A 71,946-nucleotide genomic window follows, 5' to 3' on the forward strand; every position below is an offset into this window, starting at 1 on the left:
GTCCCAGCTGGAGTACAGTGGCATGATCGTAGCTCACTGTGACCTCGAACTTCTAGGCTCAAGTGATCCTCCCATCTGAGCCTCCCAAGTACCTGGGACTACTGGCACACATCACCATGCCTGGCTAATTTTTAAGTTTTTTTAGAGATAGTGTCTTGCTATGTTGCTCAGGTTGGTCTTCAACTCCTCGCCTCAAGTGATCCTCCCGCCTTGGTCTCAAAAAGTACTGGGATTATAGGTGTGAGCCACTGTGTCCGGCCTAAACTATTATTTTAAATGATTCTGTGGATTTTGATTTTTTTCAGGGTGTATCAGTTAGCTTTTACTGCATAATAAGCCATCCCAAAACTTAGTAGTTGAAAAAATTAAACTTAGTTCATGATTCTATAGGTTGGCAGTTTAGGCTGGGATTCTTGGGGTGGTTCTGGTTTGGGTTGGGCTTAGCCAATCTTGGCTGTGTTCAGTACTGTGTCTGTGTTCAACTAGTGGGTTAGTTGGGACTAGCTGGTTTATGATGGCCTCAGGTGGGATGCCTGAGACAACTGAGGCCTCTCTTTGCATGCTGTCTCCTCTTCCAGCAATCTGAATCCCGGGGTAGATTTTTCACTTGATAGTCTTAGAGTTCTTAGAGAAAGAGCAGAATTATATAAAGCTACTTGATGTCTAGGCTTGGAACTTGTTGATTGTCACTTTTGCTGCATTCTGTTGGCCAAAGGAAGTCATAAGGCCGGCCTAGATTCAAAGGGTGGAGAGTCCTACCTTTTGATGGTAGGATTGCAAGGGTATGGTTGCAAGGAGGGGAAGAATTTGTGGCCATTTTTTTCAATCAACTACTCAGACTAACTTTTATCACTAGGGAGAGTTGATGATTGAGGTTGTTGCCTTACTGTGAATGATACATGAGGAATCTTTTGAATTCAAAGACTATATTCATAGAGAACCATGCGCTTTCTCAAGTATTATCAAATTTAATCTTCACAGCAATTCTTAATTCCCCTTTCTGTTTTACATATGAAGAAACTGGGGTACAGAGGAATTAAGTGAGATTAAGTGACTTGCCCGGGGTCATTGGGTGGTAAATCTGGTATTTGGACTTACATTCGTCTGACTGTAAGTCTAGAGCAACTGCCATTGTATCATTCTTTTCTATTTTTTTTTAATTTCAGCATATTATGGCAGTACAAATGTTTAGGTTACAAATATTGCCTTTGCTCTGCCAGAGTCAGAGCTTCAAATGTGTCCATCCCCTAGATGGTGCGCACCACACCCATTAGGTGTGTCTATACCCATCCCTTCCTCCCCCCTCCCATCTGCCCAACACCCAATGAATGTTACTACCAAATGTGCACATAAGTGTTGATCAGTTAATACCAATTTGATGGTGAGTACATGTGGTGCTTGTTTTTCCATTTTTGTGATACTTCACTTAGTAGAATGGGCTCCAGTTCTATCCAAGATAATACAAGAGGTGCTATATCACCATTGTTTTTTGTGGCTGAGTGGTACTCCATGGTATACATAATACCACATTTTATTAATCCACTCATGTATTGATGGGCACTTGGGTTGTTTCCACCTCTTTGCAATTGTGAATTGTGTTGCTATAAACATTTGAGTGCAGATGTCTTATTGATAGAATGTCTTTTTTTCCTTTGGGTAGATGCCCAGTAATGGGATTGCTGGATCAAATGGTAGTTCTACTTGTATGTCTTTGAGGTATCTCCACATTACATGAGATAAGGCAGAGAAACTGGTGGTACTGCTGCATTCACTGCCATAGCCAACCCCTTTCCAGGTCATCCTCATCCTCGGACACAGGTGTCTTGCTCTGCTCAAGGGGCTTATTTCCTCATTCCCAGTGGGGTGGCTGCTCTTAGGGTGGGCCTGGAGAGTCACTATAGTCTCCAAGATGGCAGTCTCATGCCATTATATAGTTCAGAAGCCCACTGTGCTGAGGAATGTGTTAGAGAATGTTGCATTTCTCTGGAGAGAGGGAATAGGTCAAGCTGTTCATAGGTGAAACATACATATATATGGTGCACCCAACAGGAACTACGTGGAGATAGCCCAGCAATAGACCTCTGAGACCTGGGGGCAGACTGATCAGTATTGTCTATAAGAAGAGGAAAATACCTCCTAGATAAGCAGGCATGCAACCTTGCTTTTCTAGGAGGCTCTAGCTTTGAGATTTTTATTAATCTTGCTACATGGTAACCTTAATAACTGGAGCTATGTCCTGGCTAAATTGACTCTCTGGCTCTTGGCCAGTGATGGGAGCTGGGTTCTTGGATATGGAATGAGGAATGGGAGCAGCAGGAAGGCCCCTAATTATCAGAACCAGAAAAGGGGTGGGCCTTTAGTAGCATGATTTATGGGGATGGGAAGAAGATGGGACCAGGTAAATATAAGGATGTGAGGAGACCAGATGGTTTGTAGGGCAGGCCACTAATGGGGTGGTCATGTTCAGGTTACCTCATGGTAAATGTAGGCTATGGCATCACATATAGCTCATTTTGGCATGAGTGGGTATTGCCACATATCTTAGTGTACTAGAGAGTTTTGTATCTAGGCCTCATGTATAATCTGCCATGTTGCTCTGACTCTGCTGTCTTTCTTTCCCTCCTCCTCCCCAGAGCTCATCTGCTGTCCTGGGTGTAAGCAAGTGTACCTTACCAGGGATGTAACTGAACATTTTTTTCTGCAGTGCGTTCCTGCTGCGCAACCCAAGATGGCCAGGGTAAGTCAGGACAAGGAAAGAAGCAATTGATCCTTTTCAGAAATCTGTGAGTCCTGTGTCCATAGGTCTGTCTATTCACTCATCACTGCATCTGACTTGTTATTCCTTTATCAGATTGCCCAATCATTAACCATCCTTCCATCCTTCTATTTAGAAAAAAAGAAAAATGTTTGAGTTGGGGAAAGCAAAGAGGGAGTTTTCTATTAAGTGAAAATTACAGGCTTTTTTGTTTTTAGTGTTAATGCTTTGAGCAGAAGGTGAATGCTTTCTTAAAGTACATTAAGAATTGTTTAACATATCTAGATATTTTTCTCTCTCTTATAGCTTTTACCGAAAAATAATTAGCACTGGGCTTTTATTTTCTTTTCTATACCACTGAGTTGAAATTCGTACACCAGCCTGGATTAAATGGGCTCATTAATCTTGCCTGTATTTAACAACTATCACCTTTTTCCTGAATTTCTTAAATTTTACATCATTTTCTGACTGATACCCCTTTTGTTCCTTTCTCCACTAGAGTAGCCTTGCCACTACATTTTATTCATTCACTAATTTACTTCCTTATTCCTGTATCTAATTCTTACTGAATGTCTGACATGTGCCAGGCCCTGTGCTATGTGCGAGGGACATAGATTCATGTACTCTACCTTCGAGGATTTCATAGTTACATTAGAAAAACTTCCAAAATCCACAACAGTTTGGTGGCCTGTATGATCCAGGCACACACAGGCCAAGTTTTCCCAAATCTCCTCTTCTCTTGATATTTTATATCAGACCTAGCAAGATATTCACTGACCAAATAAATGAACATTTGGACTAGGAGATGCCTAGGTACTCTCAGACCAGGCAAACCCCAGGTGTGAAAGCACAGCTCTGAAAGTTGGTCTGTACTTGCTCTTTCTTGACTGTATTTGATCATCTTTCTGTGTATTCCCACATTTGGGGCTTTCTCCTCTCTGAAGGCATGTTGAATTTTCTGCTTTTGCCTGTACTTTCCATCTATTATAACAGTTTCCTCCTTTGTCTGCCTGGTGAACCTACTTGCCATTCAGTATCCAACTCAATTGTTAACCTTTCTGTGAAAACTTTCCTAGCCGCTCCTAGACGGAGTTCCTGGAAACCTCCCTATGCTTCCTTAGTACTTTTTGTACCCTTTTGTCACAGCATTACCCATCTAACAGGTACCATCCTGTGCAGGCTGTGCATACCTTGAGGTCAGGTCCTTGGCTTATGCATCCGGTGTCCGCAGCCTCAGCACAGGACTAGTGTGAATAGCCCCTGGAGCAGCCACTGTTCTTTTAGTCACAAAGGGTACTTTCCTTGACAAGCCCCCATATGTCACCAGGCAGCTCTCCAGAATAGATTACACTCCCAAATAGTGGAGGAACGGCCATACAGGACTGCAGTCCTTAGAGTGTTTGCCACTTGTAAGGCAAGTCCAAATGAGGATATTGTCAGTAACTCCAGAACTCTCTGCTTCCAGAACTGCTCCGAGTGCAAAGAGAAAAGGGCAGCGCACATCCTCTGCACCTACTGCAATCGCTGGCTGTGCAGCTCTTGCACAGAGGAGCACCGGCATGGCCCTACCCCTGGTGGCCCGCTCTTTCCCCGGGCCCAAAAGGGATCTCCAGGTACCAGTCACCCCTCTTCCCTACCCACTCCCATGCATAAAGCAGTACTGAACCCTAAAATCCCTGGAGAAACAGCTCTTTGACATTGTTTCCTTTCTGAGGGAGAAGGTAGGGGTAGTCCTAGAGCCTTTACTAAAGGAAGAAAGTCTCCTTCAGAGTCAAAGGGGTAACTTACTCTAGTCTCTCCCTGTTGGAGGTGGGTGTGGGTGAGTGTGGGTAAGATGGTGCAGGGAGCAATAGCCTTGAATTATCATGGAAGTTAGCTGGGTTCCCTACCTTTTACCTCTATTTGGAGCAATCACACCTCACTTCTACTTAGTTACATGATTAACTTGATAGTCTGGATCAGAGGTTATCCATTTGTTCATCCCACATCATTTATTTTATTTTATTTTTTAAATTTTTTTATTTTTTTTTAAACACATACTTTTTTATTAATCCCTTCAAATACACTGTAAAAAATTTTGTTATTACAAAGAAAAAAATCCCAAAACCTGAGAACAAACTCAAGTGGTCACTTGAACTTGCGGCTGAGAGAGGGTTCAGATCCGTCTGATCTTACCACCTCCTTTTTTTTTTTTTTTATTTCAGCATATTATGGGGGTACAGATGTTTAGGTTACATATATTGCCCTTGCCTCCCCCCACATCATTTAATTTAAATGACAGTCTTTTTGAAAGTCTTTTCCCAAGGCCCCTGAATTGTGGGAGGGGTTTTACATTTGTCAAACCCACAGGAACCAGAGTTCATGATCCATGTGATCTAGCCTGGAGCCTGGCAAGACTGGGTAGCTGGTTTCAGCCCTGTAGTAATAGAACCCCGATTAATGAAGAGGTTTAGGTTAATTTTGGAGGATTCATTATTCTGCAAGAGATCCATGTGCAGCAGTAGCCAGTACCTTCTTCAGCCTCTGGCAGGTGATGGAATGCTGGGGTTTGGTGGTGTGCTATTTCTAGACAGCTGGGAAAATCCAGCCAGGCTAAGCCTGAGTTCCTCCTTGTGGCCCTGGAGAGGCATATCCTGTTTGTACCACCCTCCCCCAAGCTTTGTATCTCTGTGGTGTCCACTGAAGGCCAAGGGCTGCTCAGCAAAACTTAACCTAGAGGTCTACCTGAGCAAGAGAAGCCCACTTTCTCCATCTTCTCTGGCAGGAGTGAATGGTGGTTCTGGGGACTTCACCTTGTACTGTCCTCTACACACACAGGAAGTACTCAAGCTATTCTGCGAGACCTGTGACGTGCTTACATGCCATAGCTGCCTAATGGTGGAACACAAAGAACACAGGTGGGGCTGGCGGGCTGCCTGAAGTGGACTTGGGAGGGCTCTGGACTCCTTATTTGTGCGAGCTCTGGGCTCCCAGTGCATCAAAATCCTCTCCCTGCCCAAGCCAACCTGCAGCCCCTGGGCTGAAGTTTTTCTCTGCTCTCTTTGGGGGGCTTCTTTGGAAAAGGCCTAATGGGCCAAGAACCTATAGTTCCTTGGACTTTCGTAGATGTAATCACAACCTTCATGGACCTGGCCGAGACAATGCACTGTGGGGACTCCTGCTTGCCTGGCATGCTCTGAATAGAACTCAGCCTTCCTCAGCTTTTTCTCTGCCTCATCCCCTAGGTGCAGACATGTTGAAGAAGTTTTGCAAAACCAGAGGATGCTTCTGGAAAATGTGACAACACAGGTGGCACATAAGAAATCCAGTCTACAGACATCTGCAAAGCAAATCGAGGACAGGTAGCACAGGCTAGAGCCTTGCCAGCGCTGGAAATGCTCTGTTATCTCCCATCCTGGGTTCCGGTACCAGGCTGTCAGATGTAGTGCCTATGAAGAAGACATGTGACCAGCAGATGTGGGCATATGTCCTGGTATTAGAGGTCTCAGGAACAGTGAGGGATCTTTGGGTCATCATCTTGGGACTGAGGCCAAGCTAGGTCAGAATGATCAGAGTGAGTCTGGGCCAAAGTATGAACTTATGAACTAGCTAGAAGTAGATGCTTGAGAATAAGGTGCAGAGAAGATAGTGGGGAAGAGAGTGCTGTTTATTATGAGGGTGTAACAAGTCAGTGGCAATCTGCTCTTTATTACCCTTTTCCTAGTGTTTTCTGTACAAATCTATAAATGATATCAAATCATTGATATTTTACATAGGAAGAGGAATTAGTAGGTACTGAGAGTTCATCATGTGTCAGACACTGGGTTGGGCATCATACATGCATTATTTTGTTCAATTCTTTTAATTCTTTCTGTCAGGATTATCTCCATTTTACTGATGAGCAGATTGCGGTTCAGAGAGGTTAAGTGACTTATATGAGGTCACACAGCTAGTCAGTGACTGTGCTGGGTTTGGAAGCTAGTCCTGTAGTAACTTCAAAGCCCATGCTCTTTTTTAAAAAAACAACTTCACTGAGTTATAATTTACATACCATAAAATCACCCTTTTAAAATGTATAATTCAGTGGCTTTTATTATTTTCACAGAATTGTACAACCATACGTAATCACTATCTACTTTTAGAACATTTTCATCACCCCAAAAAGAAACCCCTTACACAGTATTAGTCACTCCCCATTCCCCTGATACTCCCCACCCCTCAGAAACCACTAGTCTGTTTTCTGTCTCTGCCCATCCTCTTTTTACCTCAGAGCACCATTTATTGGAGTGTCCTCCTTTTTAAGACAGCAAATTCTGTGAAATCATACCTGTACTCTTTCTCTTGGTCTTGCCTCTAGTGCTGTGCCAACTGGTGAGCTGCTAGGTTTACCTAGAGAAAACCAAGTTGAACTTTGTGCCATTGGCCAGCTTAAATCAAGTGGCCTGGGTTGTGCAAAGGGCAGGGTGATAGAGGAAGGTTCTCTTTTCTTTATATTTGGTATCTGCTGGACCCTGATATTAATAGGCAGTCTCCAAGTTTGGCTCTTGTGTTTGCTGTCTCTCAGTCCTTATAGGCCATGAGGAAAGGGCTCACCATGTTTTTTGTCCCATTATGTTTACAGGATTTTTGAAGTGAAGCATCAGCATAGGAAGGTGGAAAACCAGATCAAAATGGCCAAGATGGTTCTGATGAATGAGCTGAACAAACAGGCCAATGGGCTCATAGAAGAGTTGGAGGTATATGTGGACAGATGCATGAGATGAATGGGTTCTGTTCTCTCACTGGGTCAGAAGCCAGGCACATACCAAACAGTCCCAGGGCCCAGGGCTGTCTGGGTTAGAATTCAGATATGTAGTTTCCATGGCTCTCTGCTGCTCCCTGTATCTTAAAATGTCCAACCTCATTTTGGGAGGATGGCTCATTAAGGGCTGGAAAATCAGTTCAAATTCTCATCAATGCTATGGGTCTTAGGCAGTTACCATTCTTGACTGTGCAGGGTTAATAGTCTAGGAAGAGAGAGTCACAAAACAACCCACCTTCTTCAGCAAGGTATACCCAAGAGATGTAGACATTCATTCATTTCCTCATTCATTTATCACCCATTCCATCCCATATTGCACTATAAAGTCTCCCACCATCTCTCCTTCCACTCCCCCATCCATCAGTAGCTCATGGCAGCACTCTGTCCTGCTATTCTCCTCTCAGGGGTGTAGTCTCATCTGATTCCATCAGTGTTCACACTGACATACTCAGGCCACCAAACTTCCCAAGCAGGCAGACTTCAGTCCAAGAACAGAATCAGGGACTCTGTCTTCTCTCCTTATACCCAGGGTATTACTAATGAGAGAAAGCGGAAGCTGGAACAGCAGTTACAGAGCATCATGGTTCTCAACCGTCAGTTTGAGCATGTGCAGAATTTCATCAGCTGGGCTGTCTGCAGCAAAACCAGCGTCCCTTTCCTTTTCAGCAAAGAGCTGGTAAGAGCAACCACCAATTCCTCGGCCTGTCCCTGAAGCTGATCAGAGTACCACCACCTATGTCATAGGGGGAGGGAGGCTATCCTTGGAAGTGCTTTTTTTTAGGATGCAAGGAGTAAGATAGCAGCTCCATCCATCTTTCAAATTCAATCACTGCTTTTGGGTTAGTAACTAAATACCATCTTTTTCCAAACCCCACAGTACAAAGGACCTGGGCAACTCAGCTGGGAAAGTCTGCAGTTCTTTGTCTTAGGTCATGGATTCAGATATTATCCTGGATGTGAACAGTATGCTGTTCGTCCCATAGAAAGTTATTGGGGTCTAAATGGGAAGCTAAGAGAAAGGAGGAGTCGAAGATGATGTTGAAGTGTTAGGAATGTGGTGATACCCAGGAAAAGGAGGAAGAATTTCGAGAGAAGTTGTTGGGATTTGTATTTACAGTGGAAGCTGTTTTGGTATATGGGTCTGGAAGTCAGAAGAAAAATCAAGGTTGGAGATAGAGATATAGGAGTCACTGGGATATCAGTGGTGTCATCTTGAAAGAGTGTGTGCAGGAAGAAGAGGAGAGCAAATCTGGAACCCAGGGAATACTGTGATTTTCAGCATAGACAGAGGAAGAGAATGAGTGAAGGAGAGTGAGAAGCAGTGGTCTGAGGCTGAAGGAGAAATGGAATGTGGTACACAGAAACTAACAGAGAGTTTCAAATTTTAAGTGGTCATTGTTGTCAATGCTACATAGGTGAAAGAGGATGACTAGTGAAGAGAAGCCTTGAGATCTGGGAATCAGGTGAACTTTTGGAAGAAGTTGCAGCAAAGTAGAAGGGTCAAAAGCCGGATTAAGGAGACTGAGAATGGGAGGTGAGGAGGTAGACAGAAGTGAAAAGAAGGGAAATAGGAAAGTAACTTGAGAAGCAGGCAGAGTTGGGGGAATTTTTTTTTTTTTAAGTTTGGAAAACATTTGCACACGTTTTTATGGGAGAAGAGGTTGAAGATAGAGAGGAGGGATGTGTGGTGGAATTTAGCACACTGAGAAGGCAGGAAGAGGAAGGACCTAGAGGGAACTGGTTGACTTCAAGCACAAGGATGTTCCCTTCCTCTGAGATGGGAGAACAGGATAGGGGCAATATAATGTAGTTAAAATTGAAGGCAGGAGGGATACAAGTTTGGGGCAGTTTGTCCTTTATGATCTCTTTTTTTCTCTGTGAAGTAGGAGGTGATTATAAGAGTGTTAAGTATGGGTAAATGGCATCAAAGTGAAGATTTTAAACAGTCATTCAGTACAGTAGAAGAGGAAGGTGAAAAGAAGTGAAGTGACAAGAAAAAGGGCTGAGAGGTGCTGCTGAAATTGATGATTACTGAAGCAGCCCCAAGTCACATGGCTTGGGGGTGGCTGGATTGACCTAAGGTTAGGAATTGGTGATGGGGAGGGAAGTAGGACACTAGTGATACTGTTACTAAAAACGACGGGAAGCTGGGAGATCCTATGGACTGAAAGAGCAGGGCTTGGAGAGTTCATTGAGGTTGAAGAACGTGCTCTGAAAGAGCAAGAGCTCATTATGATCAGGGTGTAGGTCGTTGGAGTTTAAGGGTCTCATAGGTAGAATGGGTCGAGGTATGGTGACCGAACTGAAAATAGAGGTAAAGGTGATTGACGTTAAAGAGATCAGGGAAGTAAGAGGCTAAGATGTTGGCTTGGACATCAGTTCACTAGAGGATGGCAGGGTAAGGTGGACCCTTGACAAAGTCCTAGATAAAAGGGAGTGATGGGAAATAGATGAAAGAGATGAGAGAGGAAGAGTGCAATTGAGTAGGATGGAAGGATGTTTTACATGCAGATGGAAGGACAACAGAGGGAGCTCAGAGAATGTCTGCCCCCTATAGGCTTTTAAGTTGAGGTGATGGTAGAATGGATGGTAGAATGGATGGAACTGCCAGGCAATAATGTTGTGAGGGAGAATTAAAATCACTTGAGGCCTGGAAGAGATAAGAATGTAAGGGTTCCAGAAGCCTTGATAAGAGGAAGTAGATCAACTGGGTGGATGGGAAGGTACTAAGGTGCAAGGGAATGAGAATATGGGGGATGACCAGAGGCTAAAGAGCCATGACTTTGAGCCTTTCAACCTGTCCAAAGAGTGAGGGAGAGGAAGTTGTCACTCAGGCACAAGATGCCCAGATAAATTACCTTTGGTGCTGTTGTCAGATTGTGTTTCAGATGCAGCGATTGCTGGAGACAAGTTGTAACACAGATCCTGGCTCCCCTTGGAGTATCAGATTCACCTGGGAGCCTAACTTCTGGACCAAGCAGCTGGCTTCCCTTGGTGAGAGACTTTGACCTAATTGCTAGGAATGAATATAGACCATGTGCTCAGCTTACTGGGTAGGTCAGCATTTGCTCAAGAGAAAGTACTCCCTGAGACTGCCAGTGGTCATGGAGTCATTCTGCAAACCTTTTTTGTGGGGGCTGGGGAGGATGGGGAAGTTAAATAACAATGGCAATATAGGACTTTGTGTTAGGGCCATTTGAAATCTGGGTTTAACCATTCTGCACAAATGTCCCTGCTACCTTGGTTTCGTTGCTGGAGAGGAGATAAGACAGTAGCCCTGCTCTCCAGAATGCTGGCACTGCAGGCAAATGTGTGTTTCTGTAGGTACCCAGGGTATACATGTATGGGCACAAGCTGGGGTGTCTCAGCAACAGTGAGACTGTGTGTGTGTATGTGTGTGTGTGTGTGTGTGTGTTTGTGTGTGTAGATTGTATACACATTCTTCAGAATTGAGATGTAAGCGGGTAATTCATGGACCTAATGCATTTTTCTTCCCTGCTGCAATTTGCTGGCATTCAGTCTTCAGGCAGACTGTGGACAACTTGAAGTTGTGACTGTGTCGACAGTCTAATGAGTTTGTTAAATTAATGGCCAACTGCTGTCCTCCTCTGGGCTGTTAATCTTGTTGAAAGCTATCAACTTTCAGTTAATCTTGGCAAAGTTATCAGGGATATTTAGGTTTATTTTTTGCTTCCCTCTCCCCTTTGATTTAATTCAACAGACCTTTGGTGGCCACCTGCTCTGGGTTAGGCCCCATGCTGGGCACTAAAGGACCAAAGGTGAATAAAACACACTCCTTGCCTTTGAGGAGCTCAGTCTTCCTCTACATAAGCCTCATCAAAACAATGAGGTGAAGGGGCCATTAGACTGAGTTAGCAGTAGATCTACTCATGCACAAGGGGCCCAGAGACCTCAGAGGGCAGTGCTGATGCCTGGCACTGGCCTGGTCTTAGGGCTCCCCACTCTCTTCCATCCTACTTGCTCAACACACAATTCCGCACACTTGTGTCTGAAGACTTGCTCAGGGATGACTTTCTACTGTTTGCTGCTTTCTAGCACACTCCCTCCCCAATGTTGATTCTTTTTTATCAGAGTCTGATTGGGCTTTTCTGTTAAAAAAGGAGTGGGTGCTATTTGAGGGAGTCCATGGTTCCTCTAGTGGGACAGAAACAGAGTCAGGGCTGAGCATCTGGTAGAAGCTAGGCTAATTTCTCAAATATCCCAGGCCCCCAAAGCAGGTCCATACAGGTGCTATTACTGGAAGCATCCTACACTGAGTCTTGGAGGTCAGGGCTTGACTTTCTTAATGCCTGTGTCCTTTGGTCGCAGGAGCAGGAAGTAGCAAGGGGGGAGCAACTACAGATTGCTTTTTGAAAAACTCTATTCTGAATTTTCCAGGCTGCATAACTACTGAAGGTGGACAACTGTCCCGGGCAGATGCTCCTGTTTATGGAGGCATACAGGGGCCATCATCTTTTTATCAAAGCCACCAGTCCCCAGTGGCTCAGCAAGAGGCTCTTAGCCACCCCTCACACAAGTTCCAGTCTCCAGCACTGTGCTCCTCATCCGTGTGCTGCTCCCACTGCTCCCCAGTGTCACCCTCCCTCAAAGGCCAGGTCCCCCCACCCAGCATACACCCAGCCCACAGCTTTAGGCAGCCCTCTGAGATAGTGCCCCAACAGCTGGGGTCACTGCAGTGCTCCACCCTGCTGCCCAGGGAGAAAGAGTTGGCCTGCAGTCCTCATCCACCGAAGCTGCTGCAGCCCTGGCTGGAAACCCAGCCGCCTGTGCAGCAGGAGAGCACATCCCAGCGGCTGGGGCAGCAGCTGACTTCCCAGCCTGTGTGCATCGTCCCCCCACAGGATGTTCAGCAGGGATCCCACACCCAGCCCATCTTACAGACACCCTCTATCCAAGTCCAGTTCGGCCACCAGCAGAAGCTGAAGCTCAGTCACTTTCAGCAGCAGCCGCAACAGCAGCCGCCACCTCCACCACCTCCACCACCTCCTCCCCCACAGCAGCCATCCCCACCTCTACCTCCATCCCAGCATCTGGCTTCTAGTCAGCGTGAGAGCTCTCCTGGGCCTGCCTGTTCCCAGAACGTGGATATAATGTACCATAAGTTTGAGCTGGAGGAAATGCAGAAGGACTTGGAGCTTCTCCTTCAGGCTCAACAGCCCAGCCTGCAACTGAGTCAGACCAAATCTCCTCAGCATCTTCAGCAAACCATTGTGGGGCAGATCAACTACATCGTGAGGCAGCCAGCACCTGTCCAGTCCCAGAGCCAGGAGGAGCCGCTGCAGGTAAGCCTGAGAGTGGCTTGGGGACATATTCTGCCCATCCTCGGATTGCTCAGGAAACACAGCTTCTGCAGTCACAAGGTGGAACGATAATATAGTCTCTTCATCTTAGGGTGGCTTGGCTTAGCCCCTACATTTCAAATCCGCCCTAGGCTTGGCCTCCCATCTCAGGAAAGCTCCAGAGAACACAATACCTAGTCCCAACAAAGATCTAGGCTCCGTACTCTCCAGTGTAGCCTGGCTTAGCCCTGCCTTCCTGGATGATACTAAGGACCCTGTCCATAGGTGGTACTGTCTAGCTATGCTGGACTCCTGCCAGTGCTAGGGCAGAAGGGAGGCTATCTCTTATCTTTGTAACCTCTCCAACTCCCTTGCTGGAAACTTCTGAATCCCAGACAGGGGGAAGGGCAGAGCTTAGGGAGTGGTGTGAGGGTATGCATTAGATGCTACTGGGCAGCACTTTTATCACACTGCACAGATACAGACTTAAACTTTATTTCACATCTACTAAGCTAGGTGTGTTCTATATGCACTATATCATCATCCTACCAACAATGTTGTTTGGTAGGCGTTACCATCTGTATTTTGTAGGTACAGAAGTGGGGGTTAGAGAGGGCAAGCAGTTTGCCTACAGATCATACAATGTTGAGAGGTAGAGCTAAGACTTGGATCTGGGTAGGCTGGCTTTTGTGTAATGACACAGAAGAGGTCTTGTTCTCTCCTTAGGTGTATATTGAATGCTGCTCTTTTTTCTTAGCTAAAAGACAATCAAAGAGGGGCAGTTTGTACTCTGGGATGTTTGCTGCATTCCACATCTTTGTTCTTAGCTCTTGGTTTTCTTTTTTCCAGAACCTCCTGTTCTAGCCTCTTCTCCCTATCCTTTCTCACTTTTTCCATAATGCCATCTCCTTTAAATCTGTGATCACATTTATATCTTCAAAGCAGCTCTATAAACTTTTATTACAAAATGTAAGGCCTCACATTTGTACTTTAGCACTGACAATTTCAGATCATGCTTCAAATGTCTTCCTCCGAGGTTCAGTTCCTTTGAGGATGTATAGAATATTCCCTGGGATGGCAGAGAAGGGTTTGAGGGTCTAGGGTTCATAGGGGACCACACACTAAATGTAAGTGAAAACTGTGTTATGATTGTTAAAATGAATAAGAATTAACTCATAATTCTCAGTTTGGGTTCTATCTTGACTGTCATATTAGGATGTAGTCTTAGGAAGAGTTTAAATAAAAGTATTTTTCTTTTTGAAAAATTTTTAAGCAATTCATGCTGTGTAGGGCAGGGTGGGCAGGGTGAGTACCAGCTCTTGGCTGTGGCTGTTGCTGCTGCTACTACTCTCTGCATAAGAAAATCAAGTTCTTACTTTCTTCTTCAGGTTACAGATGAGCCCCCAGCATCTGAGGACCCGAAGCCAGCTCTCCCTCTTGACAAGACTACTGCTGCTGCCTTGCCCCAGGCATCTGGAGAAGAATCCGCTCTCAGTGTCCCCCCAGTGGACAGCACCATCCAGCACTCCTCTCCGAAAGTGGTGAGAAAGGTACTAATGGAGCCTGTTTTCCCTGACCACATGGGACCCACTGCCAGCCAAGACCCCAGCCACCTGGATGAGAATGATGGGGTGGGGGGAGGTGTGTCCCTGTTCCATCCTTGGATGCTACACAGCCCTGACTCATGCCTCCTGTCCTAATGGGTCAGCAACATAGATCCTCTTCAATCCCCACGCCCATTCCCATGTACACACTTAAAATGGGGCCTACTGGGCTTCACTTGAAAGGGGAAGAAAGCCAATTTAATGAACACTTTCTCTGTTCTTGGAACTGGGTATGGTGCTTCACAAGCATTATCTCACTTAACCCTCCAAACAAGTGTGTGAGGTAGGCATCCCTTTTGTGTAGCTAAGGAAACTGAAGTCCAGAGCCCTACAGCTAGTAGGTGAGAGAGCTGAGAGATCTGTTACAGTCCAAAGCTTGAACTTCTTCCTCTGCAATGAATATGGGGAACATATTTTAGGTAGCCCCCACAACCCAAAGTCAGTTGGCCTTAGAATTTGAATCAATGGGCTTTGTCGGGTGAGTGGTCAGTAGGGATGTTCTACAGAGATAGCTGGGCATCTGGGGCACTGAGATCTCTTAAAGAGGAGCTATTAGAGGACTTCCTCTCTACCCACCTACCAGCTTGCTGAAAGTACTTATTTATGCTGGAAATAACCAAGAACTCACAAATCCTCAGCTGTCTAGTCTTACTTCTGCCCTTCTAGCTGTGCCATGCCCCCTACCCACCCCTGTGTCCCTTGGCCTTGTTCTACTTACTCTATTGCCTTCTATGGCTTGGTGCCCTCAGCCCTGCTGGTGCCTCCACCCAGGCCTGGACCGGAAGCTCTGTCAGATATTCTGTTCCCTCCCAACCTGTACCCTCAGCCCTACAACATCCCTCTGGCCTTGCAGCCCCAGCTGTGCTAGTCGCTCAGTGTACCTAAACCTCACTGAGTGTCCACAGCAGTACCATTGCCATATATATCTTACATCGGTCAGTCTCACTGATACTTGAGAAGAATTGAGAAAAGGAAGGGATGGCAAAAATGAAATGTTAACTTGGAAATTCCTGGTGACTCTTGAAGCTTTTTGTCTGTGCCTGTCCTGTCCTATCCTGTTAAAAATGGTTAGGCCTAGACCCCCTAGAAGTACTGTAAAGGGCCCTTTGTGGCTCTTAGGTGTTTCGCTTCTTACATTCGTGCCAGCCACCTGTCTGTCCATCAACTTATTTATTCATTCAATATTAAAAATATATATATTAACCTCTTCATATGTGCCACATATTCTGCTAGGTGCCAGCCACACATTGGTGGATAAGATAGTCCCACACTGGAGCTTATAGAGTCTGGTAGAAGAGATAGTAATAAGCAACAACAATAAATTGTGATAAAGTCTGTGATAGTCATTGGAGGGTACCCCAATGTCAGTGTCCTAGGGGATATGATTTTCATCTGAGATTTGAAGGAGGAAAAATTGGGCTAATGAAGACAGGAAGGAGGAGAATAAACAGTCAGAGGTCCAGAAGTGAGAGAAAGCCTTGGGGCACTTAGGGGGCTTCAGATAATATGACTTGCTAGGAACACGAGATCCTCTGAGCAATGGGAGTGATGGAAACCAGAGAGGTTGGAAAGCCTTTCAAATTATGCTCTGGAGCTGGGATTCAGTCTTTTGGGCTGTGAGGAATGAATGAAGGATTTCCAGCAAGGAGGGATATGGTTTGATTAATTTGAACAGTCACTTTAGCTGTTGTAAGGGATATAAGAATAGAACAGAGGAGAAACAGGAGGTTGAATGAAATTATTAATGATGGGGATGAAGAGGAAGCAAGGATTTCAAGAGATACCAAATCGCAGGACTTTTGGCCTCGGTGCCTGATTGATGATAGGAGGTGAGGCAGAGATAGTTCTTTTGCTTAACACCCGGGTCTGTCTTGGCCCACTGGGATGAGAACATGGGAAAAGGAGCATATCTAAGAGGAGGAAGAAGTTAAGTTTTAAATTATTGATGTTCTCCTGTGGAAGATACATTAGAAGACAACTGGAAAACAGCTAGCTCTAGATGTCAGTTGATCAGAAGGAGCAATGGGATTGCCAGTGCTCAAGTGTCAGTGGAAGCCATGCAGAAAATGCTGTTCCTCGTTCCTGTGTACAGTACAGAGGAAAAGAGGTGAGCCACACATAAGCACAGAGTCTGTGCTACCTGTGCGAGTGGCCCGCGGGGCTCTCTGAGCAGCAAGAGGATGCTGCCTCTTGTTTGGCTGCAGGTTGGCAGTGGGGTTGGCAAGGGTCCTAGGAACTCTAACTTGTCATTTTGAGCTGCTCCTGGACCTTATTAATTGGGACTCGTGCAGAGGTTTGGAGGGGCAGATGGCCTGGCATTAATCATGTGTTTTGTAGGCTTCTTCACGGCTTGGGCTCCCATTAAAAGGACCCTCAAGGTTTTCATCTTGGCTCAGAGGAATCTTTGGGTTGACAGAGACAGGTAAACCCTGATAGAGAGAGGCACTAGTTATGCACAAAACCACTGCAGTGAGAAAAAGGGCTTTCTTTTTGAGGGAATTTGTTGCCTTGGACCTGGGGTTGGGCAGGGTGAGGGTGTGCAGCCTGAGGATACCAAACATCATTTTGAGCATCTTACCACTGAATGATAATATTTTGTATGGTATTTTTCTACTTTTTTTCAAAGGATTTTACATGGATAATTCCATATTATCTCTTTGTTTATCCTAGCAATACTATGAGGAAGCCACTTTCTTATTCCCCTTTGAAAGATGTGGAAACTGAGACACAGAGGGGTTAAGTGACCACCTAAGAGTCATACGCAGCTGACCATGGGCGATGTTAGGACCAGAACACAGATCCTTGGCTGAACCCTGTGTTCAATGACTAGGTTAAATTGCCTCTCTTTCTGCACTACAGTGGGAGAAATAGAACTCCATTTGGCCTCTCACCTGCTGGATTTTCCTGAAGTAGCCTGAGGCCTTGCTGGAGAAAGGTCCTAGAACCCAGCCCAGTTTGGTTTGGATTACGTTTATCTGGTAAAGGTATTTTGGCTTCTAGCCCACTCAGCCTGTGCTGGCCTGTGAGTGCCAGGAAAGTCAAAAGTCTGTCTGAGGGTCACAGACCAGAGGACCCTGTGGCTCCTGGTAACTTTCTGTGTGTTCCACACTGACTCTAGATCTCCACAAGGAGGAGTTTTGGTAAAGCAGAGCATCTGTGCACACATACCTTGGAGTTGGTGCTAAATGAGCTGATGGTGAAATGTGTTGCTGCTGAAGATGAGATGTAAAAGTTTTAGAACTGATTTTCTAGTGGCCTGAGCTCTCAGGAGCAGTTTATCCCATCACCTTCCATGCATCCAGCAGGATATTTTTGAATGAATTTTGACATTTGTCTGGCACTGGTTGTTGACTAAGCTTCCTAATCTTGCTTCAGCCACTCTGAAGAATGACTGTGGTTACAACTCTGCGACAACCACCCTTACATCCCAAGTGAAAGAGGAAGACATTTTATGGTTTCATTTCAGACTTCTGAAATAGTCAACTGCTGAAAAATACTTTCCTCAAAGCTCTCATGGAGTCAAAGATATAGGCATGACAGAAAGCCCTATTCAAGTCCCAGTTCACTTGCAAGAGGGAGCTCTCTTCTGCTGCTCATAATGTAGCCCCAGGTCTTCAACAGAGGACTTTGAGGCTACCGGGATGCTGCTCATGGCTTAAGAGGAGTCTGGGATGTATTTCTGGTAGATGATACAGAAGCGGTAGGCATTCCTGTGATCCAGATTGTTAAGAGTGATGCAGAGGAGTAAATGACTCAGGTGGATAGCATTTATACCATTATCAAAATACTTTGATGCCAAGACTCTTCATTTGAGTCATATAACAATTCGGTGAGATTAACATTAACCTGTGCAGGAGGAAATTAAAGCTTAGAGATGGGAAATGACTTGCTTAAACTCATACTCTAAACCCTGGCATATGTGAGGGAGTACTAGGTATCCTGCCTTAACAGTCTCCAGATCCACTGCTGTGGACTAGATCATGGGTGCTCAACCTCAGCAACGATCTTTTCCTCATAGCCTGGCCCTGGCCCTGGCCCTGATAGCATTATGGCAGTTTTGTTCAGAATCTTCCCAGGGCCTGGTGAGGATTTCTTTCTTTCTTTCTTTTTTTTTTTTTTTTTTTGAGACAGGGTCTAGAGTGCAGTGGTGTCATCATAGGTCACTGCAGCCTCAAACTCCTGGGCTCAAGCAGTCCTCCTGCCTCAGCCTCCCAAGTAGCTGGAATTATATGTGCATGCCGCCATGCCCAGCTATTTTTTTAAATTTTTTGTAGAGATGGGTATCGCTATGTTGCTCAGGCTGGTCTTGAACTCCTGACCTCAAGCTATCCTCCCATCTCTGCCTCCCAGAGTGCTAGCGTTATAGGTGTGAGCCATGGTGCCTGGCCTGGTGAGGCTTTCTGAGGGCACAGCCCATGTCCTGGTCAGCATCTCCGGAATCAGGAGTTCTATTCAGGAATCAAGCCAAACACGCCTGGGTCTGGCTTTCTGAATTGAGCACCCTCTATGAAGCCTGTCTCCTTAGTTCTGTACTGATTTCATTCACAGACCAAACCTATGTTCTTTGTCTGGGTCTCTTGGCCCATGAGAAAACAGGTCCTTGCTCTCAGACCTTAAGTTTCCTGGCCTGGACAAAATGCCTCTGACCTAATTCTCCTGAGTTTCCAAGGCTTAGGTTTTGAGGGTTGCACTCATCTGGCTTTCATTTTGGACTTACTGGAATCTACTTATTCTTTCCTCTTCCTTCCACTGCATACTCTGGGATCCTCTTTGGTTTTCTGTCTTCCTTGGATTATCAGGACAGTGGGCACTTTTTAGTTCTTCCCTGTTCACCACACATGAACCTTTTTCCATTTGACTTTGGTAAGTTAGCATGTATCAGCGTAGTGACATCCACAGGAATAGCCTAAATATTAGTATAAGAACTTTTCATTGAGGTGGAGGAGCACTCGCTGTCAACAAGAGGAGCAACTATTCAAAATCCCAGCTACTTCGGAGGCTGAGGTGGGAGGATCACTTGAGCCCGGGAGTTTGAGACCAGCCTGGGCAACATAGTAAGACCCCATCTCAAAAAAAAAAAAATCAATCAACATGTGAAACCACTTACTGGAAAAGCTAGTCTCTTCCTCAGCCATCTGATTCCGTTGTTTCAAGATCTACTACTGTTAATCCAGTCTACTTAATCTTGAAGCTGTTGAAGCACTCATATATTTCAAGGATTTAATTCACAAATCTATTTACCTCTTTTCTTGTCTCCTTATCTGTTTCCTCAGCCAGAGTGAAGGCCTTCTGTATGTTTCCAAGACACAACTCCCAAGTTTTTGGTCCCATTTCCTACTGCACATTTACACAGTGGTCAGTCTTTGATGATTTTAACCACTGGAACAAAAACCTGAAACCAGAAGTGAGCAGGGAAAGCTTTGAAGCAGCAAGAAAAAACAGGCATCACAAAACCCATGTATTATATTCTGTACCCACACACAGTTATCTAGTCGATGTTCTTGATCTAGCAAGCTTAGGTATATGGTTTTCTTTAGAAATTTTTAGTTTTCCTGTATTATAGCAGTTAGCAGATTAGAAACAGGGAGTCAGGCCAGGCATGGTGGCTGACCCCTGTAGTACTAGCATTTCAAATTTGAGACCAGCCTGGGCAACATGGTGAAACCCCATCTCTCCAAAAAAAAAAAAAAGAAGAAGAAGAAGAAAGAAACAGGGAGTCAGGACTTCTATAATGGCAGCTAACAACAAAGGAGAAGACAAGAAACATCACCTGGAAAAGTGCCATAGTATGAGGTCATTCACTGAAAGGACAAGCTAAGCCCTGTGTTCTTAGAAGTTCCCAAAAGCATCACTGAACTACTTAGCGGTTCACCAAAGTTCCTTGACACAGCTAAGAAATTATCTCATTAGGCTCCTTGTATTCTGCTTAATAAGACAGAGTGGTGTGTAAAGTGTTTTAGAAATACTCCCATTCAAAATAATGTTTTTAAGGGAATTGCATTTTGTTATTAAAGAGATATGTTTCAGATATCTGGAAAATTAATTTATGTGGAATGCCACCCTATCTGCACTAATTTACCTCCAGCAATATTATCTTACTGTAAGAACTTGAAATTTATATTAAACTCAGGGCATGTGTACTAAGTGTCTGTTTATTGACTTCTCAATTACTTCTTACTAGGGCACTAGCTTTCTAGCTAATGGCGCAGAATCAAGAGCAGCCAGCAGATTTTCAAGGATAGGCCCAGATTCCTAGTCCTGGCCTGTATGAGCTTGGGGAATCTGTGGAATCACTCTGTGTCTCAATTTCCCTTCCTGTTAAAACAAAAGAACAATGTTTTCTCTGAATTTTGACAACAGCATGTGGCAATCATTAGAATAATAATGTAAACACGTTGAACTCCAGAAAGAGATCTGGGCAGTGAGGGTGGGGAGAGGGAGGCAGCAGGTAACAGAACACACATCAAGTAGAACTGCGGTCCCCAACCCTGGACTGCAGTTCCGGTTCCTGGCTTGTTAGGAAATGGGCTGCACATCACTGCCTGAGCTCTGCATCCCCCCACACCTCCCCCCTACCCCTGGTCCATGGAAAAATTGTCTTCCATGAAACTGGTCCCTGGTGCCAAAAAGGTTGGGGACCGCTGAAGTAGAAGGTTAGATGGGTGGATGCATGGTTGCATAGGTGACTAATAGAAGAGGATGAAAATCAGACAATTCAGGGAGGTCATTGGTCAGGCAAGTTGCTGAGTCAGGTGGTAAAGACAGGTATGTTAAATAGGTTATAGATGGGGTAATTTCAGACAAGTCAGGCAGGTGGCAGACAGAGATAAGGAGACAGATAAAGAGATAAGAGACAAGAAGAGGGAAGGGACAGGGATGGGAACATATAGTTTGGGAGAAGAAGAGAAAATGAGGGGCAAGTGAGGAGATGCTAGTTAAGGGAGGTAAGAGGAGGCTCTCTGGGTCTGGGTTGTCTCCCTTCATCCCCCAAAGATGACCTAAGCTGATTATCAGAGTGAATGTTTTTGGCATTTTGACTCTTCTTCTCTGAACTAGAAAATAGTTTATATTTGCTTGCAAACCTCAAAATACATACTTTCCCTTATGAAATCTGAAGGTTTTGTATGTGAAGATGAAGTCAAGGCGTCAGTTATGTAGTTGATAGCATAGAAGTGTCAGTGATAACCCTATACAGACTTTACAGCTGAAAATACATTTTTACCTTCTTTCATTTGACCTCTGAACAATCCTGGGTGCTAGAGGGAAGGTGGTGTCATCTCCATTGACAGATGAGCTCCTTCTGTATGTGAGGCACTAAGTGTCAGACAATGTGTCCACATTCCCAAGCTATTCTTCAATCCTATCATGCTCTCCAGAAGCCCTTTCCTTCCTTCCAGGCCCTAGAGACTCAGCCTGCTTTCCTTGCTCTAGAAGTTGGCCCTACCCTTCCCCCGGCCCCCACCCTCATCTGGTAGCACTGGCAACAGAGTAGGATGCAGGCTCTCAACTCTCCTCTTTCTTATTGTACATGAAATAAGTACCTTTTGTTTTAGTATTTTATAACCATTCACTCCATAGAGCCAGATGAAGTATCAAAAATAACTAACACACAGCATATATAGGTTCCAGAGATGTCACTGTGTTTGCATAGCCTGTAGAAATGGGGTTGGAGCTGGCTTTCTCATAGCTCTGTCTCTGAGTCCCTTCTCCCATGAAAGCTTCCCAGGTTCTTGTTACTGTTGCCAGAGCTTCACCCCACCTCCTGATAGCATTGGCCTCCTTGAGATTGGCTGTAGATGTGAAGATGAAAGAAATCAGTCTAACCTACGGTATCTTGGGACATATTATTGACCTCATACTGTCTTCTGGGTGTATGGGAGCAGGTCCAGTAGGCTTACCTCAAAGTAAAGTGCAACAGTTTCCACAAAGATTCTTCCAAGGCTCAGTCTGCATATCTTCCTCTCCCCTGTCATTACATTAACTCACATCTCATGATATACAATAAGTAATCAAGACAGGAGAGTTACTGTCCTACAAATGTGATCTCAACCCCTAATTTGGGAGGTTTTGTCCTTGAAGATTTTATCTTGTGCATGTCTTGTAACATACAGAACCTGACCGTTATTACTTAGATGGTCCTAGATGGATTTTGGTGCTCTTAATGCTTGGCTGCAAGGATCTCACTGACAGCCATCTATGTATTCTCAATGTCTAGCATGGGTAGATGAAATGAACACTAGAACTGCATTAAATATATATGTCAGATAGGAACAAGGTGAACAAATCCAGTGCAAAGGATTAGCCAGTCATATTGCAAATGTGAATAAACTAATGATTGGATATTCTTGTCCATAGATAAGGAGATACAGACTATTAGAAAGCTATGGTAGTGCATAACCGGGACAACAAAGGGATGCCAGGAGATGCCAGCCTGGGCATGTTGGAGACAGCCATTGGTTTCTGGGCTTGGTCCCTTAAGCTGGGCTCCATTCCTAGTTTACTTAATTTGTTTTGAGAATTTCTCCCACCCTTCTTCTCTTCAATCTTTCTTACCTTGGAACTTAGACTATAGAGCAAATCGAAGCTTTTTAATTGAAGACTGTTGAACTACCTAGGAAAATATGAAAAGCAAACTTTTCTTTGGACAGATAAACAAAAGGTATTTAACTCATCTACTTTTCAAATCGAGAATTAAGAATGGAAAATACAAGCTTTACTAAAGCAGTAAAATAATAAAGGCAAGGGGTAGGGAGAGAAAAGAAAGAGATGATAAGAAAAAAGAAAAACAGGAGAGGAAGGGCAAGAAGAAGGTTAAGAGAGAGAGAGAAAAGGAGAGCAGGTGAGGGAAGGATAAAGATATTGAAGAACAGAGACTGGGAGGGATAGTGAAGGGGAGTAAGCCAGAAAGGAGTAGAAGTAGAGGGGCCAAAATTAAGATCGTGGCTTTGGTACCAAAGATCTGGGTTCTAAATCTACAAAAAAACCTATGTTAAATATACTTAGTGATGAAATATTGAAAAGATTCTCTGAGATCAGGAATGAGACTATGATGGCCACTATTATTACTTCTATTTAAGTTCATACTGGAGGTCTTAGCTAGTGGAGTAAGGCAAGAAAAACAAACATAAAGAAAAAAAGAAGGAAAATTTAGTATGCATAGATGACATGATTTGTGTGCACAGAAAATCCAAAAGAAAATCCCAAAGTGACTTTAGCAGGGTCTCTGGGTACAAGGTCAATATTCAAAAGTCAATGGTATTTCTCTATATAAGCACCAATAAAGAGAAATGGAAATTTACAAAGTTATGTTTTACAATAACATAAAAAAACTTAAGATGCCTTTCTGAGCCTCATTTTTCTAATGTGTAAAATTAGGGGTTCAGCAATAATAATAACAGTAGTAGCAGCAACAGTAGAAGTAGCTGGGGTTTACTGAGTACCTACAGTATGCCGAACATTGTTCCAAATGTTTACATGGATTATTTCTTTTAACCTTTACAACAGCCCTTTAATGGTTCGTGTGAGGATTAAATGACATAATATATGTAAAACACTTAGCAAATTGCCTTGCATATATAAATTCTCAATAAATTTTAGCTATATGAAAATAATCATTATTTTAGAGAGACTCATAGACTCAGTTGTTAGTAGAACTAAGCTGCTGTTCATTTGGCTTAAGATTTGTAGAATAAACAGTCATGTATTATGGTTGTTTTGAAATTTTAAATAGCTCATTAATTCATTTATTCATCCAGGCACTGCTGTTGGGTACAGGAATACAGTGGGTAAGCAAAATAGATAAAATCCATGCCTTAATGGAGTTTACAATTTAGTATGGGAAACACATTAATCAAATGATATCACATATTGTGCTGTGAGACTAAAAGTACAAGTAACAAGGCATTATAGGAACATAAATTGGGGGGACACTGGTCTGGAGTAGAGAATGAAATAAGGCTTTGTTGCAAAAATGACAGTTGAGCTGTGTTCTGAAGGATAAATGGAACAGGGGCAAAGGTAGAAGAGTGTTCTACTCAGAGGAAGCAGTCTGTCTGAAGTGGGTGAGGGTTGTGGGTGGAGGGAGAGCTTGGCATGTATCGGGAACTGAAAAAATGTCTGAGTGATGAGCTCAGAGAATGAGAGAGAGGGTTGTTGTATGAGCTATGACTACAAAGGAGGACAGGGGACAGGTTCTCAGGACCTTGGGAGCCTTGTTAAGCATTTTTGCAGTTATTCTAAGAAGAAAGGAGTACATTGTGGGGTTTTTATTTAAAGGAATGATATGATCAGATTTGTGTTTCAAAAATATTTCTGCACTAAGGCTATTATTGTTGTGTAGGGTAGGGCACCATCAGTAGCGAAAGGAATTAGTGGGTTTATTTGAAAGATATTTAAGGGATGGAATTAATGGGACTTGTATTAGCTTGGGTGAGGGAGGAGGGATGCCCCACTGATGTCTCCTGCATAGGATCTGATTTGCAGAACTGGGTGACTAGTAGTGACATTCACTGAGATGAGGACAGTCTTTTTTCATGATGAAACAGCTTTAACAACTTTATATTGAAACTTGAGAATATATTTGAAGTATTTATCTTCCTGTGGAAATTTGAATCTCTCACACATGGGGAAAGGAATGACAGGTTTGGACACTGATTTTGGAAGTATAGAGATGCTTACTCCTTGCTTTTCCCTTTGTCTTTCAAAAAATGTCAGATTGTTATATATTTAGTCTTTCTTTAAGAAGGGCAGGGATATCAAACTTACAAATTCCTGAAGGTTACGTTTAGAACCAGTCTCCTACTCTCTTCCCAAGTCTGTTTCTTCAATCTGAAAAACTGAACAGATTCAGTACAGAAATCTGTGTCTTTAACTTCTTTTTATCAACCTTTTAAGTCTCTTCTTAGGTCACCAAGTAGTTAGTTGTGAGAAAAGAATTTTTGGAGTTGGAACATTATGGTTTTATCCAATGATTATACAGACTGGGCAATATTAAGATTTACCTACTCTGAAGTTCTCTGACTCTGGTTTGGAATGTCTTTAGTGGGTATACTAGGACTTCAAATATTTCGTTACAGCCTTCATCAAATGCTGGTGGTGCTTGGAGTCGATCTGAACAAGCCTTTAAGAATGTCCTAGAGTTGACTCAGATTCCTCAGGGCTGATTGGACTTTCTGAGCCTTGGTATTCTCTTAGAGAAGAAAGCCTGAGGCTGACAAGTTTCAGCCTTCTTAACCCTCTGCCACCTTTTTGTAACAAAAACTGTGCTGTAATACCCCTTGAAGGGAACAGAAGCCACTAATGGGATAGTCAGAGGGGAATGTGAAACTGGAGGGCAGTGTCACAAACCAGTCTTTTGCTTAGGTATAGGACAGGGGACGGGGGATGTGGCTGATGGTGTGTGTGTGTGTGTGTGTGTGTGTGTGTGTGTGTATACATGTACCTTAGGTCAAGTGATAGCTTCTTTCTTTCACTCTTGCTCTCTGCCACACACACACACACACACACACACACCCCAATGTCCTCAGCCTGTGCCCTTCTCTCTGTGTCACCTCCTTGGTGTAAGGAAAGGGAACAGGACTTCATGTACTGCCTGAGTTCCCGTCAACTACCAGACTCTGGGGCTGAATGGAATCTGACCATGGGAGTTCCTGTGAGCTGAGTCTCCCCTCTCCCTCCCACCATTCCCAGCTGACAGCCTGTCCCTACCCTTGTCTCTATTCCCACAGCACTCCACCTCAGTGAGCATCATGGGCTTTTCCAACACTCTGGAGATGGAGTTGTCATCTACCAGGCTGGCAAGGACCCTAGAGCCACAGATCCAGAGTGTGAGCAGCCTGACAGCTGCCACCGCTCAAGCAACGCCAAGCTTTATGAATGGCCCCCCACAAACTGTGTCCAGCCTGACAAGGGTTCAAAACCAGGCCATGACCAGCCTGACAACCAGTCACCTACAGACCATGCCCAGCCTTGTGCATAGCACATTCCAGTCTATGCCCAACCTGATGAGTGATTCCCCCCAGGCCATAGCAGGCCTAGCGAGCAATCACTCTCAGGCCAGGCCCAGCCTAACATCTGTTCATGCCCAGGCTGTGCCGAGTCTGGCGACTTGTCCTCTGAAGAGCATGCCTCCGGTTTCTGACATGCAGCTGGAGACTCGTTCCAGCTCCAGTCCTAGCTCTGGCCAAAGTACAGGAAGCCTGTGCCCTAGGGATGGGGCTGACCCCTCCCTGGGGAATGCCCTATGTAAGGTAAGTCTTGGGGAAATGCCATTCAACTTCTGCCCATCACTGGGCAAAAGGTTGGCCACTGAAAGCCTTATCCTGGCCTTAGCTTAACAGCTCTGAGACCACTAATGGCAAAAATGTCTGATTTCTGTGATTTTTGTTGACATTTCACTTTTGAAAGATGGAAAGTGAGGATTCCACACGCTTCACTGACTCACTGGGACAAGGCCCCACAGCCCCTGGCCTGGATGCTCCCAAAGACTTGGCTATCCCCTCAGAACTGGAGGAGCCAATTAACCTCTCTGTGAAAAAACCTCCACTGGTGCCAGTGGTCAGCACATCTACGACTCTTCAGCAATACCACAGCCCAAGAGGTGAGACTCAAGGTAAGCAGCCTGCCTGCCATGTTGGCCACAGACCTGAGCAGATGGACTCAGTACTTCCAGATGAGATAGAGGTTCGCAGACAGGCTCTAAGCCTGGGAGAGCAATGCTTCTATCTGAAGCAGTCTCTCCTCCAAACTGACTCATTGACACCTGTTCTGCTTCCCTCTCTGTGGCCATGGCTGATCCAGGCATGGCTGGGACCTAGCCTCCTTGTAACATTTCCCATGCAAAACGTCCTGGGGGGGTCCAGGTTATATTTATGGGAAACAGGAAGAACTCAACCCGGGAGGGCTAGCCTTCACAAAATATTATCGAGAAGAGTAGGCCTGCCTTTGGAGTCAGATAGATCGAAGTTAGAAAACCAGCTCTGTCTCTTTATATTTGATCCTGGGTAAGAGACCTAACCCCCAGAGCAGGATTTTTCTCTATAAATGCGTACTTCTTAGGCTATTGGGACAACTAACTACAGTGACATCATTGATAACTTACTCCATAGTAGCAAGACTTCTCCTTATACCTCTCAGTAATGTGAATTTGTGTTCTGCCTCATAGTAAAGGGAATTTGGACCATTGGTGATTAATTCTCATTATCTTCTCCGCTACCCAGGCCCCTTCTTAGTCCCAGCTAGGCTAGGGTTTGTTCTTCTGTGGAAGGTGAGGGCTAGTTGGGAAGTTAGGAAGCAACTACCTAGTGATCATCTGGGACTTTTTCAGTTCCAAGTATGATGTGCACTTAATTTGTAATGATCAGTCTATGTCCTATACATTTAATAAATGAAAACAAAAAAATAATTTTTCTCCTTTTTTCTCATACTGACTGAAAAAACCAACTGAAAAATTATTGGTTCTTATTACATACAATAATGTGACCCTGCATTTTACACAATTAAATTAAATATTTTGGACCCTGCTTGCACATGTGAAGTGCCTAGGACAGTGCCTGGTGCTGAGTGGCTGCTCAGCAAATGCTAGTTCCCTCCTTTTGTCCCACCATGACCTCCTGTCCATCTGCACAGACTGTACTACTCAGGGAAGGACTCCCTGGAACCTCTTGCCCATGGAGCATAAGCTGGATTCTCAGGCAGTGCTAGAATCTCTGCACTTGGCTGAAAAGGCAGAGGCTGGATGGAATGACTCCCCAGAGCAGGCACCAGTGTTCTGGGAAGAAGTGATTTCTGAGCTCATTATAAAGGTGAGAAGCTGGCCCCTCAGTACCTGACCCAACACTCACTGGCAAGCAGCCTCTGCAGGTTATCTGTGTTTATCTTTTTAAAAGAAGGTGGCCTTCCTTCTCTCTGAGGAAGGAGATTCATGGCAGGATTGTCACCACTAGGAGTGTTTACAGTGTAGGTAACAATTGCCTGACAGGTATGTGGCCAAAGATAAGGAATAGCAGGTACGAATGGAAGGTGTGGGTGACAGGCATGTTGTCACAAATGTATGTCACAAATATTTATTTATCTTTTGCCTTAGAGTATGAGAATTTTGAACAAGGAGCCTTAGAGCTGGATACAAAAAAGAACCAGAGCATCAGGTAACAGACTTTTGGCCAACCTCCACCTCCCACCCTTAACTTCATGTCCTGCAAGGTTGGCACAGGAAGTAAGCATTTTCAATGACTTAACATGAAGCAGAAGTTTGTCTGTAATTGTCTTCTTCAACCCCCAGACCCTCACGTGGAGTCTGTGTGGTTGGATGTCTGGGATGGCTGTGGAGGATGTTCCGGCTCCTGCACTGTGGGGCCTGCTCTGTGTGTGCAATCCTTGCTCTTCAGAGAGCCCCCTTCTTTGCCCAGGGACTGCACAAAAGGGCTCCCCAGTGGCTGCCAGGGCCTGGTGAGACAGAGCTGGGCAGGAGAGCAAATGTAGGGGGTCATACTGAGAAGATCTTGAGTAGCAGTTCAGTTGGGGGAATCATGGATGTGCCTGACTTAGAGATTGGGGCCAGAGGAGGCTCCCACCAAGACCCAACGGTGTCTCTCTTGCCACAGAGCCTTCACCAGTGAGTGCAAGATTCCCTATGTGCGACTGGAGAGGCTCAAGATCTGTGCTGCCTCCTCGGGAGAAATGCCTGTGTTCAAGCTGAAGCCACAGAAGAATGATCAGGATGGGAGCTTCCTGCTGATCATCGAGTGTGGCACTGAGTCCTCCAGCATGTCCATTAAGGTACCACTTTGCTCTGCCTTGACCTTGAACCTTGGCCAAGCCTAGGAGCCTATTCTTTCTCTCTGCTACTGCCAGAATTCTGGCTCTGGGGCCTTTCCTGAGTCTCTGAGTGGGGCTGTAGCTTGGCCAGATGTTGTCCCCTGCTGCAGTGGGCCTATGAGATGCACATTAGATGTGAGCTGTCCCAGCATTCATGGAGCTTGGCATGGGGTCCTGGAAAAAGTAGTTATCACAGTAGGTGCTCAGGACCTGCCCGTTCCTTCCCACCCTTCCTCAACAACTTGTCTGTGCTGCTCTGACTGCTCAGACTTACTTCTTCCCCAAGGTCAGCCAGGGCAGCCTGCCTGATGCCATCCAGGCCCCAGGTCTAGGGGGAAGAAAGGTCACTGTCACTTCTCTGGCTGGGCAGCGGCCACCAGAGGTGGAGGATGCATCTCCTGAAGAACACAGACTCATGCCTCGAACTCCTGGAGCCAAGAAGGGCCCCCCGGCCCCAATAGAGAATGAGGACTTCTGTGCTGTGTGCCTCAATGGGGGAGAGTTGCTGTGCTGTGACCGCTGCCCCAAAGTGTACCACCTTTCCTGCCACGTGCCAGCCTTGCTCAGCTTCCCAGGGTGAGTCATGCCAGTCCAGCGCCATCACCTGGCTAGCAGGGTTATCTTCCAGGAGTTATTATTCCAGGCCAGGCCCACAGAGCTCCCCAGGATGGGTTTACCCCTCTCATGAATTGTGTGTCTGTGAGTTAGTAGTCCCTACGGCTGGTGCTTTCTCTACGTAGACAGGTAGATGTTTGAAATTTGATTGGCTTCCCTTCCTCCTCTGATTCAGCATCTTCCTGCACACAAATTTGTGCCTATATTCCTTCCTCAGCCTCCCCTAACTCCTATCTTTCTGGATTCACAAAATCTTGAGTTCCTAAATTTCTTTCAAGCCTGAGGATAGGAAGCTGTTCCTCATAGGGCAGGGCTAGGGACTCAGTTTCCTAAGCCATTGCTCCCACACCTGTCTTGGGGCAGAGGGACGGGGAAGGGTGTTCTGAGCAATGTGTGTCTAACATGGCCTCACCTACCTATGCAGGGGAGAGTGGGTGTGTACCTTGTGCCGCAGCTTGACCCAGCCTGAGATGGAGTACGACTGTGAGAATGCCCGCTACAGCCAGCCTGGAATGCGGGCGCCTCCTGGCCTGAGCACATATGACCAGAAGGTAGGATGGGGTCTCTGGGAATGAGGCTCCCTGCCTGGGGCAGCTCCCCTATGCCTACAGAGTCTGAGGCCTTTCAGAGGGGTTGAGAGGCCTTTATGGGTACCTTTCTTTTAGTCTGTGCCTGATAACTTGGCCCATGGGGGTTTGGATGATTTTCCTTCTCCCAGCAGTTTCCTGTGGCTTGGGGGCCTGAACTGTGCCCTAGTATGATGGCTGGCACCCTGTGGGACAGAGCCGGAGAGTTATCAGGGTAACTCTTTAGTTACCATCTTTAGTGCTTATTGAGGTGGGGCCAGAACAAAGTAACACTGTTGCTAATTCTGATTTTGCAGAAGTGTGAGAAGCTGGTACTGTCCTTGTGCTGCAATAGCCTCAGCCTGCCTTTCCATGAACCTGTCAGCCCCCTGGTAAGGAAGGCCTCGCTCTTTCTGCCTGCTACTGTCCTTTCTGCTCAGAGGGCCTAGGCCATGAAGCAGGAGGAGCACTGTGGTACCCAGGGTGGGCTCAGAGCATGGCCACTGGAAGTAGTGACAATATTAACTTGTGGATGGTCCAGGGGACCCTGGGGGCCATGGGCACTCCACAGCTGCCACTGCATCAGATGTGACTTGATAAGTGACGCATTCCTCCTTTTCCCTTTTTCTTTGTCTTCTTTTGCCATCCTTTTCTTTCTGCTGTTCCTCTTCTTTCTCTTTCTTCTGTTCTTTCATTTATATTCCAACTCATTCTCCATCTCTTTCTCCTTTTTATCTATACCTCCACTTCCTCTCTCTTTCTTCTTTGCCTCTTCTCCCTTTCTCTCCTCCCCCGAGGCACGGCATTATTACCAGATTATCAAGAGGCCCATGGACCTGTCGATCATCCGGAGGAAGCTGCAAAAGAAGGATCCAGCTCACTATACCACCCCAGAGGAGGTGGTGTCAGACGTGCGCCTCATGTTCTGGAACTGTGCAAAGTTCAATTACGTATGTCTTGACTGTTTTCCCTCTCTCCTATTTCCCAGTAACCCCAAGACTGTCATGGCTGGGTGGGGACAAGGGGCAGGTTTGGTCCTGGGCTGCCATGAAGACCTGGGGGCAGACTCCTGGGGCCTGCTGTGGTGAGTGTTTAAGAGCTCTGTCCCACGCTCGGGCCTCAGCGTGGACTCGGGGAAGATGGGGAGGCACTAGTGAATAGCCATCTGTGGCTGGATACCTGTCAGGGTCACTTCTGCTTTAAGAGCTGTTACCAAACTGGTTATCCTAAGTCCTAGAAGAAAATGTCAAGTCCAGACATCCCAGGAGACCCAACCAAGCTTTGTGCTTTGTATAGCTTTTGGGGGACCTGGGAAAGATGGGCTGGTAGAAACCGACTAGACCATCACTGCTCTCCTCCCTCATCAGCCTGACTCAGAGGTCGCAGAGGCCGGCCGCTGCCTGGAAGTGTTCTTTGAGGGCTGGTTGAAGGAGATCTACCCGGAGAAACGTTTTGCCCAGCCCAGGCAGGAGGACTCAGACTCCGAGGAGGCATCCAGTGAGAGTGGATGTTCCACTCCCCAGGGCTTCCCGTGGCCCCCCTATGTGCAGGAGGGCATCCAACCCAAGAGGCGGCGACGACATGCGGTAAAGAGTTGCTACCAGCTGGCAGCAGGTGGGTGGGTGACTGGGCAAGCAGGGAGCACCCAAGCAGCATGCTCAGGTGGCACAAGAGACAGTGGTGACGGTGAACCCTCACTTGCAAGCTCTTAGCCTATAAAGAAGGCAGGGCAGCATAGGGCTCATCAACTCCAGTTACCCGTGAGGCTTGAAATTCAGAGAGGTGTATGTACCTGTCCAGGTTCACCTAGCAAATTAGCAGCAGAACCAGGGTGACAAACCAGGTGTCCTGATTCCCAGCTCAGTGCTGGTTATACTACATTGTGATTGGGATGCCCATAAGAAGAGAAGTACCTGGTATCAGTGCTGATCTTTACTTGGGTTTGAGGGAGAAAGGAAGGGATCTTTTTCAGCTCCTTGGTGTAGGGTATCCCTTGCAGCAGAGAGGTCAAAGCTCCTTTGACCTTTGGCTGGTCCCACCTGTGTAGACCTGAAATATCAATTTGATGCTGTTTAATTCCACTGAAGTGTATTACCTGCCTACCGTGTGCCAGGGTCTGACCAGCCATCCCCAGTTGTTTATAATTCTTAGCACACCATGTTTGGTGTGGCTTCAGTAAGTTTTGCTGTTGGATTCCTGCATTACTTCAACTCTGTAGAATCCCAGTCTTGACACTTAACCTTTTCATGTTAATAAATCCTACATTTGGCTATTTTAATTCCAAATATGTATATTTTTTCTTTCAGGAGAATGAAAGAGCAAAGAGAATGTCTTTCCGCCTGGCCAACAGTGTTTCCCAGGTGTGAGAGCTGGGAGGAGACTGAGTGCTCTGGCAGCTGGTATCCCATCCTGTTGACCATTCCTCCCCATCTTTCAGCTTATGCTCTTCAGAATGTGGATGTGAGATGAGTCTTGTGGAGCTGTGTAGCGCTCTTCTTTGCCATTTGCATCTACAGCATTTATTTGGGAGCCATAGTGCATCCACTACAGAGATTTCAGTAATAAACAGGAAAGAGGGAGGTGTTCCTTATTTCCGGAGTAATCAGATATATAGAGTCCACTTGACAAAACCACAGCCGGTCAGGTTTGGAAAGCCGTAACTTCCTTGGTGAACTCTTTCTGCTGAGGAAAACAAACCTTTCTCACCTTTCCATGTCCAGGCTCAGGAGCAATGTCTACATCTGAATTCCTTCTGGGCTCAGAAGTGGGTAAAGGAGGGAGAGAGGTTTGGACATGTGACAAGCCTGTGATCCCTGGCCCAGCACAGCCAAAGACTGTCACTGTTTGCCTTTGCTTGTCCTGTCTGGACAGAGGCACCTGCCCTGGGCAGAATAATGGAGTCTTATAGAGGCCGTAGATCTCAATTGGTGCCTATTCGAGTTCTAACGGTTTTCAGGGTATTTGTTTTACATTCCCCCTTTCCTGATGTTGATTTAGGTGGCTGCTGTGAAGGTGCTCTGAGTGGTATGGAATTCTTGACTGAGCTGAGTGGCTAGGCAGAGACCATTTACATCTTCCAGCTCGTATTTCACTTGGAGGCTTAAAAAGATGTCAACTTCAGAGTCTGCCCTTTGTGCCACTTACTTTGGGCTAATAGCACTTCTTTGGTGTCAGACTCTGCCTTCCTAGAAGTGATTATTAGTGCTTGTCAGTGGCTACCCCTTGATCATCCCTGTTCAGAGGTCTGGATCCTGAGTTCTCCTTGGAAAACCTTTGAGGCAGCTGTTATCTGCTTCAGGTGCAGAATTTCTAGGCAAGAAGAGTGACCCACAGCCAGCTCACTCTGCTGGGCCTGTCCTTCTGCTTAGAGATTCTAGTTCTCAACGTCTCCAAGTTGGCAGAGCCAAAGATCAGAAGTGAGTCTTCTGGCTAGCCTTCCTCCAGGCTGTCCACAACCCCGAAAAAAAACAATGCTCTACTGGTAGCCCTTTTTTGTTGGAGGTTGGAGAAGGCCTCAGGGACCAGCAGGAGCCAGACCTGGGGGAAGTTCTGTCTAGGTCAGAGAAGGGGAAAGTCAAGAGGTGAGAAGCCAGTGTTCTTCAGTGACCCTGAAGCAACATCAGGACTGTAGTTCTCCTGGAATGCAGAGAGAAGCATTCTGGCAGCCATGGGCACAGGAGCTCCAGGCTGCATCTCAAATGGATCTTCATGGTCCATGAGGGTGTTTGTGAGGAAGTGGCATAGAAAGATAATCGGGATCAGGCTACCTCCCAAGTAAGGGCTTGGTTGAGAAGAAACCTGTTGCCGATACTGTTGGGGGAGCTCTGGACGTGGCATTTCCGTGGCCTGGCCCTAAGACAACGCTCCCTGGAGGTCCTGTCATGGCATGGCTAAGTTCAAGGAAGTCTGAGGTCATGGCTTTGTTTTTACTAAGAGATGCTGTTTAAGGAAGTTCTTGTTTATAGGGCCTTTGCTAATGAACATTTTTTGTTATCAGAAAACATTTCTTCTCTCCTTGTGAGTTGATGGTATTGTTCATTTCCTTCTCTACCCAAGCTGAGAGATCATCTTTACTTCAAAGCAAACTGTGTCTGTTGACTTGCCATTCTTTCAGCAGCGCACGCCAAGTTCTCCTAAGCAGATGGGCTTTCATAATCCTGTTTTCTAGTTTGGGGTAACTGAGTCTTTAATGCTTTACTGGTCAGGCAATCTTTGGACTTAGGCCTCTGCTCCTTGGGTCTCACATAATTTTCTGGCTTGGGCTCTGGCCATTTCCCTTTCAATTTTTGAATATTTTTCTCTGTTTAGTTGGCTTGGCAAGGTTCCCTCTGTACTTGCCTCATTAGTTCCTGCATTTGGTCATTTTTCCTTTGTGTGGCCCACATTCCTACCACCCCTGGGTAAGCTCCATTGTATTTGGTGTTGGGCAGCCAGTGAGGGTTGTGGCAAACCTGATTGAGATCCTTCTTCAGGACCAATTGGAGACCACAAATATGAAGCAGAAATGCCCACTAACAGCCTGGTTTCCCTTATATCAGTGAAGCTCCCTGCTTGGGTGTGGCCTGCTAGGCCCAAGGGTTAGCTTGCTGGGCCAGGGGATCTTAGTAATGTGGTGGAGAGTCACATATTCCCTTTCCGTCATAGAGACCTGCATGCTGAGGGGCTCCCTTTAGGCCAGGATAGGTGGGAGGTAGAGTGTCCTTTCCCCAACAGTGTGAGGTCCTACCCTACGACACCATCCCTGCTCTGGTTATCCCATGTTACTACCCTCTCCCTGGCTTTCCCTATGTACCTAGCTGCCAACATTTTAAGTCATGGTTTTGTTTTGTTTTTGCATGCAGAAAGCAAAACATGACTCTTTAGAAATTAAAAAAAAATATATTGCTAGCTAAGTGACTGCCTTCAGAGGCTCTTTCCTAACTTTTGAGCCAATCCCCCATTTGACTTGTTCTCATAATGGCACCATTTTGGAGTCAGTCAAGTCCTTTGGCCCTTGACAAAGTCATGCAATGGAAATACAGTGAGTTATGGATTATTATGGTACAGAATGCAGTCCTGTAGCATGCAGAGGAGAAATTGGCTTCTTGGGTGTGCTGAGATACAGGACAGTAGTGTGGCTTCAGTTGATGTAAGGGGATTTTAGTACAAAAATGGATTTGGGGTGAATTTGCAGAGCACTCTTCCACAGAGCATAGGTAGGTTGGCCCTGCCTAACTCCTAGCAATTGCTAACCACACACCCTGCCTGCCTCCCTAAGTGGCAGCCACCACACCCTCCATAGGCTGTGCTCCATGGCAGGCCCTGCCTTCACCCCTGGAGGACTCTGGCTCCCTGTGCCCATTTCTGGCAATAGGTCTTTGCCTGACTCCTAAGACCTAGGGCCCTGCCTGTTTGTTCCTGGGCTCTGCTCTGCTCCCTCTCTCATTCCATGGGGTCACCTGTTGTCTTCTCTTCTGAGCTCCTGAACTGAGCCTTTGCTCCTTCTGGATTGCCACCTCCTCTGCCTCCTCTTCTTCTCCCTCCCTCACTGCTGCCAAAATTGCCCTGCGCCTTTAGTTCATTTCCATGACTTCACCCCTCATCTTCCTCTCCCAGTCTTTCATCCTTCTCCTGGACTTCTTCCCCTCCACAGCCTGAACCCACAGCCCATCACACACTGACATTTTTGTCAGAATCCTAAACTTTCTCATCCCCTCCAGCTTTTGCTGAAACTATCAACCATTCTCTATTTTCTACATCATCCTGTTTTCTGCTCCCTCTTCCTGGGCTGCCAAGTGTGACAGATTCATAGTTGACAACTTCAAATGGGCTTTCAGTATTGATTGTAGATTCTTTAACTTGTTGTTACTCTTCTTTCCCATCCATGCCCTTCATCTCTGCTCTCAGCAAATGACTGACCTCTTTGTCTCCTACACAGAAGAGAGCACCTAACGTGAGAACTTCCCTGCTGGCTGCTCCTCCCCCTGCCATTTATCTGTGTCTGAATCCCTCCTCATCTCCTTCCCTCCTGCCCCCATTCAGTTCTCTGTTTCTGGATCCTGTTTTATGTCCTCCAAAACTTTGCTCCCTCACTTATCCCATTGCTCCCACTTTCTGGGGCCTTCAGCCTCCCTCTCTGTTGGTTACGTCCACATAGCCTGCAAACAAGCGGAATTCTCCCCAAGATTAAAACAAAATATCTTAGTCTGCTGCCCCTTACTCTTTTCCCTTGTCAGCCAGGTTTCTTTTAAAAACAAACTTTTTTTATTGATTCTTCTCAGTTACTCTTCAGCCCTCTATAGTTTTTCATAAAAGTCACCAGTGACTACACAGTTGCCAAATCAAATTAATATCTTTCAGTCCTCAACTGTCTTGAATTCTCCACAGCATTTCACCACAGCATCCACCACTCCTTCCATGAAACACCCTCTTCGCTCGGCTTATATGGTACCACAAGTCTCTGGATTCTCATCTTATCTCTCAGCCATACAGGCTGAGCCTTTCCTGAAACCTAGACAGGGGGACGTGTCTGTGGCTGTCTGCGGTCACACCTCTCCAGGATTTGGATAGGCAGGAAGATTCACAGCTGCTCCTCTTCCCCCTTCTCTGTGTCTGTTTTCTTTGAGTCCATTCCTTCTCCTGGACTCAGTTCTCCTCATGCTAAGCATGTTTATGAGCTCCTGCTGGGAGGACAGCATCTGTGAGTCCTTCCCTCTGTCTCTTCCAGTATGGCGCAGAGACAGATTTTAGCCACATTTGCTAAGAGGCCCCGTCTAAATCAGCCCAAGAGTGTGGATTAGGTTTTATAGCATCCAGGCAGCAGTTTGGCTAAACTGGATTACCAGTTCATCACCATGATCCCATACCAGTTAGAGCCCGTCACAGTCAGTAAGGAGCCTGAGATCGTGGTAAGACATGTTTCCATACATGGTTCAGTGCTGCTAACCAGGGGAATCCTGGCAGGGCTGGGTGTCTGCCACTGACAATATTCTGATGGAGGGAAGACGGGCAAGTGGGAAGTGTTGTGGTTCCTCACTTGCCTGGGCTCAGCTGGAGTCAGCCGGACTCCCTTCAGCAGGGTCTTTCCCACCTGTACTGATCAGCACCACCTGCTTGCTCCAGTTGTTCCTGGAGCTGGGGGCAGATGCTGGTTGCTTTCTTGGAGGTAAGGAGGTGTAGTAGAAAGACATCTGATTTGAGAGTCAGAACACTTAAATTTTGGCTCTGCCAATTATGAGCTTTGTGATCTTGGGTACAGTTTCCTCATCTGTAAAGTTGGGCTATGGGAATGGCTGAGAACAGTGATCTCTCAGAAGCTCTCCAGCTCTAAAGATGATACTTGTGATTCTAACTCTAAAACTCAAGCCACATAAGGAATAAGGGAACTCTGGGGGTGGGACACAGCTGGGGGAGTCCTGGCCAGGGCAGGGAAAAGGGACTCATAGGCCAAATTGAGCTGCTTTGAGGAAAGTTCTTACCAGCTGGTGCTGCCTTGAGCCATATGCCGTTCCTCAAGCTGCACCCCTTTCTTCGATATCTAGTACGAGTTCCTCCTAGGCCTTTTCTAGAAGTGGTTATTGGATCCAGAGTGGTTAGGAGCATGAGGGAGGAATATTGTAAGGGGAAGTGTCACTGATTTTAAAAGGACCTACACATTCATGAACAAATAAAAACTAGCACTTTTCCTTAACAACAGTTGTGTCCTGGAGTGTTTTTCAGTGGAGATGGTTGACCCTTCTTGCCCCCAGACTCAAGCATCATTAAGAATCCAAAGTGAGGACGAACAGTCTGGGAAGTCTTTCTCTCTAGGAAAGAACTCCGCTCTCTGCTTCTCATAGCGTGCACATAGGCTGCTCTTCAGCATGTGGGCAGCAAGTCTGAGGTAGAGTTAGGGAAAAGGCATCTTATGAATGCCTACCACTTCCAGGCACTAAATACTTCCAGAATGTGCTTTATATCGTGATGTTCCCTAATTACCTACCATTAGCTGTCCTCTCTGCTCACTCTACACCAGTAAGGTTTCTAGCCATTTTAGGGGGTCAAGGACATTGTAATGAATATTTATCATTCATTTAGGTTGCATAAAGTCTGAACCCCTTCCCTATTTTTGGTGAATTCCTCACCTCAGGAAGCTTGGGAGGCACAGCTTACTCCTCACTACAGAAACTAAATATACTTCAATCTTGATTTTCCAGCATCCTTTAAAGCCAGGGTACAGGACTAGTGGTAGTGATTAAAAAAAAAAAAAAAAGAAAAGGAAAAAACATGGACTTCTCTTTGGTGTCAGTGTTGGTTGTAGGGTGGTGGGGTTTCCATGGCAGCAGGAGCAACAGTACAAGTTGGAGCACCTGGTGCCTGATGGCAGTGATAGTTTCTTCAGCAGACCAATTCCGCACATGATTTCAGGAATTGTTCCTGACTGCACAGTGCTGAGCTTAATTCTCCAGCCTTCCCGACAATTCTGTGAACTACCTTAAAAACCTTTTAATAAGCTGGGAGCAGTGGCTCACACCTGTAATCCCAGCACTTTGGGAAGCTAAGGTGGAAGGATCGCTTGAGCCCAGGAGTTCGAGGTTACAGTGAGCAATGATTATGCCACTGCACTTTAGCCCAGGTGACAGAACAAGACCCTGTCTCTAAAAAAAAATTTAGACCCTTTAATAAATTCATTTTCTGCTTCAATTAGCCAGAATTGGTTTCTAGTACTTGGAACTAAACACTCTGATGTTTGAAGAGTCTGGTTAAAGTCATGGACCCACTCTTCTGAGCTCCAGACCCACGTATCCTGTGGTCTATTGGACACCTCCCACTTGGATGTCTCAATGTCACCTGACACTCCCAGGCCCAGTTAACATATTCTTCTTCTGATACTCCCCAGCTCAATAGCCAGGGACATGGGATGAAAACTAGGGGGATGTGGTATCAGAGAAGCCAAGGAAGTTTGTGTTTCAAGGAAGGATATTTGTCGATTTTAATGTTTACGAAGCGACCTGGAAATCTTCTCTGACCTCCCACCCCTTCCCAGACTGGCCCAAGAACCTGAAGCTTTTCCCTGCTTGCTCTGACTTTTGGCTGTGTTTTGTCCTTATTAATTTTATTAGTACTGATCCTTCTGCAGGTCCCAAGGACACAGAGCCTCTCTCCTCCCACTCCTCAGGTTCCATGGCAAGCTGCTAGCTGGGCCCATTCCCCAGAGCAAGTCCTGCCCTCATAGGTAGGTCTGCATCCAGATCTCTTCTTGCTCCACACCTGGTCTATGGATTATTTTATCCACTAGGCAGTGTAGGCATAGTATAATGACATCTAGGGTCTGAGAGCTTTCCAAGGGTCTATAAAAAGAAGTACTGAAAATATTTAAAATTAAAAGTGACAAAACATATGTAAAAAAGTCTAATTAAATGTCTATAAACTGTACCATTATGTTAAACCCATTAATTGTTAATTTTATAATTTCATAAAGTTTCATAAAAATTTTGTTACATTTGAGAATAATTTGTAGGTTAGAATTTCTTACTTCACAAGAAATTCTGTATATATGAGATGATTGTCAAGAAACCTTAGCTCATTGTAAATTAAATGAATTACTGCTAGCCAAATAATTTAAAAAGCAAAATTATAAAAAACCATTTCAAAATTTTACAGTAAAAACTATGTTTACTGCAGGCTGTAGGTGCATTTTCATGTTTGATATAGAGCCTCCTAGAATAAAAATGCCTGGTCTCTGGGGAGAACCCTCATTCATGGGCCCTGGAGCTCTGTAAGGGCAGTGGGCGAGAATCTTGTCCTACAGACATCACTCCTAAAGGCCTTACATAGGACATGGTTTGGGCAATGAGAGGGCGTAACCAGTCCCTAGGGCCAGCTTTCCAATTGTGGCACAGACTGCAAGTTGTTGCCAATATCTATTTTTACAGTTATTTTAGTAATAACCTTCTTCTGCTTTTCTCAGCCTCCTCTACACCTGGATGTTGTCTTTTGAATAAGTTCTAGCCAATCAATTATGAGAAGTGGTCACGTATACAACTTCCTGGACATGTTTTGTATGAAAATGCTTGTCCTCCAGATCCTCCCTCTCTACCCTTTTCTCCAGATAGGAACACAATTATGCCATTGGTTATCAAGCTTCAATCATGCAGATTGAGGGTGACATCCCAGAGAATGGTGAAACAAGAGGTTAGAAAGAACCTACGTTCTTTGACAATCTCATGGAGCACAGCCATTTACCTGCCTTGAACTGCCTTCTTACTTCTTTGGACTATTACCTGAGAAAGAAATACATTTCTATTTTTTTAAAACCACTTAATATGGGGATCTTTTTTTTGGTTATAGCAGCTGAGCCTATATTCTAACCAATATTCCAAAAGCAGTGCTTTATTTGCCCACAGGATTGAGAGGATGTTCCTAAGATTTTTTGGAAATTGCTGTGCCCCTGGCCTCCAGCTCTGTCAGAGGTGTAATATCTGCTGAGGCCAAGCTCACTTGGCATTCACGGAGAAAATAAGGATCTGCTCCATGCTTGTGAACATGAACACCAAAGCCTCAGTCTTGCCCCAGCCTAAGGGCTAAGGCCTGATGCAGGTGGAAGCAGTTGTCCTTATCTAGGGCTTCCCATTTGTTCCAGTGATTACCAGGTGTGGTGTGGCCCAGTGACAATGTCACTTCATGGCAAAGGTTCTGCCAGGGCAGTGCTTCTGTGACTTTTAAAATTTATTATTTAGATTAATGAAGCATTCATCCTTTCTTTTCTATATGAACTGAATTTCTCAGTAACCAAATAACTGATGAGGGGAAGTTTTTCTTTTAGAAGTATTCCACAATAATTGATGCAAGATGGATAAATCTGGAATATCACCCTTTTTTAAACCCCTAATGAATTAATGAATCTAGGCAATGACCATCCATGGCTGCTCACATCACCAAAATAGAGACAACCAGACATTATGTGGCTCCTGATTGAAGAACACAACATCACCTATGAATTGTTTACAAACAAATAGAATCTGAATCTAATCAAGTCTCTACATCTACTTATTTACAGATTAACTCCCAATTGACAGGAAATGCAGAGAATAGAGGAACACCTTAAATGACATCACAAGGATCCAATCAGCAAAATCCACATCTATGAAAAATGATAGGACAAAGTGCCATGGTTTACATTGCAAGGGGTAAAAAAGTGAAATGGAGGGGAAACTTATAGATTAAAGAGACTTGAAAAGATATAAACCAATTGCAATGTATGAAACTTATTTGCATCCAAGTTTAAACAAACTAAAAATATCATGAGACCGTTGAGAACATTTGAAGAGATAATAGCTGAGAACTATCCAGAAGTGATCAATGATATGAATTCATAGATACAAGATGTAGAACAAAATACACTTAGGAAAAATAAAAGGAAACTTAAATATATTATAAAACTGCAGAACACCAAAGACAAAGAGAAGATCCTACAAACAGCAGAGGGGCATATGTGAATATGAATGCTTTCCAATGTTTCTAGTGCTTTTCCTCTTCTAAGTTCATGGAAGGACTGACATCCTTTATTTTAGGTGTCTTTATAAGACTTGATTTGGCCAATGAAATGTGAGCGGGAGTGATGTAGGTCATTTCTAGGTTGAAAATGTTAAGAGCCAGTGCTTGATTTCCTGATTCTCCATTTCCTCTCTTCCCTTGTTGAGGCCTTTCTGAGAGTACATATTGACAAAAAGGTGCTTAAGATGTAAGCAGTCTGATATGCTGTGCCTTTGCATGTAGAATATATGCTTTGGCATATTACCCATATCTACAGCAGATTTTGCATTAATGAGAACTTAACTTTTGTTGTGTTTAGCCAGTAAGAATTGTGGGTTATTCATTATTGCAGCATAAGCCATCCTATAGTACAAAGTACCTTGGTTTTCTTTGGGGAAAAAAAAATCAAACAATAACAAAACACTAAGATCCAAGGCATTGGCTTAGCATGTGGATAGTAAGGGAACTGATACTGGTGACTAGAAAGATGGCAGTTCATGTTATGCAGTGGAAAAACATTTGGTAAAACCGTAGTCTGTGATAACTTGAAAGGCAGATCAAATACTTAATGAATTTCAGTAGTGAGGAAGAGGTCAGAAAATAGAACATTGGTAGCATATGTTGATTGATATTCCGTTTATCAAGATATTTCAAGAAAGACATGAATTCAGAGAAGAATTGCCCTGCTTTTAAGCAGGAGTGATGGAAAATGGAAAATATCCAAAAATTCAAGGATTTAGGGTTTTGAAGAGGTACTTGCTTCTTGACCCTGAAGACTAAAAGATAAAATTGAGAATTTGAATACTGAAGGCCCATTAAAATTTGGCCTTGAGGCAAGGATCAAATTAAAATTATGGCCATAGTATGCATTGTTAAAACCTTTGAATGGATTAAAGTACTTTAGGGAAAATATCAAATTAAGAGTATAATGCCCAGTAAAATCTTTCAGCTGGATAAGATTCAGGGAAAAATTCTAAGGATGGGCTTTTCCACCAAAGCCTATGGGGGAGAGAAAGAGAAGAGAGAGGCATGGACATGCCTATGGTAGTCTCCCTTTATGCGCAGTTTTGCTTTCTGCAGTCCAAAAATATTATTTTAAGTGGAAAATTTCAGAAATAAGCAACTGACAAGTTTTAAATTGCATGCCATTCTGAATAGTGTGATGAAATCTCATGCTGTCCTGCTCCATCCCTATAGGGATGTGAATAATTTCTTTGTCGAGTGTATCCATGCTGTATACATTACTGGCTCTGAGTCACTTAGTAGCCTTCTGGGTTATCACATCAACAGATAACAAGAAGAGGAAGGGTGAGTATTGTACAATAAGATATTTTGAGAAAGAGAGAGAGATACCATATTCACCTAAGTTTTATTACAGTATATTCTATTTTATTATTATTGTTGTTATTCTCTTATTGTGCCTAATTTGTAAATTAAACTTTATCATAGGTATGCATGTATAGGAAAAAACAGTATACAGTATATTGGGTTCAGTACCATTGCGGTTTCAGGCATCCACTGAGGGTCTTGGAATGCATCTCCTATGGATAAGAGAGGACTACTGTAATTCTCATGAGGATTGAACCTTTTCTTTTGTCCAAATTCCCTTCCAAGAGGCTTGGTGAATCACACCTACAATCAATAAAATCTCCCTAAACAGGTTTTGTTAAACCAGTATAATGTGATTTACTTCTCAACCTGGTTGTAGTATAGCATCATGCGAGAGATAGGAGACCCCCCCCCCATCTTAACTCAAGCATCCCAGAAGATCCCTATCTTAACTTGAGCATTCCTTTCCACTGACTCAAGGTCTTTAGACCAAGCTTAACTCTTTCAACCAATTGTCAACTAAAGAATCCCTAAAACCCACCTATGACTTGTGAGTTCCTGCTTTGAGATGTCCCACCTTTTCAGGCTGAACCAATGTATACCTTCCATGTATTAATTTATGATTTTACCTATAATTCCTGTCCCCATGAATGTATAAAACCAAACTGTAATACGGCTGCCTCAGGTGCATTTTCTCAAGACCTCTTGAGAACTTGACCCCCGGGCTATGATTGCACACATCTGGCTCAGAATAAACCTCTAAATTATTTTAGAGTTTGTATTTTTCTGTGGACACTCAGAAATCTAACTGTGGGTATAGCTTTTGACAAATGATGCTACCTACATTCAAATAGACAGAAACATGAGTTTTTTAAAGAGAGTTTTACTGCTAGAGGAACTATAAGCCTAGACTAACAGAAACAGTAACTGTTCAAGACTTTAAATGGCTCTTGTGCTTCCAAGTATCCATGAAAGAGAATGGGTTGAGAAGGCTGGTCAGTCCCCACAGAGGTTTATTCCTCAACCCCCATAACAGCTGGAACACTGAACAAGAAAGAACCTCTTAAAAGGCACAACCAAGGGATAAGGAGAACAATGGACAAGGGAGCTACCTCCAGGGACCAGAATCAGAAAATAATGAATTCATTCCCACTCCAGACTAAGAGGCCTTCAAAATATTTGCCTGGTTGCATTTCAGAATTGCCATAGCCAGTGAGTCCTGTGTGCCTTCTATTCTTCCCCTTTCCTATGTGGAATGTCTTTTTCTGTTCACTTAACTCATCTTTTAAAAGTCACTTCACTTGTTACTACCCCTTCCTGTTGTGCCAGAGAACATACCTGTCCCTCATCCTTCTCTTGCTCTGCTTCAGAGACACCTGGAAGTCTCTGTCCCTGTGCTTACTACCCCCAAAGAACCATAGATATGGAAGTAGAAAGTGCCAAACACCTAATCATCCTTGAATCCTTTCCTTCTGCCTGGAACGCTCTATCCCCCAAACTTCTCAAGGTTGGGTTGGCTCCATATCATCCTTTATGTCTTAGCTCAACCCTCTCCTCAGAGAGCTTTTCCTAACCACACAATCTAAAGTAGACCCAGGTACTATCCCTGACAGTCCTGTTTTATTGTCATCATAGCACTTACTACTGAGTATATTTACCTTTTTCCTTTACTTGTGTTGTTCATTGTCTGGGTCCCCCTCATAGGGTGTAAGCGTCCCTGAGAGCAGAAGTCTGGACTAGATCCTAGAACATTTCCTGTAGTTGCTCAAGAAATATTAGGTGAATGAATGTGTAACTCAGGTCTTTGTCATCCAGTCTCCCCTTTTACTGGGGACTCATAAGTCTGGAGAAGAACATGTCCAGGGTTCCTCATGAGTTAGTGGCAGTGTCAGACTAGAACTCAGGCCTTGTGAGTCAGACTTGTCTTTCAAAATGTCTGAGGCTGAAATAGCTCCTGGGTGGCAGACAAATGGCAGGAGTGAGAAGGTCTGCAGATCATTCCCCTTGTTGCAGTGTGCTGGCTGCCCCATAGGTGGTGCCAGTGGCACTCATGCAGCTCCAAGGAAAGTTACAAAAGCTTGGTAATGACTGCTCGTTAGTTGTGAGCGAGAAAAAATATACAGCAATTATACAGTGGAGAAATCAGATAAACCTTGATTGTATGATCAAAATAGCATCACCAGTAAGGGACAGATAGACATGCTGTGCATCTAGATGTGATACCCGGAGAAGGACATAATGTCACCTATCACCTATACAGGGAGTGAGTGTTGCAGCCAATAATACATAACCTGAGTTTAATCACAGAGAAACATCAGATAAGCCCAAAATGGGAAATGTTATATTAAATAAGGGCAGGGGATAGGAGACTGGATTCTTTTAAGATGTCCCTGTCATTAAAGGCAAATAAAAGCTGGGAAAATGTCTAGGTTAAATGAGGCTAAAGAGATATGACAAGTAAATGTAATACCTGACCCCATACTGAGTCCTGTAGCAAAGTTAAAAATGTTATAAAGGACATTATTGGGTCAACTGACAAAATTGGGATATGAACAGTAGATTACTTTATTGTATCAATGTTAAGTGTGAAGTTGGTAACTTTACTATGGTTATGTAATAGAATATCCTTATTTTTAGGAAATATGCACTAGAATATTTAGTAGTAAAAGGCCTTGGTATAACTTACTCTCAAATGGCACAGAAGAAAACTATAGATGTATATATGTTTTTAATTAAATATATACACATAAATATATAGATAGCTATGAATAAAGCGAATGGGGTAAAATTGTTAGGGTGGAAAACTTAGTAGGTGCTCATGGTCTCCTTTTAAATGTTGTGAAAACAGAGCGCCGCAGGGTGCCTGTCAGCTAGGGGGAGAGAGAGAGAACAGAAAGAGCTTATATGATTGATTTTAGCCCTTACTATGGGTTAAATAATTTTTCTCTTATTTCACAATTAAGGCCATCCTTTCAAAAATGTTAATAGGTGAAGCTGGATAAAGGATATATGGGCATTCTTTTTACTATTTTTATTTTTGCAACTTTCTGTAAGTTTGAAATTATTTTCAAATAAAAATTTAGGAAGAAAAAAGGAATTAAAGGATGATAATTCCAGGTACCTTCTCTGCCCACCTCTCTTTCTGTTGTACAACAATCCAGAGCCAGTGTCCTGCCCTACTAGTGTGCCTCTTATGATGTCCCTTTTGCTTCAGTCATTTCTCTTCTAAAAGGATTGTGTTTGGCTCCAAGGCCTAGGCTGAAGGGGGTGGAGCTACTATCATCCATGGCTGGAAAATGCTACTGAAGCCCTCACAGGAGGACTGGAGAGGCAGTGGAAGTCTCTGAGTTCAGCCTTCATCTCAATTCTGGCTTCAGGGAACTGAGGCCAGCTTGTTGGAAGCAATCCGGGTCAGGCTGGTTTGCCCAGCCATTCTGAACAGGCACCTGCTGTTTGAGGGGACTCAGCAGGGCTGGGCGTGGCAAGAGCCTTGGCACTGTGGGGACAGGGATGGCTTCACTTTCCTTTCCCTCTGCCTACAGTTTCTTGGAAGTGACACGATTCATCTTCTCTCCTGAGTCTGGGCATGCTGGACCCTGCTCCCCCTGCCCCATATCCTCAGGAGTCCTTCCAATCTTCCCATGATTTACTTTATATTAAATCAGTAAAATTGGATGTCAGATGACAGGGAGGTGGAACGTTTGTCCCAGATCTGAATCTGCACTCTTTCCCGGGATGACTTCTGTTGGCTTTCCCTCAGCTCCATACCCTTCACATGTAAAAAGGACTTCATCCCTCCATCCCCATGCTTGAACCTAACTGGGCCTGCCCTTCACTCAGCCCTCCTCATAGGAGAGCGAGGTCACTTTCTGCAGTCAGCTGGAGGGAAATGATGAGAGTCTAGACTAAGGCTGTAGAAAAAAAAACCTATAGGTGTATATAGTTTACTCCCTTTACTCACCTGTAAGCCAAGCAGAAAGAGATTACTCCCTCTTATCTGAGCTCAGTAAATGAAGTTCTGGACTGTGAAATCCCTTAGACGTAGCCAAAAAGTGTTTGGATGAATGAATCAAACTTCCAAACGGTGTTTCTATCACTAAACCATTGCAAGAGTATTGGCTTGAGTTAATCTCTTGGCCAAATTTGCCTTAGGGAACCTGGAAGACTGTTTAAGGTGATGGCTGACTTGCACTCACAGCATGTTACAGGTAAGAAAGGCAGTGATGCCAAATGGTTAGGAGCACAGATTCTGGACCAGACGACCTGGGTGGGACTCACACTTACTAGCTGTGTGGTCTTGGACAAGTTGCTCCAGAATACTGCACTTCTGTTTCTTTGTCTGTAACATAGAATAATATCAATAACAGCACCTACCTCATGAAGTTGTTGTGAGGATTAAGTTAAAATATATAAAGCATTTGAAACAGTGCCTGGCACAGAATTGGTGGTATTATTAGGTGAATTAGTATTGCCTGTATTTTATTAAAACTAAGCCACATAAATGCAGGTACTTTCTTGGTTCTTCAGGAAGGTGTCAACAGAAGGTTTTTATACAACCATGTCAGGACTGCTACCAGGCTGACAGCAATATTAATGTGTAATCGATTATAAAATGCAACCAAATTTCAAAGAAGTTAAAAAGTGAGAGGAAATGTGGTGTTAGAATGAATAAAATAGGAAGCATTATTTAGTTGTTTTTACTTTTTAAGTTGAGATATAATTTATATACCATAGAATTCACCCTTTTAAAGAGTAGAATTCAGTGGCTTTTAGAAGATTCACAAGATGTGCAGTTGTTACCACTGTCCAAAAGAAACCACATACCTATTAGTCTCTCTCCATTTCCCCCTCCTCCCTGGCCCTGGCAACCACTAATCTATTTTCTCTGTAGATTTGCCTATTCTGATCATTTCACATAAATGGAATCATGCAATATATGGCCGTTTGCATCTGATCTCTTAGCATAATGTTGTTAAGGTTCGTTCATATTGTAGCATGTATCTGTACTTCATTCCTTTTTATGGCCAAATAATGTTCCATTGCATGGCTGTGCATTTGTTTATCCATTTATCATTTGATGGCCATTTGGATTTCTTCCTCTTTTTGGCTATTATGACTAATGCTACTGTGAACATTCATGTATAAGTTTTTGTGTGGACATGTTTTTGATTCTCTTGGGTATATACCCAGGAGTGGCCATATGATATACTAACTCTATGTTTAATCATTTGATGAACTGCCAGACTGCTTTCCAAAGCAGCTGTACTACTTGTAAGGTTTCAATTTCTCCGTATTCTCACCAACACTTGTTATTGTCTATCTTTTTGATTATAGCCATCCTACTGGGTGTGAAGTGGTATCTCATTATGTTTTTAAAAGAAATTTAATTTATTTTATTTTTTTTTAGAGACAGTGTCTTGCTATCTTGCCCAGCCTGGACTCAAAGTCCGGGGCTTGATCAATCCTGCTTTCTCAGTCTCCCAAGTAGCTGGGTCTACAAACACATAGCACTGCTTCCGGCTGGTATCTCATTATGGTTTTGATTTGCATTTCTTTAATGGCTAATGATGTTGTGCATTTTTCCATGTTCTTATTGGCCATTTATATATCTTCTTTGGAAAAACGTCTATGGAAATTCTTTGCCCATTTTTAAATTGGGTTGTCTTTTTCGCTGCAGAATTGTAAGAGGTATTTTTTTAAATATAGTTAATACTAAACCATTATCGGATATATGACTTGCAAATATTTCATCCTTTTCTGTGGATTCTCTTTTCATCCTCTTTATAGTGTTCTTTGAAGTACAAAAGTTTTAATCTTGATTAAGTTCAACTTACCTATTTTTTTTCCTTTCGTTGCTTTTGCTTTAGGTGCTGTATCTAAGAAGCAGTGCTTAACCCAAGGTCATGAAAATTTATACTTATATCTTTTCTAAGAGTTTCATAGTTTTAGCTCTTATATTTAGCTCTTTGACCCATTTTGAGTTAACTTTTGTATATGGTATGAGGTACAGGTCCAAATTTATTTCTTTGCTTGTGGATATCCAGTTTTCCCGGCACCATTTGTTGAAACTCTTTCCCCCATGCATTGTCTTGGCATCCTTGTCAACTGACCATAGATGAGTGGGTTTATTTCTGGACTCTCAATTCTATTTCATAGATCTGCATGTCTATCCTTATACCAGTATGACCTGGTCTTGATGACGGTAGCTTTGTAGTTAAGTTTTGAAATAAGGAAATGTGAGTCCTTCAACTTTGCTCTTCTTTTTAAGATTGTTTTGCCTGCTATGGGCCCTTTCATTTCCATATGAATTTTAGGATCAAGTTATCAATTTCTGCAAAAAAGATACCTGAAATTTTGATAAAGATTGCAATGAATTTGTCGATCAGTTTGGGGGAGCACTACCATATTATTACTAACAATGTAAATCTTCCAATCCATGAATTTTTGGTACGCACTAACCTGAACTGTAATTAGTTTTAACTGACAAGGAGGCTAGGTCAGACATCCAAAATGGATCAAACTGAGTTAATTGCCAAATGTTTATTTCATTTTTGAGCTGTGGGATAAGGTACATCTTTATTTTGTCAAGGTAGGAAAAGAGAAAAATGGAAAGATTTGTATAAATTGGTAAGGCCTACTAGTTATCAAAGACAGACTGCGTTAGGAAAAGGTTAAATTTGGCATTATTTACTTTTTGAACACATATTCCTATTTAAGAAATTTTAATATAACACACAATAACCTAAATACCTCTTGTCTTATGGAGCAGAAAAATTATGTTTTTTTTGTGATGTAGAGTCTCTGAAAAATCTTTTGAATAGCAGAGATATAATTTAATAAATGTATAAATCAATTGCTTCTTGACTTAAGAAAACTGAAGTCCTTCCCCTTTCTCCAGACTCTGGTATTTTTACCAACAGGGTCAACAAACTCTGGAAATATAAAGTGTACTAATTTCTTCTATGTTTTGTTATATTGACAAACTTCAATTCTGACTTCTCTTCCTTAAATGTCAAGCAATTTGATATTACTTTGTAACAATGATGTTACCATAGAGTATTTAAGTAAATAGCATAAAACTTGTTGCCAGTAGTGATGTTAATAATTACAGGAATAGAATGAGAGCAGGTTATTGTGTAGTAAAGACTCCTGGAATAGATTGAGTTCCTTGGCAGTGTCAAGAGTTTGTCATGTTAGTGGTCATGGTGTTGCAATCCATTATCTCACTGAAAATTGATGACTTCAGCTATGGTAACTAGCCATAATATTTAATGTAGCTTTCTTGAACCAATTAAAACAAAATTTTTATCTAAGGCGTTATATCAGGAGTTACCCAAGGAAACCCAGGATCTCTATGTATATATTTTAGGGTGTTGAGTATGTTTTACTTTCTTGTATAGTTCCTTTGGCTCCTCTCGATAAATGTTAGTGACATTTGCACACTGGAAATGGAATATTTTTCTATTTATCAGTCTGTCCACATATTTACTTAACCTTCTTTATCTTACATGTTCTAGAAAGTCTCTTTTTATCTTCTTTCTTTCCTTTCTTTTTCCTCCCTCCCTTCCTCCTTTCCTTCTTTGCTCCCTCCTTTCCTTTCTTTCATTAATTCTTTCATTTACTAGTGCCACCATTTTTATTAAATAGCTACCAAAAGGCCGGGGCACTGTCCCAGGCATTAGAAATAAGCAATTAAAAAAGAGGCCAGGTCCCTACTGTCTTGGAGCTTAACTTCTGGTGAGGGAAGAAAGAAAACAGATTGTTTTAGATGATGTTAAGTGCTCTGAGACAAAGCAGGGTAATATGATAGACTGTGAGGTGCGACTGCTTTAGATAGGGAGATCAGGGAAGGCTTCACTGAGGAGGTGGCAAGTGAGCTGAGATCTGAATAATGAGAAGGAACCAGGCTTGTGGAGGAATGGGGGCAGAGGCTTATAAGCAGAGGAAAACAGCAAGTTTGAAATATTTGAAGTAGCTTAAAATAATTGTTAGTACAACAACAAAAACTCCTGACAAGATAAAAGTAGGAATGATGGAAAATGAAAGAGAGAGAAAAGGAGAAAGCTGTAATATAGATATGTAAACTGTAGAGTTTCACAAAGTTACTGAAGTTGAGTTGAAAATTTAGGTCCTATTTCCTGGAAGTCAAGGGGAAAAGGGAAATGTGATCAATCTCACGGTTTGCTTCCTTCGTTTAAAAAAGGTATGTCAGTTTCTCAAGGGGAAAAATATTTTTTTTTCTGGTGCTTAGGATTGAAATACATTTCTTCCATGGACCTTTCTAATCAGGGCTTAGAGTGATTGGATTAGTTAGCGTGGTATGTGCCTCTCCCCACAGATGTCCAAATCCCTCGAACCTGTGAATATGTTACTTTCTGTGCAAAAGGCACTTTACAGATGTGATTGAGTTAAGGACTTTGAGATGGGGAGATTATCCTGCATTTTTTTGGGTGGGCCCAATCTAATCACATGGGTCCTTAAAAGCCAAGAACCTTTCCCAGCTAGAATCAGAGGAAGATGTGACTTCAGAAGCATAGTCAGAAAGATGTAATGTTGCTGGCTTTGAAGATGGAGGAAGAGGGCCATTAGCCAAGGAATGTGGGTAGCCTCTAGAAGCTAGAAAGGCAAAGAAGATTCTCCCCTAGAGCCTCTAGAAAGGAACATATCCCTGCTGACACTGATTGCAGCCCAGCGGGACCTGCGTAGGGCTTCTGACCTATAGAATTGCAAAAAAAAAACTTTTTTTTTTTTTTTTGAGACAGAGTCTCACTGTGTTGACCAGGCTAGAGTGCCGTGGCGTCATCCTAGCTCACAGCAACCTCAAACTCCTGGGCTCAAGCAATCCTCCTGCCTCAGCCTCCCGAGTAGCTGGGACTACAGGCATGCGCCACCATGCCCGGCTAATTTTTTCTATATATTTTTAGTTGTCTGATTAATTTCTTTCTATTTTTAGTAGAGACGGGGTCTCGCTCTTGCTCAAGCTGGTTTCGAACTCCTGAAATCAAACAATCCGCCCGCCTCGGCCTCCCAGAGTGCTAGGATTACAGGCGTGAGCCACCGCACCCGGCCGATAATACATTTTTATTGTTTAAGTTACCAAGTTTTGGTAATTTGTTGCTACAGCCATATAAAACTGATATAGTTAGATTCATTTTGATTGCAATAACAGAAATTCACCCACTTGAACTAGCTAAGCAAAAGAGTGCAGTTTATTATAAAGAGTTGGAAATATTACATGAAATTCAAAGGTAGGAATGCAACTCATTTCAGGAAATACTATGACCGGGGATGGAAAACTTTTAGAATGTTTTGGTCTCTTCTCTCTTCTCTTTGTGGATCTTTTTCATCCTTCCTGTTCTTTCCCCATTTGCCCTATAGTCTTCTTTTCTGCATTTCTCTAGGCCATATGGTAGCAAGGTAAGGTGTGTTTGTGGACAGCTTCTGATTTTCTATGTTAATGATGTTCTATGTTTCCATGTTAGCTAGAGAAAGATTGAAATCTCTCAGCCCTAATTCCAAATTCCTGGGAGAGGAATATGATTTGCTCAGCTTGAATGAGGTACCTAATATTAGGGCAATCAACTAGCCAGGTGGAGGATCCAGGGCTAGTTTCTAGAAAAAAAACATCTGGCTATACTGCTGTTTTTAAAATGCAACTTGCAACTTATCTGGAGGTCAAGAAACCATTAGTAGGTAGAAACCAGCATTAAAAAGAGACAAACAGTATCATGGTGCATAACATAGGATATGGGTAATGTTTTATAAAACTTGTTTCAGTTATTAAATATACAGGTACATGTGTCCCGGATGAGAATGTGAGACATATTTCTTTTGGTGGATTATGGCCCAAAATGTTTGAAAAACCCTGAGCTGGATAAGCTGGCAGGATTCTGCTACAAGGATGTAATAAATATTCTTAAAATAATCCCTCTAGTAAATGCAAAGGTGTCATGAATATATACATATATACACACACGCAGTATCTCTTAATATAAGCAAATGGCATAAGGCTAAAGCATGACTTGGTACAGGTAATGTTGCAAGGGGGAAGACAAAATGGTACAAACACAGAGCTTTTTGATGGTCTCACTCAATCCAGGATAAAATCTAGTCCAGTGGTCTGATGTTTGAAGTTACCAGTTGCCCACCATGGCCATTTTGAGCTTTTTTTTTTTTTTTTTCTTTTTTTGGGAGAGGGTTTCACTATGTTGCCTGGCTGGTCTCCAATTTCTGGCCTCAAGTGATCCTCCCGCCTTGGCCTCTCAGAATGGCCTCCCACCTTGCCCTCCCAAAGTCCCATGGTCCATTTTGAGTTTTTTGATAGACAGGACAGGATGAACCCCTACCTCTAAGCAATGAAATGAATCGTCCCGCTGTATAGGCATTACAGATAGTTATTGGCGCTACAAGTTCCCACCCTAGCAGTTATTGGCTATCAATCAATTTTAGAGAACATCATCAAATCATTAGGCTACTATCAGGAGAGTTGAATTTCTTCCCCACGGCTGCTAGAGAACAGAACTCACTCACAACCACAGAAGCCATTCCTAGTTCAGGTCCATAAACTCATTAGCATACAGCTGGGGCCTGTATTTCTAGCCTCTACTGCGTGGTCCCACAGAGATTTGTGGCTAAACATATTCCTGGGAATCGTTATTTGATGTATCAGGAGTCTTCTCAGCCCTCTCCTGTGGGGACACACGCCCTCCGCCCAGCACTCTCCTGTCTTGTCAGGCCGGCCCCACGCCCACCGCGGCGGAAGGCTTGCGGCCCCCGCTGTGGAGTGGGAATGTTGGTGTGGGCATCCCTTCAGTACCGTGATACTACTGTTACAAAGCTTTAATTTTATCTCACATGTGGCTGCTTCTCTGTGTCCGAGACAGAATTCTCGGGTCAGTCCCTGAGAGGAGCCGCTGGCGGGGACACCTGGGACGTGCCAGGCACGTAGGCGCCCTTGTGCAGCCGGCGCCTCCTCGCCAGCCCCGCGGCGGGGAGAAGGGGCTACGCACCCGCCACCGCGCTTTGTCCCCGCGCGGCCCCCGTCCACCGCCGTGCGGCTGCTCTGCGGGCCAAAAAGTTTCTCCAGGTGCAGAATTCCGGGCTCGGCGACAACCGGCGCGAAGTGTGCGCGCCTGTCGGAGGCCAGCCCGCCGGTCGGCCGGGGTGAGTGGCCACTGGGGTCGCGGCGCAGAGCAGGTGCCACGGAGGGGGCGGGCGGCCCAGGGCGGTCGCCGGCCGGGGCCGTTGCTATGGCAACGCGCCGGGCAAACGGGCCTCCGGGCCTCCCGCTGCCGGTCGGCTGGCGGCCCCCGCTGCTGGGGGACCCCGCGGAGCTCACGAACCCCTGCTGTGTCTCCAGGGGCCGAACCGTTGGGACCCCGCTTCCCCCGGGTCCGGTGTTTGGGGTGGTCCCTGGCTGCCCCCCGTTGATTTACCTCCACCCCATCTTGGGACGTGAACGTCTTTGAAAGTTGAAAGCGAAATTACTGTAGGGTAAGTGTGTGGGAAAAGTAAAACATCCTTAGTAATTCTAAAATCGCGTTTTTTCTTTCTCTCCTTTTTAATCTCTTAGACCTCATTATATGGTAGTTTTCTTATAGCACCTGATATAGTTCTTTGTACACAATGGATGCACATAGGAAGTGATAGGACGACATAGGAGCAGCGCCTTACTGGCTCTGTCTCGGTTTCCTGAATCCAGATTATAATTTCTCACAGGATTGTGAGTTTAAATGAGCCTATATGTGAAACTTTTGTGAATGGTTAATGTAAAGCACTTGAGAATTAGTTGTAAGGGCTGTTTGGGCGCTAAAAGTGGTCTGATACTGCTGGTCCCAGTCACCAGCTGAGGAGGATCTTCTTTTTTGTCTGACCACCAACCAACTCGAATATTCACCCAGAAAATCGAATGGTCATGTGTTGGAGGAGGGCTCTGTGAATGTAAAGAAATATTAAAAGGTTTTGAACCTAAATTTTCTCTCCCTGTTCTCCAGGTCCACACCTTCCAATTGTGACCCATATGCAGATAGATTGCACATGTAACTTTTTAGCCCACATAAGTCTCTAGTGTTCCTATCTCAGTGAATCATACCACCCTGTAGTTGACAAGCTAGAAATCTTGGCCTCATCCTTGACACCTGGCACTCCCTCTCCTTCCCTATCTACATAATCAAATTCTGTTCCTTTTATCTTCAAACCAAATCTCAAATCCATCCACTTATTTCTGTCCCTACCACTGTGACCCTAGACCAAGCTCCTATTGTCTCTTGCTCAGTCTCCTGTAATGGCATCCTAACTGGTCTAAAGGTATTCAGTCTATCCTTTTAGTATTCCCATCCATTCTTTGTACTACAGCAGAAGTACTGTTTTAACAATTAAAATTTGATTATGCTACTTACTTCCACCACCCCTCAAGCTTAAAATCCATCATAGCTTCTCCTTATTCTTGGGATAAAGATGCAAATCTAATGTGGCCTGAAAGGTGGGTGACCATATACTTTCTCATTCAGACCAAGATATTTTTAGAATAAAAGAGAGTGTTATTGTTTATACTAGGACAAAAGGTTTAACGGGACTCTCAGACAAACTGAGGTATATGGTTATTCTATATTGGCTCTTTTTCTGTCTTTTGTCACCATTTTCCCTCCTACTACAGGGCCTTTGCATATGCTCTTCTCCCTACCATGTATGCTCTCCCCTCTTTTCTTTAGTCTGATTAACTCTTGCTCCCATCCTTCACATCTCAGATCAAATGCTTCCTCAGGAAAACTGCCTCTGACTACTCTGTCTAGGACAAACCTCCTTCATATAGGCTCTTCTGACCCAGTTGTTTCTCCTTAGTAGCACTTGTCACAATTACAATTTAAAATTTGTCTGTGTGTCTGGCACATAGTATGTAGTTAATAAATGCTTACATGTTTGAATTATAAGCATTTTCCCATGTCATTAAACAGTCTCTGAAAATATCACGTAGTGGTTAGAAGCTCAGACTCCAGGAGCTAGAGAGATAGATAGCTTAGATTTGGATTCCAGCTCTGCCACAATTCCTTATCTGAAACTTGTGGGCCTATTTGTATTTTAAAATTCAGAATTTTCCAGTTTATAGAAAGATAACATGGCATAGATACTATATCACTTCTACTGGAGCCTGGGGCAGCACCCTGTAATCAAACACATTAACTTTTCTTTAGTAAAATGAATGCACTCTCAGTGGGATAAAGACAATATATAGTTTCATGTCAGTTCAGGTCAAGTTTTGCCAACAAATGAGTACCACAAAGTTTCATAAAACATTTGGTTTTCTGGGCATTTTGGATTGTAGAATTTTAGATAAGGATGTACAACTGTCTCAGTGTAACCTTGAGCCAATCACTTAATTTCTCTGGCCTCAGATTCCTCAACTGTAAAATGGAGTTGATACTAGCACCTACCTATCTCACAGGTTCCATGTCATGTCGTTTCAAGGAGTAAAAGAGTTAGTATGTGTTAACTGCATAGAACAAGGAGTGGTCCTTAGTCAGTGCTCTATAAGGGTCAGCTCTTATATAATTTTTATTAGCTCTGTAATAATCCACACTGTGGATGAAACATGATTTATTTATAATTTACTTATTGTTGTATATTTATATTTCAAGTACAAAATGTAGTGATGAAAGTCTTTATAGTTAAATCTTTTCACTACATTTTTGACTTACGATTAATTCCTAAAAATGAAATTACACAGTCAAAGGGCAGGAACATTGTGAATGTTCTTGAAATATATTGCCATATTGTTCTTCTGAAAGATTATACCAATTTACAATCCCACTGTCAGTTTTATGACACTCATGTTAGCATTATTATTTCAAAAAATTTTTTGCTATTTTCACAGATAATGGCACCTCCTTACTTTAACTCACATTGTCATTATGAGTGTGTTTAAGTGTTAAAAAAAATCTTATTGTTAGCTGTTAGATATTTCTTTTCTGTGACTTGCCTGCATAAGTTTTTTTTTTTTTTTTTTTTTGAGACAGAGTCTCACTCTGTTGCCCGGGCTAGAGTGAGTGCCGTAGCGTCATCCTAGCTCACAGCAACCTCAAACTCCTGGGCTCAAGCGATCCTCCTGCCTCAGCCTCCCGAGTAGCTGGGATTACAGGCATGCGCCACCATGCCCGGCTAATTTTTTCTATATATTTTTAGTTGGCCGATTAATTTATTTTCTATTTTTAGTAAAGACGGGGTCTCACTCTTGCTCAGGCTGATTTCGAACTCCTGAGCTCAAACAATCCTCCCGCCTCGGCCTCCCAGAGTGCTAGGATTATAGGCGTGAGCCACCGCGCCCGGCCTGCATAAGTTTTTTGATGGTTTTTCTATTAGAGTCTCAATTTTTTCTTATCAATTGTTTAATTGTTTGATTTCTGTCTTCCCCAGCTCAGCTAGGAGCCAGTATGCTGGGCTTTGGCTGGAATTAGTCAGATTAGGTATCCCTGGAGCCTGGGATGAGTTGTTACTTGTCTGCAGGCCACAGAGAAGGATAGAAAACAGTATTTCAGAGGCTGGGTCTTGGGGAAAATCTAGAATCAAGATGAGGCTTGACTGCCTTTTTATCTGAACCTTCAGTCAAACAGGGCTCAGAAGAAAGAGGGCATCCAGATAGGAGGCGAAGGACCAAAGCAGATGATGAGAGACAGAGTAATCCTCAAAGCCGGGAGAAAGAAGCTATAACCTTTTTTTTGTAGGAACATTGCAGTTTCTTGTATGGAGGAAGAGGGAAATGCTAGGATACTCTCTTGGCCGCACACTGATTTGTGTGAACTCTTTTTTTTCGAGACAGGGTCTCACTCTGTTGCCTAGGCTAGAGTGCAGTGGCATCATCATATCTCCCTGTAATCTCCAACTCCTGGGCTCAAGTGATTCTCCTGCCCCAGCCTCCTGAGTAGCTGGGAATACAGGCACATACCACCATGCCTAGCTAATTTTTTTTTTTTTTTTTGAGCAATGGGGTCTCACTATGTTGCTCAGGCTTGATTTATGTGAACTCTTGATACAGTAAGGATATTAGCCTTTTGCTTGTCATGTGGGGCATTTCCCCCACAGTTGCCTTTTCATTTAATTTATGATGACTTTCGATTTATAGAAATTAAAACAATTTTATGTTGTCTACCAATGAATCTTTTGCTTTATGATTCATTGCTTTTATGCTTAGAAAGTCTTTCCCATGCAGAGACTGGATAACTATCCACATTTTCTGTGAAAATGTTATTTTATAATGTCAGCAAATCAAGAAGTAAAGAAAGTAAGTAAAAGAGAGTTGGGTAGTGTGAATTCTAATAAAAAAGCTAAAAGATGGTGATACAAAGAGTGATACTCATGTCATCTTCATGTGTCCTTGAAGATAGAAGAAGAAAAGAGCTTATACTGTGGTAAGGGTGATTGAGGAAGGCTGTTTCTCATAGTTGTTTGCCACACATTGTGAACTTGTAGAGTCTTATCCTAACAGACTTACAGAAGAAACGTCCTTCTGAGAGAGAAGATCTGATCTCTAGACATGTTTTCTACTTTTAGCCATCCTATGATCCTATATAGTATTTTGAGCACCCATAGTTGTTAGATACTGAGAAATAACTTCCCTGATTTTATAAAGAGACTTAAAAAATGGAAGATATAATATAAAATTAATTGCTGACTTTCTTGGCATTGGTATGCCTTAAGATGTGTTTTAGAAAGAATTTCCCTTCATGCTGATCTCCAATAAATATTAGTGAGGCTAATTGTGTTTTGCTTGGATTTGTCTTAGGGCTTTAGAATGTGAAGAATGGACACCATATTGTTAGACTGTATTAATATGTCTTTCCTTAGTTTATTAACTAAAATAAATTGTAGAGTGCATAAGAAACTAATCACCTCACAAATCCCTGCAGTTTTATTGGCCTGACGTTGTCTTAAGAAAGACAACTTAAGACAAGCCTGAAGTTGTCTTAAGAAAGGTTTACTAGCTGAGGGCAATAATTTTAATAATTAATTACAATGTCCTTTCTACATGTAATGGACTAATTTTCTTTCTTAATAACCATTGACTTGTCAGTTTGAATATCAATGAGGATGTGGTATTACATTAGGAATACCATAATAGGAATACATATCAATTTTCTGTTGATAAAGATAAGTTGATTTAGAAATACTGTTACCGATTGCCTTATTTTTGATCAAATTATTTAGTACACAGTAGTAACTCTTATAAACATTCATTCAACAAATATTTACTGGGTGCTTCTATATGCCAGGCACAGTTCTAGAATATTGCATTTTATCTTCACTTTTACATTGTATGTGTAAAAAGTTTGCTTGTGATTCAGTATTCTTAACATGAGCTGATGGTTGTTTAGAAAAACTGGTCATTTGGACTCACACATATTAATTCAGGGATTTATAAAAAAGCCTTATATGAAATGTTCGCCCCATCTCCAAGGTTGAGAGGTTGGTAATTGAAAGTTCTACTCTGTTACTTTGTCGTTATCACGGTGGAATGCTCCTCTGCAGTGACAGAGCTCACTGGGAGAGAATCCATTTACCATTTACCAAAGGCAGAGCATCTGAAGTTCAGGTTCTTATACTTGAATTCTTTCAAGTTTGTTTGCTGTTAGCAAATCTAACATAGAGGCTCTTATATCTGCTCTAGGGAGCTCAGCTTCCAAACAGCCGAGATACTGGGAAGAAAGCAAATATTTATCCTTGGATATTTTTCATGGAAATCCAATTAATTTTCCTCTCAATCTTTCTCATTTTGGTGTTCAGTTTATGGCAATAAAATTCTATATTTTTCATATTGTTTATTATGAAAGTAAACACCAATGTCCAGCAGTGATTTTCAAGTTAACTTTATTGCTTTTCTGTCATATCTCTTTGATGGGACATACATTATAATGTGTACACTTAACTTCGTTTTATAGTTGCACCTCCCTATTTTTATTCGGATATAATTTACACATCATACAGTTCACCGTTTGAAAGTGTACAATCATTGTGCAAACATCATCACTATTTAATTCTAGAACATTTTCGTCACACCAAAAAAGGAACCCATCACCCATTAGTAGTCACTCCTTGTTCTCCCCTTCTGCTACCGGCCACCCTCAGCCCTTGGCAAATATGAATCTACTTTCTCTCTCTGTAGATTTGTCTGTTAAGGAAATTTCATATAAATGGAATCATACACCATGTACCCTTTTGCATCTGGCTTCTTTCATTTAGCATGATATTTTCAAAGTTCATTTCTGTTGTTGTATCAGTACTTTATTCCTTTTTATGACCAAATAAAATTCCATTGTATGGTACATTTTATTAATCCATTTATCAGTTGATAGCCATTTGGGTTGTTTCCTTTTATGGGACTTATGGACAATGCTGCTGTAAATAATTATATACAAGTTTTTGTGTGAACATGTATTTTTAGTTCTCTTACATTCTCTAGGAGCAGAATTGCTGGTCATGTGGTAACTCTGCTTAACTTTTTGAGTAACTGCCAAACTGTTTTCCAAAGTGGCTGTAAAACATTCCCAACAATGTATGAGGCTGCTCATTTCTCCACATCCTCACCAAAACTTGTTGTCTTTTTGATTATAGCCATCTTAGAGTGTGTGGTAATATCTCATTATGGTTTTGATTTACATTTTCCTGATAACTAATGATGTAGGTATCTTTTCAGGTATTAATTGACCACTGGTATATCTTCTTTGGAGAAATACCTATTCAGATCCTTGTCTATTTTTTATTTGAGTTGTCTTTTATTACTCAGTTGTAAGGATTCTTTATGTATTCTGGATACCAGACCTTTCTCAGATATTTGATTTGCAAATATTTTCTTCCATTCTGTAGGCTGCCTTTTTACTTTCTTGGTAGTATTTTTTAAAGCACAAAAGGTTTTAATTTTATGAAGTCCAGTATATTTTTTCTTTGGTTGCTTAGCTTTAGATGCCATATCTAAAAAAAAACTATTGCATAATTCAAGGTCACAAAGATTTACCCCTATGTTTTCTTGTAAGAGTTTTGTAATTTTGGTTCTTGAATTTAGGTTTTTGATCCATTTTGAGTTAATTTTTCTATATGATATGAAGTAGATGTCTAGATCCATTCTTTTGCATGTAGATATCTGGATGTCCTAGCACCATTTGTTGTACTCTTTGCTGTATTCATTAAAGTCAATTTGTCAGTCATGTTTCAGGGGAAAAAGTTTGGCTGATTCCTTGTCACTGCAATTGGATGCCACCATCCTACACAGAGGACATTCCAGGCAAAGGAAAATTCCATATTGCTAACAGGACTTTGGCTCCAAATTTCTATGTAGGCTTATAATTTGGTGAATTGGTGGTATGGATTGAATGTTTGTGTCCTCTCAAAATTCATATGTTGAAGTCTCAATCCCCAGTATGATGGTATTTGGGGCATTCGCAAGGTAATTAGGTGGGTCTTTGTGTTACTGCCCTTCTAGGGGCATGAAAAGACCAGAGATCTTTCTGCTCTCTATGTGAGGACACAACAAGAAGATGGCCATCTGCAAACCAGGAAGAATATCTTTACCAGACACCAGATCTGCTGGCACTTTGGTCTTAGGCTTCTCAGCACCCAGAGCTGTGAGAAATAAATGTTTGTGGTGTAAGCCATCCAGTCTATGGTATTCTGTTATAGCAGCCTGAGCTGACTAAACAATAGGACTGTAGGGGATGTAAGCTTCAGGGCTGCTTTCCTCTCTAATCTAACTTAAGGCCTCTAAATAGGCCCATGTGGATGCCTCCTTGCCATCTTTCTCTGGATCATAACCTGATTGCCTTGACCATTACTTGGCCTTTTGGGGAAAGGGAAGAGCAAAGGAGGGATTGCTTTCTTCCAAGGTGAAGAGTCCATAAGATTTTCCTTGCAGAATCATGGGTGGAAAAGGAAGAACCAGGTGATCCTTTCCACAAAGAAAAGGTGATGTTCCTCACGGGAAGACTGAGCTTTTCACCTTTTTGGACCTTCTGTTGCTTCTATTGAAAACTCCTCCCTCTGGAGTCATGATCCAATGGAACTTTGGCTGGTTCAGAGCTCCTTATCCTGGAGTGGACTGATAGGGAGGCATGCCTTGTGCTCTTCCCACAGGTTCAAGTGTGCAGTGTGGAAAAAACTTAGGATTGGAGTCAGGCTCACCTGGGTTCAAATTTTGGCCCTGCATCTCTAGCTTTGGTCCCTTTATTTATAAAATGGCACTTAGAATTCCAATTTCCCAGGATTATGAAAAACAAATCAAATATCACATGTAAAGTGTCTAACACATTTGTAACTATTCAATAAGTGCTAGTTTCCCTTCTCTCCTTTCCAAAATATTCAGGAAAATCTGTATAAATTTGTATAAATGCACCTTTTAAAAAAGTCCACAGAATCTTGAAGTTGGAAGGGTTCATTATAATCATGGCCACAAATGACACTTTGCTGGATCTTTCAAAGTTCTTTGTTCACTTGATTTATTCAATCAATTTTTATTGATCACTTACTATGTTTCAGATACTGTTTTCTGTATGTCTGTCACAAGCCATTGGGGAAGAGATGACAGATATAAATGATGCAGAGCCTGGTGCACAGTTGTTTTTTCATTCACTCTCACTGCCTTCATTTGATTCATTCATTTACTAAATTATGAGCCAGACACAATGCTAGGTTTTTAGGATACAAAGATAAAAAGATATAATCCCTGTCGAGCTCATAAGCTACTGTGGAAGCAAGCCAAGAAATTATAATATCCTATGGGAGGTGCTATAACAGACACATAGATGGATTGGTGCTAGGGAAGCTGGAGGAGAGCACTTCTGTGTCTGCTTGAGGAAGTCAGGGAAGGACGATCAAAAGGGAAAAGGTATCTGCGGCAGAAGGCGCAGCCGGCTCAAAGGCCTGGAGGTGGGAAAGCATGGAGGTCTTTGAAGAAGCTGATATTCAGGAGAATAATGGGAGACAATGACTAGACAGGCTAGTGGGGCTAGTTTACAAAAAGCTTGTTTTGCTAGGCTTGGATTTGAGGTCAGTTTTGATGGAGAAGACAGAAACACAATTTGCGGTTAAGAATTAACTAACATTTGTCTTGGTTTTCTTCTTATTTTAAGTCTGGCTTTAAAAAAATTCTTTGTCTTTTGTCTTTAGCATTTCTCTAAGCATCTGTTATTTTGGGCTTTTGCCTTCCTGATTCTCTTCATATAGCATCCTGCCACTTTAATGTCATTCTGGGTTACTTGCCTATATACTTTGGGGTTATGACCTTTTAGCTCATGGAGAGCTCCCTCTGTGGCCATATACTTTGTCTGAAAGGGTCTATCTCCTGTTTGCCCCAGGGTTTAGTTGGTAAAAGGAAAGACCTATCAGGCTGGCTGAGACCTAGTGGAGAGAGACAGCTATTAGAGAAGGCCCAGGTATATGGGGGAAGGCCCTGAACCGGAGATTTTTGTCCTGATGCTTCTGATGTTGGCAGAGTTATATAGTCTTCCTCCTGATCTCCTATAGTCACTCCCTGGTTGGCCTTGCTCTGAGGCTGTGTCTCTCCCACCTCTTTGGCTTTGCCTTATTTGTAGTAACGGAGGGTTAAGGAGTGGCCCAGCAGCTCGGGAGTTTTAGTCTTGTTGAGGGCAGCCATTCTTCATGTATCCAGTTAACGGTATTCATCCCCTCCAGACACAGCCGATGCTCGCCCTTCAGACGTGAAAGAACATGTCTGAAGTTCCAGATGACACTCATGTAGGACTTTTTTCTGGGATCCTACCTATCTTATGAATCATTGAAGGAACTGGCTTTGAAAAGAAAATTGTTTAGAAGTGGGAAGGAAAGATATGAATATTTGAAGAGTTGTTCAAATATAGTAGACAAAGTCACAGATTTTGGTCTTGAGTTCTGGCCCTGCTACTTACTAGCTTTGTGTTGTTTTTTATTTTTCCATCTAAATTCCTTTCAGTCTAAAATAATTCTGTGATTCAATAAATGTAACAGGCAGTGACTGCACTGATTAGATCTGGATCCTTGAGGCAGATTGAGTGGCAGCATTTTAGCTTTTGAGCTCAGCCACCAGTGAATTGAAATTGTAATAGCTGTATTCATTATACTCAGAATTGAACGAGTTATTAATAAGCCATTCCTTAGTCCCATATTATCTCTGTTTTACAGACTAATTTTTTTCAATAGGATTTCCTTAATTGTATCAAATGTTTCCTTCTTAAAATGCTTAAAATGTCTGATTGCTATAATCTCCAGGGAAACTAAGCAGTCTTAATTACATCTAGTATTTTTTATTTCATTTGATTCTTTAGATGAGATTAAAAGTAAGTTATTTTAAAGGATATGACTACTCCCTATATAACTATGCTTATTGTAAATTTAGAAAGTTTTGGTCATATTACATTAGCATTATCATTATCTCAGGTAATTAGGTTATGGACTAGCATAGAGAGGAGTTAACTTCTTCCAGGATGAATAGCTTGATGATACTATTTTTTACTACCCTTACCCCGTTTTTCTTATAATTGTCTTTGGATAGCATTGATTTATATTTTCTGTTCATCTAATCATTTTCATAATGCATGTCAAGACTTTCTCCCTAGGAAGCAGAGGGTTCTTGAGTTTAATCCTTTCCCAAATATCTGCTTCCTAGTGAGTAAATGTTGGCAATAATTTGTGGAGTATGTCTTTTAGTTCTAGATGCCATTTTTTTCAGTAGAGATATTGGCAAATTGAATTTCACCCAGAAGGTAAAGGGACTGGGATGATGAAGATCCTTAAATAATATGGAGGACATCTGAGAGTGTTAGGGATGTAGAAAAGTTGGCTAGCCTCTAGGAAATATGACCAAGGGCGCATATGCTTATTTTCTTCATATCTAGAATGCTGAGACCTGTGACCTGTTAAAGAGGACGAGGCATATCTTTAAGGAGGACATAACTAGGCATGACCTGTAAGAAGATTTATAAGGAGATAATTTTGTTTTACTATGAGGAGAAACATTCCATTGTTGGTATCCAGTTTAATGAGCTTCTTGGGGAAAGTAAGGAATGGGCTCCTCATCATTAGAAAACTTTCTAATAATTCTATGCTTCATTTGGAAATAGAAAAGAGCCCGAATAGCCAAAGCAATCTTAAACAAAAAGAACAAATTTGGAGGCACCATATTACTAGACTTCAAACTATACTACAAGGCTGTAGTAGCCAAAACAGAATGGTATTGGAACAAAAATAGAGACATAGATCAATAGAGTAGAACAGAGAACCCAAATATAAGACCGTTCACACACAGCCGACTGATCTTTGACAAGGCAGATAACGATATACATTGGGGAAAAGAATCCCTATTCAATAAATGGTGCTGGGAAAATTGTATAGCCACATGCAGATGCAGAAGAACGAAACAGTATCCACATCTCTCACCACTCACAAAAACTAATTCAAGATGGATAAAAGACTTAAATGTAAGGCATGAAACCATAAGGATTCTAAAAGAAAATGTAGGAAAAACTCTTCTAGATATCGGCTTAGGCAAAGAATTTTATGACTAAGACCTCAATAGCAATTATAGCAACAACAAAAATAAATAAATGGGACTTGATTAAATTAAAAAGCTTCTGCACAGCTAAGGAAATAATCAATAGAGCAAAGAGACAACTTACAGAATGGGAGAAAATATTTGCAAGCTATACATCTGATAAAGGGCTAATAACCAGAATCTATAAAGAACTCAAGCAAATCAGCAAGAAAAAAAATAAACAACCCCATTAAAAAGTGGGCAAAAGCATTCTTCGAAGTGAAATATCACAAGAATGGAAAAACAAGCACCACATCTACTCGCTATAGAATTGGTACTAACTGATCAACACTAAGGTGCTCACGTGGAAATAATTAATATTCATCGGGTGCCGGTCAGGTGGGAGAGGGGTGATGGGGGTGGGTAAACTCACAACTGATGGGCGTGGAGCACACTGTATGGGGAAAGGGCACGCTGTAGCTCTGGCTTGGGTGAGGCAAAGGCATTATATATAACCAAAATGTTTGTACCCCCATGATATTCTGAAATTAAAAAAAGTGGGCAAAAGACATGAACAGAACTTTTCAAGAGCGGATAGACAAATGGCCAATAAACGTATGAAAAAATGCTCAGCGTCACTAATCATCAGGGAAATACAAATTAAAACCACAATGAGATATCACCTTACCCCAGTTAGAAGGCTTTTATTAAAAAGTTTAAAAACAATAGATGTGGTGTGGATGTAGAGAAAAAGGAACGCTTATACACTGTTGGTGGGACTGCAAATTAGTACAACCTCTATGGAAAGTAATATGGGGATACTTCAAAGAACTAAAAGTAGAACTACTATGGAAAACAGTATGGAGATTCCTCAAAGAACTAAGAGTAGACCTACCATTCAATCCAGCAATCCTACTGCTGGATATTTACCCAAAGGAAAAGAAGTCATTTTATCAAAAAGAAACCTGCACTAGAATGTTTATTGCAGTGCAGTTCACAATTGCAAAGATGTGAAATCAACCCAAGTGCCCATCAATTTGTGAGGAGATTAACAAAATATGGTATATGTGTACCATGGAATACTACTAAGCCATAAAAAAGGATTCATTAATGCCTTTTGCAACAATTTGGATGGAAGTGGAGACCATTATCCTAAGTGAAGCATCTAAAGAATGGAGAAGCAAATACCATGTGTACTGGCAATTAAATTGGAACTAACTAGTGAGCACACAGGTGCACAGGTGGAAGTGGGAATCAAGCAGGAGGGCAGAAGAGGGGGGGATGGGTGAAAACCTACCTAATGGGTACAGTGAGCACTATCTGGGTGATGGGCACACTTATAGCCCTGACTCAAGCATTATAAATTGATTCATATAACCAAAAACATTTGTACCCCTGTAATGTTTTGAAATAAAAAGTTTCTAAAATAGAAAAACAAAATAAATGAAGGAAAAAATATAGAATATATTAATAAACAGTATCCATATCAAAATATGTCAGATCTTCTGTGAAAGAAATTCTGTGCTATACCAGATATCCTTAGATACTCTGCAATTCTTTATTCTGTGGTTGCCTTGCTACTGCTGATGCTAGGATGTGGCTATTTCTCCATTCTAGGTTTCGCTTTAGTGATTTGTATGATTGGTTTTTATATTCCTAAACATATAGTAGCCCAGAAAGCTATAATGTGGTGGATGAAAATGTCTGATACTAGTTTTTTTTAGATAAGTCTTAAAGCAGATATATACCATGTGCATGTACATACTTACATACATTCATTTGTTTTATATAGTTGAGAGTTATTATACCTTTTTAGTTTTGTCTTTTGTTCCTATTGTTATAAAATATCAATCTATATGCTGTAGAAATCTCTGAGTATCATAAGAAAATGTTTTTTATTTTATTTTTATTTATCAAATTGATTTTTTAAAAATATAGCTCTGTTAAGTCTTCAAAATAGAGCCAACAAAGAGCTTTTGTGGAAGTAAGGAATTAAAAGCCGGTGATTTTATTGTGAGATTATTTGAGAAAGATCTATAAATAAAATAGTATGGACATTCAATTAGGGTCTTAGATATTTAAGAGTAGGAAGTGGGAGCACTATAGTCATTTTGGAAAATTGTGTTTTCAGACTCACTTACTAATTGGATTATTGAGTGGTGTATTAGTGGTTTCAAATGGCATTACAATTCATTGCAATTCTGACTTGGGGTAATAGATGTAGAGTAAAATGAAATCCATCTTCCTGAAGAACTACTAGTTATATGAAATGATTAAATCTAATTTTAAAATAAAGCATTAAGTGCAAACCACTAAGAGTTCAAAAAATACTTACAGGTCCCATGAAAGAAGATTTAGTGCATTTAGCTTTCAAACAGTTTGCTCATTGTGAATAAAATGCCTTTAAATTGATGAAAGTTATCATGACGATAAATTAATAAAATAGGGGAAGTTACATATCTTCTCTTTGAAATATACCCATCCTTCAGGGACAGAGAGTTCTCTTTCAGGACAGACTTTCTTCTGAAGTGGTCTCTTTTCTTAAGTCAATGGAGATGTACCTTAGCTCCATGTGGGTATATTAAAGCTTCGATTTGAAATTGTGAAAAAGAAAGTCATCATGCTGGGAGACTCCCTGGTGACAAAGATACAAGTTATCTTATATGTGGAAATATCATGAGATGTGAACAAGAAAATTGTACAATATCGTGTACATCAATTGCAGAAAGCTTTCTAGGGAAATGAGCTGAGTTAAGGCTTTCTGTGTGAGGAGTATTGGGTTAAGGTTTGGCTCAAGGTGAGGAATGCGACTTGGTGGTGAGGAAGGAAAAGGCATCTAAGGAGGAATTTAGAGGGAGGGATGAATGAAACAGCAGATACCATTTCTTAGCTGAGGGTGCAAGTCTGAACTTCCAAGTGAGGGAAATGTCAGGGATAATGGGGTGAGGGGAAATAGGGTAGGTGATGGGGATTACAGTACCTTTTCCACCAGACCAATTGGCTCCCAGATTGCTTACAGCTGGGGAGACAAAAACCGGCATGAAATGGTAACAGATGATAGCAGATAACCTGTGATGAAGTGCTAGTAGCTGGAATTCAGAGGGGAAGGACTTGTAGCTACCAGATCCAGGACAGCTTCTGTGAACCAGGTTTTGGGTTACAGAAGCAAGAGCTCTCTAAATGATTTCCTAGTAAGAATGGACACTTCCTGGTAAGAATGTGAGGAAGTGAGCAGTGAAATGAGATTCGAATTCTAGGAAGCTTTTTTTCCTTATAAAGCGTGTGGCCTCTGGCAAGTCACTTCTCTTCTTTGGCTTTTATTTATTTGTTTCATTATTTTAAAATCATTTAAATTCATATTTAATAGGTTGCTCTTAAATTAAAAATGTTCATCTACAAAAGAGGGATAAAAATATATGCTTTGCTTCCCTCATAGTTGTTGAAAAAATTACAGTGTCCTTTAAGGGACCTTCTGTTTCTGGGATTCTTATTCCAGGAATTGAACTAAAGTGTTTGAAAATATCTTATAAATGGTAAAGTAGGACTACAAATATAAATTGGTGACATTTGGTATTTAGTACAGTAGAGACTATGTAGACATGTCTCTATATAGTGGCAAGGAAAGCTGGACTGAAAGGTTTAAATTTGATATAAAACCTCTACCAAGTGTGTGATGGCTCCTAATTGCCTCACTCATGCAATTCATACTCTAGCCGACTCTTGGGGTCTGTGCCAATCTCTAGTGGTTATAAAATGGACAGAAATGGCTGAATGACATATAGCTTTGAAAGAATTAGCAAAATTTGCTCACCGAGAATAAGAAGAAAGAGAAAAAGGGACTGGCGATAGCTGTAATTTTGTGATTTCCAAGTGTGCAGCACCATTTTAGAAGACAGCATTAAATAATAATAATAATTGCTAAGCATTGTGCTAATTGTTTTATATACTTGATTTGATTTAATTCTCACAGTAAGTATCATTACTCCCATTTTACAGATAAGAAAACTGGGGCTTGGAGAACTTGCCTAACGTTACATACTAGTAAATGGCAGAGCTGGAACTTACACCCGAATCTTCTTCTCCACAGAGCCTCTGCATATAACAATTACCTGGTATATTCTTTTAAAGTTTAATTATTTTTTGGATATATAATAGTTGTACTTAGTACATAATTTAAAAATAGAAGGGTATCTAGTGGAAAAGTCTCCCTTTCATCCCTGTCCTCTTGACACCCACTTCCCTGGAACCAAATAACAATGAGTTCCACACAGAGATGTTCTGTATGTGTGTTTAAATTAAATATATAAAAATATATGTATATAGTACACATGAAGTATATTATATAAAAATAAAATTTCAAGCATTATAAATTGATTCATATAACCAAAAACATTTGTACCCCTGTAATGTTTTGAAATAAAAAGTTTCTAAAATAGAAAAACAAAATAAATGAAGGAAAAAATATAGAATATATTAATAAACAGTATCCATATCAAAATATGTCAGATCTTCTGTGAAAGAAATTCTGTGCTATACCAGATATCCTTAGATACTCTGCAATTCTTTATTCTGTGGTTGCCTTGCTACTGCTGATGCTAGGATGTGGCTATTTCTCCATTCTAGGTTTCGCTTTAGTGATTTGTATGATTGGTTTTTATATTCCTAAACATATAGTAGCCCAGAAAGCTATAATGTGGTGGATGAAAATGTCTGATACTAGTTTTTTTTAGATAAGTCTTAAAGCAGATATATACCATGTGCATGTACATACTTACATACATTCATTTGTTTTATATAGTTGAGAGTTATTATACCTTTTTAGTTTTGTCTTTTGTTCCTATTGTTATAAAATATCAATCTATATGCTGTAGAAATCTCTGAGTATCATAAGAAAATGTTTTTTATTTTATTTTTATTTATCAAATTGATTTTTTAAAAATATAGCTCTGTTAAGTCTTCAAAATAGAGCCAACAAAGAGCTTTTGTGGAAGTAAGGAATTAAAAGCCGGTGATTTTATTGTGAGATTATTTGAGAAAGATCTATAAATAAAATAGTATGGACATTCAATTAGGGTCTTAGATATTTAAGAGTAGGAAGTGGGAGCACTATAGTCATTTTGGAAAATTGTGTTTTCAGACTCACTTACTAATTGGATTATTGAGTGGTGTATTAGTGGTTTCAAATGGCATTACAATTCATTGCAATTCTGACTTGGGGTAATAGATGTAGAGTAAAATGAAATCCATCTTCCTGAAGAACTACTAGTTATATGAAATGATTAAATCTAATTTTAAAATAAAGCATTAAGTGCAAACCACTAAGAGTTCAAAAAATACTTACAGGTCCCATGAAAGAAGATTTAGTGCATTTAGCTTTCAAACAGTTTGCTCATTGTGAATAAAATGCCTTTAAATTGATGAAAGTTATCATGACGATAAATTAATAAAATAGGGGAAGTTACATATCTTCTCTTTGAAATATACCCATCCTTCAGGGACAGAGAGTTCTCTTTCAGGACAGACTTTCTTCTGAAGTGGTCTCTTTTCTTAAGTCAATGGAGATGTACCTTAGCTCAATGTGGGTATATTAAAGCTTCGATTTGAAATTGTGAAAAAGAAAGTCATCATGCTGGGAGACTCCCTGGTGACAAAGATACAAGTTATCTTATATGTGGAAATATCATGAGATGTGAACAAGAAAATTGTACAATATCGTGTACATCAATTGCAGAAAGCTTTCTAGGGAAATGAGCTGAGTTAAGGCTTTCTGTGTGAGGAGTATTGGGTTAAGGTTTGGCTCAAGGTGAGGAATGCGACTTGGTGGTGAGGAAGGAAAAGGCATCTAAGGAGGAATTTAGAGGGAGGGATGAATGAAACAGCAGATACCATTTCTTAGCTGAGGGTGCAAGTCTGAACTTCCAAGTGAGGGAAATGTCAGGGATAATGGGGTGAGGGGAAATAGGGTAGGTGATGGGGATTACAGTACCTTTTCCACCAGACCAATTGGCTCCCAGATTGCTTACAGCTGGGGAGACAAAAACCGGCATGAAATGGTAACAGATGATAGCAGATAACCTGTGATGAAGTGCTGGTAGCTGGAATTCAGAGGGGAAGGACTTGTAGCTACCAGATCCAGGACAGCTTCTGTGAACCAGGTTTTGGGTTACAGAAGCAAGAGCTCTCTAA

At 42.4% G+C, this 71,946-nt stretch overlaps 1 protein-coding gene across 1 annotated transcript; it reads left to right on the forward strand.

The window, feature by feature from the left end:
• The first annotated feature begins 2,728 nt into the window (after positions 1-2,728).
• TRIM66 (tripartite motif containing 66) lies at positions 2,729-32,800 on the forward strand. Its single transcript, XM_012654275.1, has 19 exons — positions 2,729-2,737; positions 4,221-4,368; positions 5,520-5,652; positions 5,980-6,096; positions 7,356-7,470; positions 8,065-8,211; positions 10,412-10,529; positions 11,934-12,838; positions 14,224-14,385; positions 26,166-26,691; positions 26,942-27,037; positions 28,523-28,583; positions 29,040-29,214; positions 29,540-29,829; positions 30,293-30,419; positions 30,752-30,826; positions 31,232-31,384; positions 31,802-32,020; positions 32,741-32,800. Exons 1-19 carry the CDS (start codon positions 2,729-2,731, stop codon positions 32,798-32,800), a joined length of 3,636 nt encoding a protein of 1,211 aa, XP_012509729.1.
• Positions 32,801-71,946: the final 39,146 nt, after the last annotated feature.

The sequence above is a fragment of the Propithecus coquereli genome, unplaced genomic scaffold (assembly GCF_000956105.1).
Source record: "Propithecus coquereli isolate 6110/MARCELLA unplaced genomic scaffold, Pcoq_1.0 Scaffold44, whole genome shotgun sequence".
NCBI lineage: Eukaryota > Metazoa > Chordata > Mammalia > Primates > Indriidae > Propithecus > Propithecus coquereli.

Coding starts and splice junctions, on each gene's coding strand:
- TRIM66 (XM_012654275.1), top strand. Junction 5,653..5,979: donor GTGGAACACAAAGAACACAG/GTGGGGCTGGCG, acceptor CTCATCCCCTAG/GTGCAGACATGTTGAAGAAG. Junction 32,021..32,740: donor AGAGGCGGCGACGACATGCG/GTAAAGAGTTGC, acceptor TTTTTCTTTCAG/GAGAATGAAAGAGCAAAGAG.